This window comes from Cervus canadensis, chromosome 21 (assembly GCF_019320065.1).
Source record: "Cervus canadensis isolate Bull #8, Minnesota chromosome 21, ASM1932006v1, whole genome shotgun sequence".
In the NCBI taxonomy this organism is placed as follows: Eukaryota; Metazoa; Chordata; class Mammalia; order Artiodactyla; family Cervidae; genus Cervus; species Cervus canadensis.
This window is the reverse complement of record NC_057406.1, coordinates 19,871,213-19,938,923: the sequence shown is the minus strand read 5'-3', so window position 1 is coordinate 19,938,923 and position 67,711 is coordinate 19,871,213. Positions and strand designations below refer to the sequence as shown.

At 35.8% G+C, this 67,711-nt stretch overlaps 3 protein-coding genes across 5 annotated transcripts; 1 reads left to right on the top strand and 2 right to left on the bottom strand.

The window, feature by feature from the left end:
* Nucleotides 1-12,889: 12,889 nt before the first annotated feature.
* Nucleotides 12,890-18,181, bottom strand: LOC122423736 (NKG2-A/NKG2-B type II integral membrane protein-like). The gene is made up of 5 exons (XM_043441072.1): nt 17,973-18,181; nt 17,488-17,586; nt 16,189-16,361; nt 13,451-13,551; nt 12,890-13,129 (listed from the first exon to the last, which is right to left on the bottom strand). The coding sequence occupies exons 1-5, from the start codon at nt 18,157-18,159 to the stop codon at nt 13,012-13,014; spliced, it is 678 nt and encodes a 225-aa protein (XP_043297007.1). The 5' UTR covers nt 18,160-18,181; the 3' UTR covers nt 12,890-13,011.
* Nucleotides 18,182-29,246: 11,065 nt separating this feature from the next.
* On the bottom strand, nt 29,247-41,351 carry LOC122423609 (C-type lectin domain family 9 member A-like). Of its 3 annotated transcripts, none has more exons than XM_043440837.1 (8): nt 41,111-41,351; nt 39,544-39,615; nt 39,153-39,248; nt 38,020-38,115; nt 34,940-35,059; nt 33,896-34,038; nt 30,787-30,893; nt 29,247-30,016 (listed from the first exon to the last, which is right to left on the bottom strand). In XM_043440837.1, exons 2-8 carry the CDS (start codon nt 39,611-39,613, stop codon nt 29,893-29,895), a joined length of 756 nt encoding a protein of 251 aa, XP_043296772.1. In that variant the 5' UTR covers nt 39,614-39,615; nt 41,111-41,351; the 3' UTR covers nt 29,247-29,892. The 3 variants fall into 3 exon arrangements, with proteins under 3 accessions (XP_043296772.1, XP_043296774.1, XP_043296775.1); XM_043440839.1 differs by having other exon boundaries at nt 34,940-35,038; XM_043440840.1 differs by lacking the exon at nt 34,940-35,059.
* A 9,155-nt stretch (nt 41,352-50,506) lies between these two features.
* LOC122423753 (killer cell lectin-like receptor 6) lies at nt 50,507-60,923 on the top strand. The gene is made up of 9 exons (XM_043441103.1): nt 50,507-50,629; nt 51,018-51,137; nt 53,401-53,499; nt 54,347-54,466; nt 55,594-55,644; nt 55,775-55,926; nt 57,536-57,642; nt 60,524-60,689; nt 60,783-60,923. Exons 1-8 carry the CDS (start codon nt 50,596-50,598, stop codon nt 60,651-60,653), a joined length of 813 nt encoding a protein of 270 aa, XP_043297038.1. The 5' UTR covers nt 50,507-50,595; the 3' UTR covers nt 60,654-60,689; nt 60,783-60,923.
* Nucleotides 60,924-67,711: the final 6,788 nt, after the last annotated feature.

Sequence of the window (67,711 nt, the reverse complement as noted above, 5' to 3'; positions counted from 1 at the left end):
ATTAGGTCTACCTGGTCCACTGTGTCATTTAAAGTTTGTGTTTCCTTGTTAATTTTCTGTTTAGTTTATCTGTCCATACGTGTGAGTGGGGTATTAAAGTCTCCCACTATTATTGTGTTATTGTTAATATTCCCCTTCATTCTTGTTAGCGTTTGCCTTACATATTGTGGTGTTTCTATGTTGGGTGCATATATATTTATAACTGCTATATCTTCTTCTTGGATTGATCCTTTGATCATTATGTAGTGTCCTTCTTTGTCTCTTTTCACAGCCTTTATTTTGAAGTCTATTTTATCTGATATAAGTATTGCGACTCCTGCTTTCTTTTGGTCTCTATTTGTATGAAATATTTTTTCCCAGCCCTTCACTTTCAGTCTGTATGTGTCCCTTGCTTTGAGGTGGGTCTCTTGTAGACAGCATATATAGGGGTCTTGCTTTTGTATCCATTCAGCCAGTCTTTGTCTTTTGGTTGGGGCATTCAACCCATTTACATGTAAGGTAATAATTGATAAGAATGGTCCCATTGCCATTTGCCTTGATGTTTTGGGTTCACGTCCATACAAGCTTTCTGTGTTTCCTGTCTAGAGAAAGATCCTTTAGCATTTGTTGAAGAGCTGGTTTGGTTGTGCTGAATTCTCTCAGCTTTTGCTTGTCTGTAAAGCTTTTGAATTCTCCTTTATATCTGAATGAGATCCTTGCTGGGTACAGTAATCTGGGTTGTAAGTTATTTTCTTTCATTACTTTAAGCATGTCCTGCCATTCCCTTCTGGCCTGAAGAGTTTTTATTGAAAGCAGCTGTTATCCTTATGGGAATCCCCTTGTGTGTTATTTGTTGTTTCTCCCTTGCTGCTTTTAATATTTGTTCTTTGTGTTTGATCTTTGTTAATTTGATGAATATGTGTCTTGGGGTGTTTCACCTTGGGTTTATCCTGTTTGGGACTCTCTGGGTTTCTTGGACTTGTGTCACTATTTCCTTCCCCACTTGGGGGAAGTTTTCAGCTATTATCTCCTTGTGTATTTTCTCATGGCTTTCTTTTTGTCTTCTTCTTCTGGGACTCCTATGATTCGAATGTTGGGGCGTTTCACATTGTCCCAGAGGTTCCTGAGGTTGTCTTCATTTCTTTTAATTCTTTTTTTTCTTTTTTCCTCTCTGCTTCATTTATTTCCACCATTTTATCTCCTACTTCACTTATCCTATCTTCTGCCTCCGTTATTCTACTGTTGGTTCCCTCCAGAGTGTCTTTGATCTCATTTATTGCATTATTCACTTTTAACTGACACTTTTTAATTTCTTCTAGGTCCTTGTTAAACATTTCTTGCATCTTCTCAATCCTTGTCTCCAGGTTATTTATCTGTAACTCTATTTTGTTTTCAAGATTTTGGATCATTTTTGTTATCACTATTCTATATTCTTTCTCAGGTAGATTCCCTATCTCCTCCTCTTTTGTTTGTCTTGGGGGGCATTTTCATGTTCCTTTACCTGCTGGGTATTTCCCTGCTTTTTAACCTTATTTACATTGCTGTGTTTGGGGTGGCCTTTCTGTATTCTGGTAGTCTGAGGTTCGTTTTTGTTTTGGAGGTTTCTCCCAGTGGTTGGGGCTGGACGATTGGCTTGTCGAGGTTTGCTGGTTAGGGAAGCTTGCGTTGGTGTTCTGGTGGGTGGAGCTGGATTTCTTCTCTCTGGAGTGCAATGGAGTGTCCAGTAGTGAGTTTCGAGATGGGTCTATGGGTTTAGTGTGACTCTGGGCAGCCTGTATATTGACGCTCAGGGCTATGTTCCTGCATTGCTGGAGAATTTGCGTGGTATGTCTTGCTCTGGAACTTATTGGCTCTTGGGTGGTGGTTGGTTTCTGTGTAGGTATGGAGGCTTTTGGATGGTCTCTTATTAATTAATGTTCCCTATAGTCAGGAGTTCTCTGGTATTCTAGGTTTTGGGCTTAAGCCTCTTGCCTCTGGATTTGAGTCTTATTCTTCCAATAGCCTCAAGACTTCTCCATCCATACAGCACTGATAATAAATCTTCTAGGTTAATAGTGAAAGGATTCTCCACAGTGAGGGACACCCAGAGAGGTTCACAGAGTTACATGAAGAAGAGGAGAGGAAGGAAGGAGATAGAGGTGAGCAGGAGGAGAAAAGGGGGAATTCAAGAGGAGAGAGACAGATCTAGGCAGTACTTTGTTCCCTAAGTGTTCTCCACAGCCCAGAACACCCACAGAGATTCACAGAATTGGATTGAAAAGGGGGAGGGAGGAAATAGAGGTGATCTGGGGGAGAAAAAGGAGAGTCAAAAGGGGTAGAGAATGAGCAAACCAGTAATCACACTCCTGAGTAAAAATGGGTTCTGAAGCTTGGATTCCTAAATGTCCAGAATTGATATCAAATACTGAATAACAAAGATTAAAAGTCTAGAGTAGAGGTTAGACTCTTAGAAATACAATATTATTTAAAAAACAAAAACACAAAAAAATTAAGAAATATATATGAAGTTTGCCTTAAACATAGGGTCTTTTTTTGGGGGGTGGGGCCAGGTTATAGTGGGTTATAAAAATGAAAATTAAGGAGTGATAGAGGAGTTTAAAAAAAAATAAAAAATTAATTAAAAAAATAATAATAATAGTAAAAATATATCTAGGAATTTTCTGGAGCTGTTGCGGGCAGTGTGGGTTCAGTTTAGTTTCAGATAGCTCCTTGTTCCAGCTGACACTTCTCAATATCTATAGGCCCCTTCCAGTGTAGTTGGTGTTAACTACAGAGATTTTAATCTGTTGCACCTGTCACTTCTAAAGTGGTTCCCTTTGTTTCTTTGGCTTCAGTTCGCTGGTCTCTTCAGTGTCTAATTTCCGCCCTGACACAAGTGGGCGGAGGTGGTCTCTTGTTTAGGTTCACTTGTTCAGTCGTGCTGTGGGGAGGGAGGGGCGCTGCAGACAAATCTCACTGGCCTGTGTGGGGAGCACTCACAGTGTTCCGGCCACACTGGGTTTGTCCCCGCTCACAGCGTGTGTGCTTTCCCCGTCTACACTGCTCAGGCTCCAGGTTGCTCTACAGGGAGTGGCGGGTCCTGAGTTGCGTGCACTTCCCAGGCCTAAGCCGCTCAGGTTCCAGTTTTCGGGTACTCCACAAAGGCGCAGACTCGGTTGGGCCTGCGTTTTGCGCCTTCCCCATCGAGCAACTCAGGCAACCAGGAGCTTGACGAGCGCACTCTCCCCAGGTGTGGTGAGCCTTCTCCCCTCCGAGGTCTTGGCCTCAGTTTCCAGACGCGCTGGTCGGGTGCGCCTTGTATCTCTTCTGGGGAGCTGATTTCTGGCTGTGACCCTCCCGGCGGATGTCAACCATCCAGAATCTCCGGAAGTCTTTGGTTAGAGACTGGAAGCCTGTTTGCAGTTTGGTCGGGGATGCTGTCTCTGGGGCCGAGTTTGCCCCTTTCCCCTCCCCCCTGTCTCCTGCCTCTGGCGGGGGATGATGGGCCGGTCCACAGCCAGCTAGCTCTTCTCTGGAATTGCTCAGTCCTTCATTTGTTCTGCAGTGTGTTCGGTTAGCGTGTTTTTCGCCGGTTAATTTTCTCTCTCTCTCTTGCTATTCCACAGTTTGAGTTGCTATCTCTTGTTAGCTCCCTCCAATTGCCCTCAGGGCACTCAGGCCCAGTCCTTACCCTAAGCAATGCTGCCCGCTCCTTCCGTTCAGCCCCGACTTGCTGGTGGCAGATGCGAGCATCTGGGGTACCTTTCTCTGGGAGTTGTTTTTAGGCATGTAATCTGTGGGTTTTATTTTTCCTCCCAGTTAGGTTCCCTCTGAGATTCAAAAAGTTCCCCCAGACTCGCCAGTGAGAGGGTTTCCTGGTGTTTGGAAACTTCCTCTATTAAGACTCCCTTCCTGGGACGGATCTCCTTCCCTAACTCTATTGTCTCTCTTTTTATCTTTTATGTTTTGTCCTACCTCCTTTCGAAGACAATGGGCTGCTTTTCTGGGTGTCTGATGTCCTCTGTTAGTGATCAGAAGTTGTTTTGTGGAGTTTTCTCAGCATTCAAATGATCTTTCGATGAATTTGTGGGGGGGAAAGTGGTCTCCCCATCCTATTCCTCCGCCATCTTAGCTCTTCTCTGAGTTACTACATTTTAAACTTTATTTTAACTGTCATCTAACTTTTAGCTTTCTGAAATCTAAAAAAGTGGAATGTAAATCTGTAGTTATATACCAGTTTATTGTTGTTGTTCAGTCATGAAGCCGTGTCTGACTTTTTGTGACCCTGTGGACTGCAGCAGGGAAAGCTGCCCTGTCCTTCACTATCGCCCTGAGTTTGCTCAATTTCATGTCCATTGATGGGCTTCCCTGGCTTAGACGGTAAAGAATCTGCCTGTGATGCAACAGACCCGGAGGAAGTCTGCAACAATCCCTGGCTGAGGAAGATCCCCTGGAGAAAGAAATGGCAACCTCCTCCAGTATTCTTGCCTGGAAAATTCCATGGAGAGAGGAGCCTAGCGGGCTATCATCCATGGGGTCACAGAGTTGGATATGACTGAAGAGACTGAGCACACACACGACTACATGTCCATTGAGTCAATGATGTCATCCAGCTTTCTACTCCTCTGTGGGTCTCTTCTCCTTTTGCATGGAATCTTTACCAGCATCAGGGTCTTTTCCAATGCGTTGGCACTTTGCATCAGGCGGCCAAAGTATTGGAGCTTTGGTTTCAGCCTCAGTCCTTCACATGAATACTCAGGGTTTATTTCTTTTAGGATTGACTGGCTTGATCTCCTAGCTGTCCAAGGGACTCTCTCCAGCACCATAGCTGGAAAATATCAAGTCTTTGGCTCTCAGCCTTTATGGTCTAACTCTCACATCCATACATGACTACTGGAAAAACCATAGCTTTGATTAAATGGACCTTTGTCGGCAATGTGATGTCTCTGCTTTTTAACATGCTATCTAATTTTGTCATAGCTTTACTTCCAAAAACAAGGGCTTTTTAATTTCATGGCTGCAGTCATTGTCCACAGTGATTTTGGAGTCCAAGAAAATGAAGTTTGACACTGTTTCCACTTTTTCTGCAGCTATTTGCCATGAAGTGATGGGACTGGATGCCATGATCTGTTTCTGATTGTTGAATTTCAAGCCATCTTTTTCATTCTCCTGTTTCACCTGCATCAAGAGGCTCTTTAGTTCCTCTTCACTTTCTGCCATTAAAGTGGTATCACCTGCTATCTGAGACTTGACATCTCTCCCTGCAGTCTTAATTCTAGCTTGTGAGTCATCCAGCCCAGCATTTCATATGATGTACTTTGAATAATAGTTAAATAAAGAGGGTGACAATATACATCTTTGATGTACTCTTTCCCATTTGGAACCATCCGATATTCCATGTCTGGTTCTAACTGTTGCTTCTTGACCTGTATATAGGTTTCTCAGGAGGCAGGTAAGGTGGTTTGGTATTTCCGTGTCTTTAAGAATATTGCACATTGGTTGTGATCCACACAATCAAAGGCTCTAGCGTAGTCAATGAGGCAGAAGTAGATGTTTTTCTGGAATTCCTTCGTTTTCTTTATGATCCAGTGGATGTTGACAATTTGAGTGCCAACAGCATCATCCTTTAGGATTTGAAATACTGCAGCTGGAATTACACCACATCCACTAGCTTTGTTTTTAGTAAGGCTTCCTAAGTCCCACTTGACTTCACACTTTAGGATGTCTGGCACTAGGTGAGTGACCACACCATTGTGGTTATCTGGGTCATTAAGAGCTTTTCTTTACAGGTATTTTGGGTATTCTTGCCACCTTTCCTTAATCTCTTCTGCTTCTGTTAGGTCCTTGCCATTTTTGACCTCCCTTGTGTCTATCTTTGCATGAAATATTCCCTTGGTGTCTCCAATTTTCTTGAAGAGATCTCTAGTCTTTCCCATTCTATTGTTTTCCTCGATTTCGTTGTATTGTTCACTTAAGAAGACTTTATCTCTCCTTGCTAATCTCTGGAACTCTGCATTCAGTTGGGTATATCTTTTCTTGCTCCTCTGCCTTTAACTTCTCTTCTTTTCAAGGTGTTGTAAGCTGTTTGTAAGCTATTTGCAAGATATATTATGTCCTAATAATATAGACTAATATTTGAAATTTCTATAGCAATTGCTAATGGCTACCTATATGGTGATGATCTTTATTATATTTTATATTAATAAACTAAATAAATAATATTCTATTACCCACTTCATTGAATTATCACAAGTGAAGCATTACTTAGTGATGCCAGATAACATAAAATTCAGTAATATTCACTTTTAAAATTTGAGGGGAAAAATGAAAGTCACTCAGTTGTGTCCAACTCTTTGCGAATCCATGAAATGTATGTAGCCCTCCAGGCTCCTCTGTCCATGGGATTCTCCAGGTGAGAATTCTGGAGTGGGTAGCCATTCGCTTCTTCAGGGGGTCTGCCAAGCCCAGAGGTCGAACCAAAGTCTCTTTTAATGCAGGCGGATTCTTTAACAGCTGAACTGTGAGATAAGCTTTAATATCATGTTATCATACACTTTGCTGGTTTCAATTAAATAATTTTGTACACATCATGTCCCTTGTTACATGCCCAAATATGTTGACTCTTCTGGCATTTAACTGTAATAAAATCTATGGTTAATCCACATAGAGCCAAGATAAATACTCAAAATACTAAGAGTATTTTGAATTTACTGTTTCTTGCATAAATACGTGTTTGTGACTATATCTAAAATAGCAGTTCCTAGTGACCTAAGAGAGATAGATAAATTGGATGTCCATACTAAGTGAAAATATCCTTATAACATGATGGCTAGATGGATTCATTTTCAAGGACGTTTTTCAAATGGAGGGAGATTGCCAAAATTACCAAATGACTCTATGTAAGGGAAACATTTTAAGGTCTTATAAGGAAGAAACTCTTATTCTAGTTGAAAATTTGGATATGCAGAAAGGAAAGACAAATTGAAGAAAATAACTTATGTGGTATATCCAAATAGATATTGACAGGTAAAATAGTAATGGTAAAGTATCAAATTGTGAATATATGTTTATATTAGAATTCAAGGGAGCAAAAATGGCATGAGCAGTGAACAGTAGAGAGAAATTGTATCTTTTCATCGTTTGAGAAAAGTACAAAAGTATGAATTTACTAGACTATTAAGTAAAGAATGCATGCTGTAAAATGTAGGGCACTTATAGAACTAAGACATATTAAATTTATAAATTCTTATAAAGGAAAGTTCAAAATATTTATTGTGAAATATAAGAAAGCAAGATAATATAGAATTCAAAGTAACAGTATATTATACTGAAGTGTTAACTATATGTAATTATATATAAATAATATATGTAAAAAAATAATATATGTAAATAGAACATATGATAATCTTAATTTATATGAAATATATATGGAATAGCTTTCCATTTAAATTCTAAGGATGTTTATATTTTAAAATATTTTGTTTAACACAGCTATGTATGTAAAACAGTTATTTTAATAACTGTTAGCTTAGTGAGCCATGTTATTTTATTAAAAGCCATGAACAAGAAAGTACAGAAAAAGAATATAAACTGCTTTAGTTAAGGTACTCTCACAGTAAAAGCAAGAACCACGTTACAAAAGATGGAGCCTGTTTAATAATTATACATTGAGTATCTAGGCTATTAGAAATTAAAAAATGTACATACTGAATAGTACAAGTTCAACACAGATTTGAAAATCATGCATAAGTAAACAATCATAATGGAGATTTAAACAATTTATCACCACTGCTTATCAAGCAAGCAGATATAGTAGTAGGCAATAGAAATATCTAAACTAGACAATTAACCAGTACATATAAACTAGACAATTAACCAGTACATATATGAACACATACACTAACATAGAATATTCTTATCTTTTAAGTTCATTTTCCAAAAATGGACATTTTCCAAAAATTTTCTATATACTCCTAAGTCCAGTTACATTACTAAAAAGGCTACAGAACTATAGTGTCACTACACTAGCCCCCAGCCAGTTTGGCAAGTGGGCACTTGAAATGTGAATATTCAAATTTAATTTTTAATTAATTAGAAGAAATAAACATTTCAGATTGCCTTCATAGTTACATCAGCCATATGTAATAGACATACAGAGTATTTTCACTCTCATGAAAATTCTCCAACTAGTTTGCCTAAAATAAAAGTCAATAACCAAAACTTAGAAATTTTTATCAGGTTTTATATTCAGTAATCTATTTCTAAATAACATATGAACCAAGGAAAAATCCAAAGTCATTTCATAATTTTATGTGAATTAAAAGGAAAATGTAACAGCAAGATTCTGTCTTGGAACATATTAATTGCCTTAAATGCATACATTAAAAACAAAATTAAAGAAAGAAGAAAATTGAGCACGCTTGACAAGAAACGTGAAATGAAAAAGCAATTTTGGTGAAATTAAGGTAATTGACATAAAGACAAAGGAAGAAAATAGCAAATACGAAATATCAGGACAAAGAAAAAATTACAGTAGAGGAGAATAAAAGGGTCAAAGTTATTTTTGTTTGAAAGACAATAAAATCAATAAATGACACTTGGAGAATAGAGAAAACATGAATCTTTTGTATCTATATAAACATGACAATCCAATAGATGTTAGCAATTTGATTCTTTGTTCTTGATAAAATTGCCAACATCTATTGGATCATCAGAAAAGCAAGAGACTTCCAGAAAAACATCTTCTGCTCTCTTGACTACACCAAAGCCTTTGACTGTGTAGATCACAACAAACTGTGGAAAATTCTTCAAGAGACAGGACTTCCAGACCACCTGGCCTGCCACCTGAGAAATCTGTATGCAGGTCAAGAAGCAACAGTTAGAACTGAACAAGGAACAACAGACTAGTTCCTAACTGAGAAAGGAGTACATCAAGGTATATAGTCACCCTGCTTATTTTACTTGTATGCAGAGTACATCATGAGAAATACTGGGCTAGATGAAGCACAAGCTGGAATCACGATTGCTGGGAGAAATATCAATAACCTCAGATACGCAGATGACACCACCCTTATGACAGAAAGCGAAGACCTAAAGAGCCTCTTGATGAAAATGAAATAGGAGAATGAAAACACTGGCTTAAAACCTAACATTCAAAAAGGGAAGATCATGGCATCCAGTCCCATCACTTCACGGCAAAAAGATGGGGAAACAATGGAAACAGAGAGAGACTTTATTTTTTTGGACTCCAAAATCATTGCAGATTTGACTGCAGCCATGAAATTGAAAGACGCTTACTCCTTGGAAGGAAAGTTATGACCAACCTAGACAGCATACTAAAATCAGAGACATTACTTTGCCAATAAAGATCCGTCTAGTCAAAGCTTGGTTTTTCACTAGTCATGTATGGATGTGAGAGGTGGACCATATAGAAAGCTGAGCACTGGATAATTATGATTTTGAACCACGGTGTTGGAGAAGACTCTTGAGAGTCCCTTGGACTGGGAGGAGATCAAACCAGTCCATCCTGGGGAAAATCAGTCCTGAATATTCAATGGAAGGTCTGATGCTGCTGCTGAAACTCCAATACTTTGGCCACCTGATGGGAGGAACTGACTCATTGGAAAAGACAGTGATGCTGGGAAAGATTGAAGGTGGGAGAAGGGGACAACAGAGGATGAGATGGTTGGACGGTGTCACCGAGTCGATGGACATGAGTTTGAGCAAACTCTGGGAGTTGGTGATGGACAGGGAAGCCTGGCATGCTGTGGTCCATGGGGTTGCAAAGAGTTGGACATGACTGAGTGACTGAACTGAACTGAAACGTGACAAAACCATTATGGTTTTTACGGATGTTAAACAGACAGTAAAGCTGTATTATGAAGCCATTTTACTATCTATATGAAATAGAATGTCTAGAAAATGCAAATTACCAAATGTAGTACAACAACTATAAACCTGTATAACCTTAACATGTGTTAAATATATTAAGTTCACTGTGTAAACCTTCCTGCAAAAAATTCTAGGAGCTCTAATGGTAACAGTAGTGAATAATAACAACTTAAAACTATGCCAGGTCTTCCACCATAAAACAGAGACTTCCATAGAGCCTTGATAACAAAACTTGTCAAGTTACACAATATTAATGGATTCAGTCCAAACTCTTTGTGATAATGGATGAAGAAAATCATCTTAATCTAAATATGATATATGCAGTGATTTTTCAAAGGAGGAAAATACAGAATGATTTTTGTTGTTTTATTTCAGGAATGTACAATTGGTCAACAATGAAGGAAAGAGATATTTCAAAAACATTTAAAAATTTTCTCATTCTATTGAAAGGAATATAGTAAAATGGTAACATGACTGATTGCATATAAAACCTACAGGAAAATTATGAATAATATGGAATTGCTTTCATGTTAGAAAGGTATATGAAAAAAAAAAACAAAAAAACACCTCCTATTTGAGCATGAAATATTGAAATATTTTCCCCCAGTATAGGAAGGATACTTATACGACCTTTACTGCACCATCTGTTCAACATTGGAAATAAAAGCCAATTGGGTAAAAATAAGTCAAAATCAAGAAAAACAGGAAAAAAGAAAAGAATAACAAGAAAAAGTTATTGCACCTGGAGGGAAGAAATAAAACGTGATTATTCAGAGATGCACTATCTATTTATATAAAAAATCCAGAGGAATATATATTTGAAATGATAAAATTAATACATATAATCAGAGAAATGATTGGGCACAATTCTCTTTGCAGCAGCAACCACCGGTACAAATTTAAAAACAAAATTGCTCTTTAGAAAAGCATGGCTATGAAATGTCCATATTTGTGTGAAATTTCAGTATTGGAAACTATAAAATATTATAGGGGGATTTCGCTGGTGGTCCAGTGGTTCGGATTACCTGCTTCCCAGTGCGGGGATTGGGCATTCGATCCCTGTTCACTGAACCAAGATACCACATGCTGAACAGGGTCACACAAATAAAGAAATAATAAAAACTGATCAATAAAATAGGGAGAATTTAAAGAAAACCTAATTGATTGGAAGGATAAAGCATGATATTGACTGGAAGAGTCAATATTGTAAGGCAATTATTTCAGAAATTATTTTAAAGATTAAATGCAGTCCCAAAGCAGTTAGTTTTTAAAAACTTTATTGAGGTGTAATTTACAGAGCATAAAATGTATCCATTTAAAATATATAAATCCATGATTGTAAAATTATTCACAGTTTACAGCCATCACTACTATCAAAATCTATAAAGCATTCATCACTAATCAGTTTGCAGTCTTTTCCTATTCCCATCTCTTCACAACCCTTAGTAATCACTAATCTACTTTTGGTCTCTCTACTCCTGTTTTTGATATTACATGGAAATGGGCTCACACAATATGCAATCTTTTAGAAGTTTGAATGCCATAAACATACTGTTGAGCAAAAAAAGTGAGACACAAAAGTAATGATACCTATATTTTTGAATGTGTGTATGATATTTCAATGGGATTTCCCAGGTGGCCCTCGTGGTAAAGAAACTGCCTGCCAATGCAGGAGATGAGGGTTTGATCCCTGGGTCAGGAAGATCCTCCAGGGAATATGAAATGCTAGCCCACTCCAGTAGTCTTTTTAAAAAATTAATTAATTTATTTTAATTGGAGGATAATTACTTTAAAATATTGTGGTATTTTTCTCATACATCAACATGAATCAGCCATGGGTGCACGTGTGTTACCCCATCCAAGAACCAGCCCTCCCACCTTCCTTCCTGCCCCATCCCTCTGCGTTGTCCCAGAGCACCAGCTCTGAGTGTCCTGCTTCATGCATCCATCTTGCACTGGTCATCTGTTTTATATATGGTAATACACATGTTTCAATGCTATTCTCTCAAATCATCCCACCCTCGCCTTCTCCCACATACTCCAAAAGTCTGTTCTTTATATCTGTGTCTCTTTTGTTGCCTTGAATATAGGATCGTTGTTACCTTCTTTCTAAAGTCCATATATATGCATTAACATAGTGTATTGATGGTTCTTTTTCTGATTTAGTTTTCTCTGTATAATAAGCTGTGGTTTCATCCACCTCATTAGAACTGATTCAAATGCTGGGAAAACCGGTCAACCATATGTTAAAGAATGAAACTAGAACACTTTCTAACACCATAAACAAAGATAAACTCAAAATCGATTTAAGATCTAAATTTAACACCAGAAACTATTAAAACTCTTAGGGGAAAACAGAGGCATAACACCCTCTGACATAAATCACAGCAAGACCCACCTTGCAGAGAAATGGAAATAAAAACAAAAATACAAATGGGACCTAGTGAAACTTAAAAGCTTTTGCACAAGGAAGGAAACTATAAGCGAGGTGGAAAGGCAGCCTTCAGAATGGAAGACAGTAACAGCAAATGAAACGACTGACAAAGAATTCAGCTCCAAAATATACAAGCAGTTCATGCAGCTCAATACCAAAAAAATGAACAACCCAATCAAAAAGTGGGTCAAAGAACTAAACAGACATTTCTCCAAAGAAGGTATACAGAGGGCTAATAAAATACATGAAAACATATGTAGTTTTCTCATATCACAGCATCACTCATTATTAGAGAAAGGCAAATTAAAAATACAATGAGGTATCGTCTCTGCCGGTCAGAATGGCCACCATAAAAAGGTCGACAAACAGCAATAGCTGGAGAGGATGTGGAGAAAAGGAAACCCTCTTTCACTATTGGTGGGAATGCAACCTGTACAGCCACTATGGAGGACAGTGTGAAAATTCCTTAAAAATCTGGGATTAGAACCACTCCATCATTCTTGACTTGAGAATTCCTTGGACAGAGAAGCCTGACAGCCTATAGTTCATGGGTCTCAAAGAGTCAGACACAACTGAACGAATGAGCACACACTATTATATTTCAACTGTTTTTGAAAAACATTCATTATCAGAAAAAATAAAATAATTCATTTTAAAATTTATGCAATCAGAATATTATTTCCATTTTATAAAAGATCAAGTTATCGAACAGCATCCATACTTGTATTTTAATTCTCAAGCTTAGGCTTACAATTATATGCATTTGGAGCCTGACAGTCTTCTGATCTTATGTTCCATAAATCTTGTACAGCACAGTTACGTTCACCAGGTAAATAGTCTCTTATCCTGTTATGGAAAAATACATAATTCTGTTATAGTCTATGAAGACGACTCATGAAACAATAGCATTTTCCATGTAACTGTAATAGAAGATAGTTTGAAAATGGATAATGAAGTCTTTAATAAAATTTCAGTAAGAGCTTGTTACTAGGAAATTGGGCTACAGAGTAGCCTATTTTTCAACATTGGTATCAACATTCTATTAACTTTCGATATCTTCCTCCAGGTTTCTATAATTCGACTAAAACAAACATATTTATATTATTTTTAAAATATTACTCTTTTGTATTTTTCCTCCTCTAGATAGCATTCTGTTTACAAACTTACTGTAGTTTGCAAGTTGAACCATTGAGCCACATCCACGAATGACCACGGCCTTCACGAGAGACTGGAATCCATGATATAATTGATAGGGACATCAGAAATTTCTAGCCCAAAATAAAGAATTTTCACTTAAATAGTCATTATGAAATGTTTTTGTTAATTTTAAAAATGCAATTCAAAGGATGTGCTCTTTCATAGGATCTTTCATTCTTTGAACAAATTGAGCATGTTAGATTCTAATCTAAAGCTAAAAAACATAAGAGTTGAAAGTTCGAAGTTGTAATAGTGCCATAAATATTAACCAATTTCTGTACTTTTGATTCAAAATTAACTCAACATTTATACTTATCAGTTTCTCTGTGTTCTAATGTTAATGAGGAAAATTCCTTATTTTTCCGACAGCCACTTAATAAAGGGAATATTTACAAAGACATGAATTAGTTATAGAGATCCCACAAAAGAATACAGCTTGCATAACAACTTGGGGATACAGCTGTGAACTACATCTAACATTAAGCGTAAGGGAAAAGAAAGTGGAGAAATTGAATATGTGCAATGAGGAAAATTCTGATTCATATAATTTTATTTTTCCTCATGTCAAAACTCACATAGCAATGCTTAAATAAGTTTTTAGATTCCATGACCCTCATTTTTCTGGATATTGTGACAGTATCAGTGGATTTCTCTACTATTATATGTGTCTTAGAATTTCAGTTTTAGAGGGAAATTAAGGAAATGAAATTGAGAAAATAAGTGACATGAGAGCCGAAGATTTGGTTATCTGAGCCTGACACCATTCTTTGACTAGATAAACCCCAAAGCCATCTGTTTCCGTGTTAGTGGAATCCAGTGGACCAGACAGGGGTCAGAGACTCATTTCTCTTTGCTCCTCCCTGCTAAGTTCAACTGTAAACATGGGAACTAATGAAAGACACACGAACGGAGAACTCTGAAAGGTGGAAAGAGAAGGGTGATGTGGCTTGAGACTTCCCAGCAGCCCCACTCCTCTGTAATCTCTAATCACTTCTCCGTGATGAGAGAACAAGGTGGGAGGTGAGGGAATGATTATTAGGGGCATCTTATATCTCCCCACCAACCAGGTGAAAGTGACCTGGGCCTCTTACTTCCCAAACACCCAATGCCTAACCTGGCTGTTGGGGGTGGCACAGGTTAGCCTTTCCTCCTGTGTGTTGAGGGAATCGTGTGGGCAACACCAGGTGAGCCTTACAAGGTGGTCCATCAGGACACTTATGAACAAGGAGCAGGCAGAGAAATCGCCTCTGTTTCCTCCACTGAGAGACACTAGGGCTGGGGGATAGGGGTGGGCGTGGGACCAGCAAAGGGGATGTCTTGACTAAAGCTACTGAAGCTAGGAAGCCTCTTTATCCCTGAGGGTGTAAGACTCCATCTCCACACAGAGGCATTGAAAGAATGGATCTTAAATGTTGAATTCACACAATGAGCTGTGGAAATTTACAAACTTCACATAAATGCAAAAATTTGGAGGAACTGCAAAGTATCATATGGCAGTGATGAGACAGGGACAACCTGTCTGATTCCATGTCCTGGAGTAGGAAATGGCAAGACACTTCAGTATTCTTGGCTGGAAAATTCCGAGGACACAGGAGCCTGACAGGCTGAAGTTAATGAGGTTGCAAAGAGTCAGACATGATTGAACGATGAAGCACAAACACGTGATTCCATGTATATGATTCAAAAGCAATCAAAGAGATTCTATAGTATCAAAAGTCAGGACAGTGAGTAAATAAGGTGATGGAGAAGTGATAAGATATTACAGAGGGGTGGGCCTAATGGGAAGCTGAAACTTCTATTCCATGATCTGATGTGCAATTACATGGCGATTGTAGCCATGAAATTAAAAGATGCTTACTCCTTGGAAGGAAAGTTATGACCAACCTAGATAGCATATTAAAAAGCAGACACATTACTTTGCCAACAAAGGTGAGTCTAGTCAAGGCTATGGTTGTTCCAGTGGTCATGTGTGGATGTAAGAGTTGGACTATGAAGAAAGTTGAGCACCGAAAAATTGCTGCTTTTGAACTGTGGTGTTGGAAAAGACTCTTGAGAGTCCCTTGGACTGCAAAGAGATCCAACCAGTCCATCCTAAAGGAGATCAGTCCTGAGTGTTCATTTGAAGGGCTGATGTTGAAGCTGAAACTCCAATACTTTGGCCACCTCATGCGAAGAGTTGACTCATTGGAAAAGACCCTGATGCTGAGAGGGATTGGGGGCAGGAGGAGAAGTGGAGGACAGAGGATGAGATGGCTGGTTGGCATCACCGCCTCTATGGACATGAGCTGAGTAAACTCCGGGAGTTGGTGATGGACAGGGAGGCCTGGCGTGCTGTGATTCATGGGGTCGCAGAGAGTAGGGCATGACTGAGTGACTGAACTGAACTGAACTGATAGGCAAAATCATATGTTTATTTTCCTTGATGTATGGTAAAATTAGATAGCACACCTGTATTTTAGAATTTAATAGCATTTGTAGAAACATGGTTTTCTATGAAAAGCAAGAACCAGAAATTACCACACATGGATTAATGGTATAAAAACGTAAAGAAAGTATCATAAAGTTATATTCCATTGTTTAATGGAATACTAGGAGACCTTAAAATAAACAAGCTACAAATATATACGAAAGCAGAAGTGAATCCTAACAAATGTAATGTTCACTGAATCAAGCCTTTAGCTAAATGTTGGAAACATTTGATATCTTACCGTTTCCTCTTCATTATCTATATAAAGCAGAGTAGAATTCTTAGTAGCACAGGATCTCACACTCTCATTCCATGATTTTTTTTCCAAACTAGTATAATAGCAGTTGTTGGAATATGTAAGCCAGTCTCTTGGACAATGACCACAATGACATTCTGAAGAACGATTATGGATTACTATTAAAAAACAATTTGAATTTGAAAAATAAAAAATTAACTTACATATATGCATAGATATAAACATATGTATGTATATACATATATAAATAAAATAATGTATCTATGCATCCTCAAGGCTAGTACATATAAAACAAATCTCATTCATATATTCATGGAGAGGGTCTGTCTCTAATATATGTCCCCATATAAAGCAAACACATAGAAATATCTTCTCTTTACATGTCCTGAAAATCAAGAAATGAAACTTCTATTTTAGAATAGCAAAATTATTTGTCTGTTATTTGACAGACAAATATATATATATTTGTGTATATATATATATATATACACATATATATAATATGACAGTCCTCCTGTCATATTATAGCAGGAGGAAATTATAGCCAATTGCCAAAAATGGATATGGTGATCATATTATTGCATAGGGAAAAGAACTCTCCTGTAATCATTTATTTATGAATGTTTATTGCCTGATTTTATAAATTATGTTCTATCCCCAAATCTATTCTTATTTTCACTAGCCTAAGATAGAGACAAAAATGAATTGTATTCATATCAGAACTTTGAAAATCATTATGTACCTTTCTGGAGCCTCGTTATGAGACATTAGTAATTCTGTTCCTGTATTAGAGTAGCTACAAAATTAATCATTAAAAAGTTAATATTGCTTTAAAAAATCATAATGATTTTAGTTTATGAGCTTGAAATTCAGTTTATTGTTTAGAATTAGAGTAATCTGAAATAAAACTGATTTACCAAGAAAAATTAATTAGGTAATGAAGACTTGATGGAAAAAATATTTCAAAAACCTAACGGAACAAACTTTACCACATCTTACAGTATTTGCTTTAACCAATCTCAAGAATTAATTTGTAATTCTCAATAAGATCTTTAAATCTCCTGAAGCATGCTTTTGAGTTATGAAATCAGAATATACATATACATGCTCTCTGTAATTATCCTGTGTTGTATATTTCTGACAAATTCAGAATAACATACTGCATTTATTCTAAATGCATGTAGTTTAATGATAGGCACATTCTAAAATATTATGAAATGTTTAGCGGCACTGACCATCAGTAAAGTGATAAGTTCCCTTAGAGTTTTTCAAAAATGTACTTACAGGGAGTAACAATGATCACTGTCAACAGAATGGACGCCAAGACAAGGCAGATGAGTCCCAGGATCCCAGCAATGAACTTCTCTGGAGGTGATGGTGAACCTGCAGGGAGAGAAAAGGAAACTGAGAAAGGAGTGATGGGTACAGTTGCTTAGAGTTTACATACACGAGAACCCACACGAACACAGAGTAATGGATATAAACTTGGACCCCAACCCATTTTGACCACTGTAGTCTTTCTCTCAGAATATACCATTGCATTTTCAGCAAATATAAGACTACATGAGTCGTTGATCAAAGACTTCAAATTATAGTAATGGCAGAATAAAAGTAGTCCTCTGATTTCACATCAGAATCCCATACCCAGCTTTAAGTTCTGTTCCTCAAAGTGAAAAATATGTGAGCTTATCCCCTACTCTTTCTCCACACCTCTGCACCCCAACTGCACATCCTAGAACAGTTCCATTGTGTATCTAGTAAGTGTTTACCTTTGGAGTGGTAATTCTTGTCATTCCCATGAAGATTCTGAGAAGAATTTTGAAGATTTAATTCTATATATGTTAATTCCTGCTCAGTCATTGAAATGGAACTTTTAGAAACCTTAGGTTTTATTTCCTGCCTCGTTGAGTTCTTGACTCCCTTCAGTTCTGCATAGATTGCTCCTTGGTTATTCATCTCTTCAGCTGAGTGAGATCAAGGACTGTGCTTTAAGTGAACAGAGGTTGAGTGGTGTTTCTGAGATAAGAACCCTGGTACAATGACATGGGCGGGGCAAAGAGCTTAGTGCTCACTTAGCAGCTGAACAAACTTAAAGCCTGGTTCTAAATTCCTTAGAACTTTAAACAAGTTTTTCACAATAGAATGATTTTTTGAAAAAAGATATTCTATATTTGACACATATATTATTGATTGAAACAATGAAAAGCAATAAATTAGGGAAGAATAAGAAGCTCATGAACAATAATATCCTTATTAAGTCAGACTCCACGGAAATATTTTAAAACCATCATAGTGCTTTTATTAAAATTAAAATGTTCTGTTAACAAGAGAGATTCACCCATATTTATGATAATTTTGAAATTTAATAATGGTTAAAAACAGCTCTTTAAAGATGAGGAGAGAGTAATGTTGGCATATACAATAATTTCCTACACTAAATTACATTATTTGGTGACTTACATTTATTGATGGAAAGGGATACCAAATGGTCTTTATTTCAAATGGTTGAGGAGTTCTGAGAAAGCATTAAAAACTGAGGAAATGCTTCATATATTACATGTAATATATGTTTCCATGTTACACGCAAAATGGAAAATGTTACATGACACATTAAACATATATAACAAAGTAGTATGAAAAATAAAACAATAGGAAAAGACAAAAAAAATACTTATTTTACAAAAGTATTTGATAATTGATTTAAAGGCTAATATCTGAACCCACAAAATGATAAACAAGTGTAGGTCATTTATGGAAGAATACTGTTGGTTCAAACTTCCAGAAAGATCTGATAGATGTCAAAGTTAGTAAAGGTCATCTTAGCTGTATAGGTGATGGTAATTACTTAAAAAAAAATCCAGATAACATAACTTAATAATTCAGACAATTGATGTGGTAGTCAGAAATATCTGAAAATTAATTTATGACTGAAATTTATAAAATGTGACCTTCAAAAAGTTATTTAATATCTGGTAACCTATATTGTTCATATAAAATGGAAATAAGTTTATGCAAAATATAATGTATGTAACACTGAGCATTCAACCTGGAACTTACAAGTTCTCAGTAATTATCAGTTTTAATTATTATTTTAGTCATCATTTCTATGGTACTATTTCTGATTTGTATCAGTAAGTACCTTTAATTAGTATAACATATCATTAATGCAATGTTTGATTTTTTAAAAAATACTTTAATTATGACAACTAAGTTTAAATTAGCCTTTAGGAAGTTACTTCATCTTTAATTTTATTAAAAAATTAGGGTTCTTTTGCTCAATCTAATACATATAGGAGGAATTATGTTTGGCCTTTGCTATATAATGAATTTCTTTCCAAGAATCTACTTATAGATGTTGAGCAAAATATGTATAAACACATTATTATACAAAAAAACTTACCATCTATAAGTTTTGATTATAAAATCCAAAAATAATTGTTCCCTATCATGAGGTCAATAAGTTTCATTTAATATTATATACACACCCAAATAGGCATGTGTGTATTCACTTGACTAGCATTCTACAGACAATAATTTGAATACTTGGAGAAATCATCCAATATTTGGTATTTTATGGTTGCTTTTTATACCAAATTATTAAAAACAACAACAACAATATTCTACTTTGATTTTGTTGTATATTTACTATACCTCAGTTGCATCACCTCTAACATTTGTTAGTTCCCACTAAGTGAGATGGTCTAGTAGAGAGACAGGAGAGGAGGGACACATACCTTCTGTTGGCCAGGAAGTTGTGCATGCTTTAGTGTGCAGATCAGGTTGTCTCTTAAAAGAGACCTGCTATAGCTGGTAACAAAAGGAGAAATTTAAAAACTTAAAACCAGACAAGAATAAGCAATGTCTGTGATCTTCACAGACTGCTCTGTGAAGGCTCAGAGTGAAGCAAGAATGGAAAATATTGATTTTCATCAATGTGTCACTTTAGGTTTGAACAGGAAATCCTCACACTTACGCTAGTTGAAGAGAGTTTAGCTTATCACACATCTTCAAAAAATAGGAGACTTTAGACTCTAATTAAAAGGACAAATGGACCTCTAAGAGTGTTATTTAAATTTTCCATTTTTAAATGCCTCTGAGAAATTGTTGCTGCTGCTGCTGCTGCTAAGTCACTTCAGTCGTGTCCAACCCTGTGTGACCCCATAGACAGCAGCCCACCAGGCTCCCCTGTCCCTGGGATTCTGCAGGCAAGAACACTAGAGTGGGTTGCCATTTCCTTTTCCAATGCATGAAAGTGAAAAGTGAAGGTAAAGTCACTCAGTCGTGTCTGACTCTTCACAACCCAATGGACTGCAGCCTACCAGGCTCCTCCATCCATGGGATTTTCCAGGCAAGAGTACTGGAGTGAGTTGCCATTGCCTTCTCCATATACTATAAGATCCATTAGATCTGATAAAAAGAGTGTTTGAAGAACTATGGATGGAGGTTTGTGACACTGTATAGGAGGCAGTGATCAAGATCATACTCAAGAAAAAGAAATGCAGAAAGGCAAGATGGTTGTCTGAGGAGGCCTTACAAATAGCTGAGAAAAGACGAGAAGCTAAAGGCAAAGGAGAAAAGGAAAGATATATTCATCTAAATGCAGAGTTCCAAAGAATAGCAAAGAGAGATAAGAAAGCCTTCCTCGGTGACCAGTGCAAAGAAATAGAGGTGAACAATAGAATGGGAAACTCTTCAAGAAGATCAGAGATACCAAGGGAACATTTCATGCAAAGACAGGCACAATAAAGGACAGAAATGGTATGGGCCTAACAGAAGCAGAAGATATTAAGAAGAGGTGGCAAGAATACATAGAAGAACTATACAAAAAAGATCTTCATGACCCAGATAAGCACCAAGATCACTTGCCTAGAGCCAGATATCCTGGAATGGGAAGTCAAGTGGGCCTTAGGAAGCATCACTATGAACAAAGATAATGGAGGTGATGAAATTCCGGTTGAGCTATTTCAAATCCTAAGAGATGATGCTGTGAAAGTTCTGCACTCAATATGCCAGCAAATTTGGGAAACTCAGCAGTGGCCACAGGACTAGAAAAGATCAGTTTTCATTCCAATCCCAAAGAAAGGCAATGCCAAGGACTGTTCAAACTACCGCACAATTGCACTCATTTCACTTGCTAGCAAAGTAATGCTCAAAATTCTCCAAGTGAGGCTTCAACAGTATGTGAACTGAGAACTTCCAGATGTCCAAGCTGGATTTAGGAAAGGCAGAGGAAACAGAGATCAAGTTTCCAACATCCATTGGATCATCAAAAAAACAGGAGACTTCCAGAAAAGCATCTACTTCTGCTTTATTGACTATGCCAAAGCCTTTGACTGTGTGGATCACAATAAACTGTGGAAAATTCAGAAAGAGATGGGAACACCAGACCATGCAACCTGCCTCCTGAGAAATCTGTATGCAGGTCAAGAAGCAGCATTTAGAACTGGACATGGAAAAACAGACTGGTTCCAAATCAGGAAAGGAGCATGTCAGGCTGTATATTGTCACCCTACTTATTGAGCTTATATGCAGAGTACATCATGAGAAACGCTGGGCTGAATGAAGCACAAGGTGGAATCAAGATTGCCAGGAGAAATATCAATAACCTCAGATATGCAGATGGCACCACACTTATGGCATAAATTGAAGAACTAAAGAGTCTCTTGATGAAAGTGAAAGAGGAGAATGAAAATGTTGGCTTAAAACTCAACATTCAGAAAACTAAGATCATGGCATCTGGTCCCATTGTGTCATGGCAAACAGATGGGGAAACAATGGAAACAGTGACAGACTTTTTTTTTGGGGGGGGGGGGCTCCAAAATCACTGCAGATGGTGATTGCAGCCATGAAATTAAAAGTTGCTTGCTCCTTGGAAGAAAAGTTATGACCAACCTAGACAGCATATTAAAGAGCAGAGGCATTACTTTGCCAACAAATGTCCATCTAGTCAAAGGTATGGTTTTTCTAGGAGTCCTGTATGGATGTGAGATTTGGACTATAAAGAAAGCTGAGAGCCAAAGAATTGATGCTTTTGAACTGTGCTGTTGGAGAAGACTCTTGAGAGTCCTTTGGATAGCAAGGAGATCCAATCAGTCCATCCTAAAGGAAACCAGTCATGAATATTCATTGGAAGGACTGATGCTGAAGCTGAAACTCCAATACTTTGGCCACCTGATGTGAAGAACAGACTCATTTGAAAAGACCCCGATGCTGGGAAAGATTGAAGGTGGGAGGAGAAGGGAGCAAGAGAGGATGAGATGGTTGGATGGCATCACTGACTCAATGGACATGAGTTTGAGTAAACTCTGGGAGTTGGTGATGGACAGGGAGGCCTGGCGTGCTGCAGTCCATGAGATCACGAAGAGTCAGACGTGCGTGAGCAACGGAACTGAACTGACCTGATCTGACACACTAGAAGATCTAAAAACTGTGCTTAGTTACTCAATTGTGTCCAACTCTTTGCAACCCCAACGCTTCCCTGTGGCTCAGAGGTTAAAGCGTAAAGACTGTAGCCTGCCAGTCTCCTCTGTCCATGAGGATTCTCCACGCAAGAGTACTGGAGTAGGTTGCCATGCCCTCCTCCAAGGGATCTTCCCAACACAGCTATCAAACCCAGGTCTCCCGCACTGCAGGCCGATTCTTTACCATCTGAACCACCAGCCTAAGAATACTGCAGTGGGTAGCCTATCCCTTCTTCACATCATCTTCCTGACCCAGGAACCCAACCAGGATCTTCTGCACTGCTGATGGATTCTTTAGCTGCTTACCAGCTGAGCTATCAGGGAAGCCCCCAAAAATGTGCTACCTTTATTTAAAAGGAGGAAAACAGTTTTGCATAGAGATTCATAGAAGAAGGAATCCCAAGCCATGGAAAAGTGCTTTTGAAAAGACTACAAATGGTGTAGCTGACATAGAAGTAATTTCAATTGTTATTGCTATGCATTTTGAAGAAAAATTATTAAACATTGGAGCACTGGTGGCCCTTTAGGTGCACAGATCTATGTAGTTCATAAGAGGAAAAAAAAAAACAAAAACAAAACAAGAGCCAAAATGCAATCCTTTGTTGTTGTTGTTGTTTCTGCCTAACTAGCACTTATTTCTGGGGTAAAATAGGGCTCAGACATTCTCATTATATTTAAACATGTAATGATTTTTAAACAATGCTTTTATAATTGTTGCTATGGCTAACAGAATAGATCATTTTGATTTTGATGCATTTAAAGAGAAGCTTTCAAACCATTCAACATTTTAAGATTTTCAATTACAGATGTCATATTTTATTGAATGCCAATATCTGTTTCTTCAGATAATTTAAAGAGAACACAAGAAAGAAATGGAAATATGCCATTATTAAAATCAGTCAACCCAATATTGGATATATTTACTGTACTGTATCAATCAGGTTGGATATCCTTAGGATGCTTCTTAAAAACATAGGCTGATATTTACTCACAGTTTTATATTTTTAATTTTTATCTAGAAATCATTTCAGGTAATTTATTTTTAGGGTTTTTGAATTTAGCTATTTCCCACCCGCATGAGAGTCTGAAAGATGGCCTTTATTTTTCAAGTTTATGTTGGCTGCTAAAGTTCACAAATTGTTTGATCTATGAAATCTTCATAAAATTTGGCATTTTAGTTATCTATGATTCTTGTCTGAAGGGTGTGAAGTAAATGAAATACTGAAACCAGTGGAAACATTCTGTGTGGGAATATTGAATGCTATTTGATCATTGGCTATCTTTTTCTGATATTATGTTTCTGAAACCAGTCATACATATCAACATGGACCTCCTACTCTAAAAGCAGAGGTGAAAGGCCAGCTGAGAGAGCTCATCCTAGCTGTGTTTCTGACCAAGCTTGTCCTCCAATTGGTGAAATCTCAAGGTGCAGACCCAGGTGTTATCAGGCAGTGTGGGCATGTAATCCATGCTTCTGCTGTCACGATGTTGAACAAAGAGGGATACAGGGGAACTTGGTATGGGTGAGCTATGTAGAATTTGGGAGGTTCTGGATTGTTGCAGGAAATAATTTACTTTGGGGTACATTAATATCTAATATTCACGTTACCCACTCCAGTGTTCTTGCCTGGAGACTCCCAGGGATGGGGAAGCCTGGTGGGCTGCCATCTATGGGGTCGCACAGAGTCCGACATGACTGAAGCAACTTAGCAGCAGCAGCAGCAGCAATGTTCATGTTATTCTACAGGTGAAGGCAAGAATGAATCAAAATGAAAGTGGGTCAAAAATATTTATTATGCAGAATATAATCTTTTTGTCTCCAGTTTGGGGAAATATTTAATTCAGTTTTTGATGTTAAATTTTGTGGGGGATTTCTCCACAGCTGTTGGTGTTAACCTGCCTCATTAGCAATAAATTTTCCAATGTTCAAATTCCCTCATCTTCAAATTCAATGCAATCTGAAAGTTTAAAAGGCTTGGTATTATGATTCTTTTTCTATAAAAAGAAATCCATTTTTGTATTTATAAATTTGCTTTTTAGTGTATATAGTACAAGTATTTAATGGTGAATAAAGCTAAATGAAAAATAGTTTGGATGTTATTTTGCCTATTATAAGATTTACTCTATAATTTGGCATTGTATGAGGGAGAATATTTGTTGAAAATTAAATGGTAGTATATCCATTTTATCATTATTTAATGATTGTTCAAATCCAGATTTCTCAAATTACAAAGTAACTAAATGGCAAAATATTAAGACATTTTAAAAACCCAAGAAACAATCCTAACCTATAAGAAACAAAGTTCTGGCAATTTTTACAAGTCATAAAAATATTTTTCAGGAAATATATGGGTTTTTATTTCTTTATTTACTAGTACTTCAAATTTTCTCAGTAATTTATTTTGCATTAGTCATCTATAAACTCATTTAAAATTTATAAAATATTTCTGTGTTGAGACTATGAGATTCACTGACATCAATTCTGTATTCATTTATTTAAAATATTTTCATAGGTCAGCAATTAATATACATTCATAGTATAACATGTGAAAAATAGAGGAGTATCACTGACTCCACAGTCTTCACTGAATATTGACGTGCACTTTGAAGTCTACTATGTGATGAAAAGGCATTGCAAGGCAAACAGGCCCTTACTTCATGAACATATATGTGGGAGGACATGGTTTGTTATGTTTTGTTTTAGTGCAAAAGCAAATATTTAAGAAACACACAAATGAATAAGGAAGACACACATAGTTTTTTCTTTAAACTTTTTTTATTGGATTCTAGCTGATTTACAGTGTGTGATAGTTTCAGGTGTACGGCAGAGCAATTCTGTTATACACATGCCTGTATCTACTCTGTTTTTAGACTCTTTTCCCATATGGGCCATTACAGAATATTAAGTAGAGTTCCCTGTGCTACACAGCACGTTCTTATTAGTTATCTGTTTTATATACAGTAATATGTATATGTCAGTGCTAATCTCCCAGTGTGTCCCTGCCCTCCCCATCACCTGTTGGTTTTCAGTTGCTCAGTCATGTCCGACTCTTTGCAACTCCATGGACTGCAGCACACCAGGTTTCCCTGTCCATCACCATCTCCCAGAGCTTGCTCAAACTCATGTCCATTGAGTTGGTGATGCCATCCAACCATCTCATCCTCTGTCATCCCCTTCTCCTCCTGCCGTCAATCTTTCCCAGCATCAGGGTCTACTATAATATTGTAAAGTAATTAGCCTCCAACTAATATAAATAAATGAATATATATGTGAATATATATATATATGTATGTATATATATATATCAGGGTCTTTTCAAATGAGTCAGTTCTTTGCATCAGTTGGCCAAAATATTGGAGCTTCAGCTTCAGCATCAGTCCTTCCAATGAATATTAAGACTTGATTTTCTTTAGGACAGACTGGTTTGATCTCCTTGTAGTCCAAGGGAATCTCAGGAGTCTTCCCCAGCACCACTATTCAAAAGCATCAATTCTTCGATGCTCAGCCTTCTTTATAGTCCAACTCTCATAGTATACATGACTACTGGAAAAGTCATAGCTTTAACTATAGGGATCTTTGTTGGCAATGTAATGTCTCTGCTTTTTAATTTGCTGTCTAGGTGGTAACCATAAATTTATTTACTACATCTGTTGACTCTACTTCTCTATCATAAAATGTCATATAGATTGGAAAGAGAAACAAAACTGTTTGTTTGTGAAATGACATAATTGTCTGCACAGAAAATTCCGAAGTATCTCCAAAATCCTCCTAAAACTAATCAGTAAGTGGAGTCCCTGGACTGCAAGGATATCCAACCAGTCAATCTTAAAGAAAATCAATCCTGAATATTCATTGGAAGGACTGAGGCTGAGGCTGAAAGTCCAATACTTTGGCCACTTGATGGGAAGAACTGACTCATTGGAAAAGACCCTGATGCTGGGAAAGATTGAAGGCAGGTGGAGAAGGGGACGACAGAAGATGAGATGGTTGGATAGCATCACTGACTTGATGGACTTGAGTTTGAGCAAGTTTTGTGAGTTGGTGATGGACAGGGAAGCCTGGCATGCTGCAGTCCATGGGGTCGCAAAGAGTCGGACACAACTGAGTGACTGAACTGAATTGAACTGAAACATGGTTTCAGATAGAACAGAATATTAAAATCAGTTATATCTCTATATAAATTATTAGAAATTGAGAAAAACAAAAAGTGTCATTTATAATGGACTTCCTTGGTGGCTCAGACGATAAAGAGTCTGCCTACAATGCAGGAGACCTGGGTTCAATCCCTGGGTTGGGAAAATCTCCTGGAGTAGGAAATGGCAACCCATTCCAGTATTCTTGCCTGGAAAATCTCATGGATGGAGGAACCTGGTAGTCTAAAACTTTAAGTTGATAGTATAAATATACCAAATATTTGCACCATTTGTATGCTGAAAATTATAAAATACTAGTGAGAAAGGTTGAAAAAGACAAATTGATAAATAAACTATAGTCCTAAACTGGAAGTCTAAACATTATGATGATTCCTTTTCTGCCTTAATTGCTCTATAAATTTAAGTCAGTCAAAATCAGAAACACACAGCCTGGTTCTCTGTGACAACTGAGAGGGGCTGGATGGAGTGGGAGGAAGCTTCATGTGGAAGGGGACATATGTATACTTATGGCTGACTCACATTGTTGTATAATAGAATCCAGCACAACATTGTGAAGCAATTTTCTTCCAATTAAAAAAAAAGTTAAAAAATAAGAAACATATTAAGCTTTTATTTTGTAGAAAGTTTCATATTAATTTTAATTTCTTAATGAATTTTATTTTTTAGAACAATAGACATTTACAGAAAAAGTTTGAAGATAGTATAGAATTCCATATATTCTGAAATCAGTTCCTCTTTAATTCATTTTATATTGGTATTGCACTTTTGTTGTAATTAATAAACCAACATCAATTTATTTTTAGTAACTAAAATCCATAGTTTATTCATGCTTCCGTAATTGTTTTTACCTATATCCTTTCTCTATTCCAGGATCCCATCCAGGTTACCACATGACATTTAGATGTCATGTCTCTTTAGGCTTCCCCTGGCTATTACAGACTTTCCTTGTGTTTGATGATCTTGATAGTTTTGAAAAGTACTAGGTAGGTATATTTTAGAATAGCCTTCATTGAGATATGTCTGACATTTTTCTCATGAGGAGATTGGAGTTGTAAATTTGGGGAGGATGACAGAGTGCAAATTTTATCACATCACATCAAGAGAGCAAACTGTGAGCATGACCTCACTGTCGATGTTACCTTTGCTCACTGAGGTGGTGTTTGTCAGGTTTTCCACTCTAAGGTTACTCTTATTTTCCCTCTTCCATATATCTCTGTAATAATTTCTTTGGAAGGAAATCATTATGTGCAGTAAGTACTTAAGGAGTAAGGAGTCCATCACTTTTAGGCAAGAGCATCTACATTATTTATTTAGAATTTTTCTGCACAGGAGATTGTTTCATCTCCCTCATTTGCTTAAGTATTCAATCATATTATACTACTGTGGACTCATGGATATTTTATATTGGGGTTATAATTAATACTATTTCTTTTTTGTGATTTTTGCTGCTTAAATTGTTCCATCTTTGGCCATTGGTAATTCCTTTACCTAGTTGACATACCCCTACAGTTTTAAGCACTTCTCCATTTTCTAGAACTACAAAAAATCTCCAGGCTCTACTTATGTATTTCCTACCCCTTATGTATTTCTTATGTATTTTCTACCCTATTTTAGAATCAGCCATTTCTTTCAAGTAGCTAAGATTTTATTTACTAAGTAATGGAATTATAATAAAAAAATGGCCACTAAGTAGTTTTTTTCTTCTTTGCAAAAAATAAGTTAAAACAATTTTGAAAAAGACAGTGCAGGAGAACTCACATCACTTCACAACTTCTTATAAATTCACAATAATCAAGTTATTGGTGAAAGATGGCAGATATTCAGATCAATGAAATAAGATAGAGAGTTTAGAAATAGATACAAGTATAAGTGGCAAATTGATTTTTGACAAAAGTGCCATGATAATTCAACAGAAGAGAACAATTTTCAAAAAATGGGCTGAAATAACTAGACATCTTTTTGCAAAACATTTTTAAAAAGAATTCAATCCATACTTTGCACTATATGCAAAAATTAATGCAATGAAATATAGAATTCAATGTAAACTTAGAGCTTCTAGTAGAAGGCATAGGAGAAATTTTTTCAAGTTCAGGTTAATTAAGATTTCTTAATTAAAAACTTCTTAAATATAAAAACATATGTTTAAAAATTATTTACTGCATTTCTTCAAGTTAAACTCTGCTCATCTAAACTTCTAAAAAGAATGTTAAGAGAATACAAGGTATACTGGAAGTCAGTATTTATAAAACATATGTTTGTAAAAATATTAACATCCAAAATATATAAAGAGAGAACTCTCAGAGCTCAATAATAAGAAAATGAACAACCAATTAAAAATAGGCAAAACATTTAATCAATCTTTACCATAGGAGATCATATGAAAGGATGGTGCACATCATTTATTCATTAGAGATATACAAATATACCTTTATTATACCACACCTTTATTAAAAATGGATTAAAATGTTTTCAATATTAAAGTTAGTAGGACACTAGCAAATGGAATTTTCATACACTGCTAATAGAATGCACAATGGTACAGCCACTTTGCAATATGGAATTATACCCAGAAGTCTGGACTTGCCAGGGCATTCAAGCTATTAGTTGTGGTATAGGTCACAAACACAGATCTATTTATTTTCTTTCTGTTACTATGCTGTCTTTCTGCTAAAAAGTAAGGAATCAAACAAATGCATATACAATTGATACAATATAATGACTTCACTTATTCTTGGCATTAAATCCCAGGTAAAATGAACATGACAGTGACAACAGTTTGCAAGATTACTTACTAAATCTGTGTGAGTTGCAGAAATTGACTACACAGTCCTAAGGTTCATGAGAAGCACTGCTACTGTCTCACTGTGCCAACCTGTGCTCATAACCAGTGTGATCTGAGATCTACATTTGAAAGAGGCAGAAGTGGAGGGTCCACAATGTATCTCTATCAAGCTAGAATACAGGTGCAGCCCATAACAAAGCATTCTGAAATGAGATATATACAGACTGGACTTCCAAGGGTCTGAGTTTTTGTAAGGAAAAGTTGTTGTATGTGTCTTTGGTTGTTGTTTCATTAGGTAGCAAGACAAGCTATCCACTTCTCACAAATGAAGTGCATGAGTCTGGAACAGTTGGAAGCAGATATCTTCGTTGCTTTAATACTTGCACAGTGTCCTTTGTCTGACTCTTTCCAATCACTTAACATAAAATAAAAGCATATAAATAATGTAAAATAGACATTCACTAATGCAAACATAAGAAATATTGGTTCAAATTTAAGGCATATATATTTTTTTCTTTCCTTACAAGAAACTATCCCTTGGTGCCCTAAGTGTTAGTCACTGTCATGCCCAACTCTTTGCAACCCCATGGACTGCAGCCCGCCAGGCTCCTCTGTCCATGAGATTTTCCAGGCAAGGATACTGGAGTGTGTTGCCATTTCCTTCTCCAGAGGATCTTCCCAATCCAGGGATCAAACCTGGGTTTCCTACACTGCAGGCAGATTCTTTACCAACTGAGCTACAAACCTTTCCTAAGGCATACTTTTGAGGATTATAGCAGTCAAGCTGAAAAGCCTCCGTCTCTATATATACTCATTTTCTGAACTTAAATTCTTTGTATGTGTGTGTCTATGTACATGCAATGCTAATGTGTGTGCTCAGTCGTAAGTCATGTCTGATTGTTTACAACCCCATGGACAGTATCCTGCCAGCCTCCTCTGTTCATGGGATTTCCCAGGCAAGAATATTGCAGTGGGTTGCCATTCTCCAGGGGATCTTCCTGATCCAGGGAACAAACCTGTGTCTCCTGCATTACCAATGGATTCTTTACCACTGAGCCACCTGTATACGCCCATATATATATGCATATTTGTCTATATATTGAAAGTGTGCATTTCCCTAAATACTTTTCGAAATGTAAACTAGAATATGGAACTTATTATTTACTATCTATTCTAGAGACTTACAATTTGAGAAACGGCCTTGACTTATCTTCCCATGTCCATTGATTTCCGGTTCCTTTACGAGATAATCCAATCCAGTAGAAATAGGATAGTTGGCTCTGAATGAAATTCTGCAATAAAAAGAAATATATTCTATTAGGAAAAAAGTAGTTTCATAATTCTGTAATGAAATAATAATCTTTTTAATATTTTTATTATTTTGAGTAACAAAAAGTATAAAGATCAGCTTCATCCTGATTCTGTTCAAATGATAAAATAATTGAATCTTAGTTATATTTGTTAAATATAGTGGCATAAATGAGACAAAAAGTAACACTCTCTTAGCTTACCTATCTGTTTTTTTTTTAGATTTTTTGAATGTGGGTCATTTTTTTAAAGCTCTTTTTGAATGTGTTGCAAAATTGCTTCTGTCTTGTGCTTTGGATTTTTAGCCAAGAGGCATGTGGGCTCTAAGCTCCCTGACCAGGGATCATATCCATACCTCGTGTGTTGGAAGGCAAAGTCTTAACCATTGGGCCACTAGGGAAGTCCTGTACCTATCTTATTTAATCCTCAGACTAAAATATCTTAATTTACTTTTAAAGCTGACACTTGTAGCTCAAGAACAAAATTGGTTTGTATTTTGAGGTCCAGGTGTGATGGATGTGAGGTTTTTACCAATGTCACTTAAATTTTTGTTTCACAATTACTGTGCTTATTTTTTTGAAGCATCTTGAAGAAGTGGTCCTTATTCTACCAGATGAGATGTTTACACAGGTATCTTAAAATTAGTTGTAAGTACAAATGTAACTGAAGTTCATCTTGTAACTTAATTTTTACATGTATGCACATATATTGGGGCTTCCTTGGTGGCTCAGGGATAAAGAACCTGCTTGCTAATGAAGGAGATGGGGGTTTGATCCCTGGTTCTGGAAGATTCCTTGGAGAAGGAAATGGCCACCCACCCAAGTACTCTTGCCTGGGAAATCCCAAGGATAGAGGAGACTGGCAGGGTTCACAAAGCAGTCAACGTGACTTAGCAACTAAACAACTACCAACTAAACAACAACAATGCACATATATTACCTCATGTGATCTTCCTAAAATATGTTAGAAAGAAAATATAACCAGTTTTATTACAAGCAAAGTAATGTGTGAAAGGGAACTAAAGAGAGTTTATGACTATAAATTTCGTATTTCCCTATTCTGCTTTAATTTTTACCCTTAGTTTGTTTTTAATTTCCTTTGTTTCTTTTACCATAGAGAATATGGCAAAAACTTAGTCTCTCTACCCAGAAAAAAATTACATATATATCATCTATTTATAAGATTTGACATTCAGTTTCATGGTTTCCATAGATGCTGTTATTTCTTGATGAAGATATCCTACATGAAAGATTAGGGCTTCTAGACTCTAATGCTAATTTCTGAGCCCACCAGGCTCCTCTGTCCATGGAATCCTCCAGGCAAGAATACTGGAGAGGAAAAAAAAAAAGAATACTGGAGTGGGTTGCCATTCCCTTCTCCGGGGATCTTGTCGACCCAGGGATCGAACCCATATCTTCTGCATTGCAGGCATACTATTTATTGTCTGAGTCACCAGGGAAGCCCCTTGGAATAAAAAGGAGATTACTTCGGATCTGCAAATGTCTTCTTTATGGGTTTAGATTTGCTTTATTTTCTTGATGGTTTTCAAGTTCATATTTTTATAGTTATGTATGAGTTGTTAAAAGCCAAGGATATGGGTAACTGTACTATTACAAATAATTGAGTGAGTCTTAGTGTCTATTTATCTGTGAGAGAATATTAAAAGACTCCTTAACTTTGAATGTAAGTATACATATTTCTTGAAAGAATAATAGTGAATTATTTCTCTATTCAAATCAAGGATATTGATACAGATTATGAAATATTTAGTTCAATTTTCTTCGAAGTTCAGTTCAGTTCAGTTCAGTTGCTCAGTCATGTCCAACTCTTTGCGACCCCATGAATCACAGCACGCCAGGCCTCCCTGTCCATCACAAAACCCCCGGAGTTTACTCAAACCCATGTCCATCAAGTCGGTGATGCCATCCAGCCATCTCATCCTCTGTTGTCCCCTTCTTCTCCTGCCCCCAATCCCTCCCAGCATCAGGGTCTTTTCCAGTGAGTCAACGCTTCGCATGAGGTGGCCAAAGTACTGGAGTTTCAGCTTCAGCACCAGCCCTTCTAATGAACACCCAGGACTGATCTCCTTTAGGATGGACTGGTTGGATCTCCTTACAGTCCAAGGGACTCTCAAGAATCTTCTCCAACATCACAGTTCAAAAGCATCAGTTTTTCAGCGCTTAGCCTTCTTCACAGTCCAACTGTCACATCCATACATGACCACTGGAAAAACCACAGCCTTAGTATGAGTCAAAATTTAATATGAGTTGGAATTAATTGATCTTCAATTTAAAATTCATACTGAGTTCTTCCTTTTACCCTAAACTCAGTGGTATTGTCGTATTTCTTGATTTTGTTGAAGGTAAAATGACATTTTTTTCAGAGAGAAGCTACATTTCCATGAAATTATCAGTATGAAAATACAATTATCTTGGATAAAATGATATATTTTAAGTATAATTTTTTTCCAAATTGTTTCATGTTCCCCTTTACATTTGCTCTACTGGAAAAGTTCTAACTGTGGATGTATTGGATGAATTAAATGAAATTTTAATTTCATTTCTACTTATATTTCTGACCTTAAGATGAGAACTGTCTAGATCTGAATCAACTTACAACTGTAAACTATGGACACTCAAATATTACCAAGCATTAAGATTTAGCCAACAGGACTTCCCCGGTGATCAAGTTGTTAAGAATCTGTCTGCTACTGCAGGGGACACAGCTTGGATCCCCAGTCCAGGAAGATTCCACATGCAACAGATAACTAAACCTATGCACTATAACTGCTGAGCCCAAGCTTTAGAGCCCATATTCCCAACAAGGGAAATCACCTCAATAAGAAGCCCTGTCACCACAGCTAGAGAAAGCCCAAGGGTAGCAAGGAAGACCCAGCACAGCTTAAAAAAAAAATAGATTTAGGCAACAACTAATGGCTAGATGGCCAGATGAATACAGGGTGATATGGAAAACAGAAATACATCACCAGTTCTTCCTCATCTTCTATCTTAAGAAGTGTGGAGCCCATTTCCTTGCAGATTTTTTTACTTTCTTCAAAGCTCGTCAATTCATCCGAAAAATAGTAACATTTCTGTCCACAACACGACCATTTACTTTTACATTTCTTTCCTTGAAAACAAAAGAGTGTTTTGTGTCCGACCATTCAGTGTGTATCTTGAAAGGAATGCTCTGGAACTTAGCTACTGAGGAATCCTTTCTAGTCCTTGTAAAACCACTGGTTTCATGAGATGGATGGACTTCATTTCTAAGTTCCTGGCCTTAGGGAGATGACTTACATCCCTTCAAATCTATGCATAATACTATTAAAATTCTCTAGGAAATATATCTTAGAAAATTGATGTTTTTTCTCACAATCTCTACAGATAGAAGTTCACAGGGGAAAAAAAAACTTCTTTGTATTCTCTGAAAGAAAGAAAGTGAAAGTCGCTCAGTCATGTCTGACTCTTTGCGACCCTGTGAACTATACAGTCCGTGGAATTCTCCAGGCCAGAATACTGGAGTGGATAGCCTTTCCCTTCTCCAGGCCATCTCCTCAACCCAGGGATAGAACCCAGGTCTCCCATATTGCAGTCGGATTCTTTACCAGCTGAGCCACAAGGGAAGCATTCTCTAGACTAAGTAAATTCTATAGGTACAGAGCTGATCTTAACTTAGCATTGATACATTGTACCTGTTTATGTACATCAGGTACATAAACCTAGTATCTGATCTACATATCCACAGAGATCATATAATAATGATTAGAGAATGTGCTGAATAAATTTTTGGTAGAACTTTTTGGTAGAAAAAGTATTATTTTGTGAAACAGTGATTTAAAAGAATGTATCATGTATACAGATGAATCTGACTACTGGGAAAGATTGAGTTTTTTTTTCCCCCAATTAAGTGAAATGAAAGTTGGACTCCACAATTGACTGATTCTAAAATAAAATCCAATTTGAGCAGGTTATCACGTGATTGAGAGAGGCAGAGAAGAAACTTGTCTGTTTCAGTCTTTATGTCTACATACCTGTGTTAAGTGGTTTCTCTTTGAGAGTCATGGTTTTAGATGTGGAATTTTCTTGTGTTCCATTGACCAGTGGAGGCTCTGGTAATCGACCCTGGAAAACTTTACTATACATCATTAGCTCTAGGAAAGCATAACATGGGGCAGACTAATAGGCATAATTCAAATTTTAATATGTCAGTTAATGTTCAGGAGTTTTATTCCTGTGCTTTTTAGAGAGATAACACCATATAGGAAGACAAAAAATTACATCATGAAAAACCTTTGGGAATGCTAAGATATTTGGATTTTTAAGGTAAAGCTTGTGATCTCAACACTAGCAATGGCTAATCTGAAAATAACATTAAGAAAAATGTTCCATTTATAGTAGCATCAAAAATAGTAAAATATTCAGGAATACATTTAACAAACATGTGTAAAACATGTACTTTAAAAAGAAAATCATTAAAAATTAAAGACCTAAATAAATGGAAAGATACCTCATATTCACCTTACATCACATATGAAAATTAACTCAAAATGGATCAAACACACACATGAAGAAGTTAAAACTATGACATTAGATAACATAGGTGAAAGTTGTGACCCTGGGTTAGGCAATGGTTTCTTGAACATGATATCAAAAACACAAGTCATCAAAGTAAGAGTATACTGGGCTTCATCAAAATTAAAACTTTTACACATGAAAAGTTACTATGAGAGTGAAAAGTAATACAAATAATGGGAAAAATATTTACAAATTATATATCTGATAAAAGATTAATATATAGATTAATTATATCCATACAGTGGATTATTTTTTGGCAATTAGAGGGAATGCTATGTTGATATATCCTATCACGAATGACACTTGGAAGCATCATATTAAGTGAAAGAAGCCAGTCACAGAAGACCATGTATTATAGATTCCATGTTTAAGAAATATCCAGAATAGGAAAATCTGGAGAGACATAAAATAGGTTATTGGTTGCTTTAGGCTAGCAAATTTGGAGAGAAATGGGAAGCAATAGCTAATGAGTGTGCTCTAATGTTGACAAAAGTTAGGCTTCCCTGGTGGCTCAGATGGTAAAGAATTTGCCTGCAATGCAGGAGACCTGGGTTTGATCCCTGGGTCTGGAAGATCCCCTGGAGAAGGAAACGGCAACCCTCTCCATTATTCTTGTCTGGGAAATCCCATGGACAGAAGACCCTGGTTGCCCACAGCTCATGGGGGTCAAAAAGCATTAGACAAAACTGAATGATGAACAGTCTGTTTCATGGTTGTACACCTCTGAATATGCTTGAAGTCACTGAATTTTACTCAGTAAAAGTGGGAATATATGGTCGGAGAATTGTATGTTAATAAAAGTAATATATATCTGTTATATACATGATTATATGTATACACACAGGCATACAATTCAAAGAGTTTGGTTTATCAATAAATGCTGCAGAGGATGTGGAGAAAAGGGAACCCTCTTGCACTATTGGCAGGAATGTAGATTGATACAGTCTCTATGGAGAACAGTATGGAAAGTCCTTAAAAAAACTAGGAATAAAACTATCATATGAAACAGCAATCCCACTACTGGGCATATACCCTGAGAAAACCATAATTCAAAAAGACACATGTACCCCAATGTTCATTGCAGCATTATTTGTAATATTCAGGACATGCAAGCAATGTAGTTGTCCATTGACAGATGAGTGGATAAAGAAGTTGTGGTACATATAAACATAGAATATTACTTAGCCATAAAAAGGAATGAATTTGAGTCAGTTAAACTGAGGTGGACAAATGTAGAGCCTGTTATGCAGAGTGAAGTAAGTCAGAAAGAGAAAAGCAAATATCGCATATTAATGCATATATATGGAATCTTAAAAAAATGGTACTGATAAACTTATTTGCTGGGCAGGAATAGAGATGCAGAGGTAGAGAACGGACGTGTGGACATGGAGGAGAAGGGAGGAGTTGGACTAATTGGGAGATTAGGACTGAAGAATATATACTACCATGTATAAAATAGCCTGTGAGAACATGCCGTAGAGCATAGCAAGCTAAGCCTGGTGCTCTGTGATGACCCAGATGGGTGGGATGGAGGTCCAAGAGGGAGGGGATGTATCTATACATATAGCTGATTCACTTCATTGTATAGCAGAACATAAAACAACTTTGTAAAGCAATTTATACTCCAATAGAAAATAATAATAAAAGTCACAAAATGAGTTTTAGACAGAGAACTGATGTCAAGTTAGGGAATTAGAAAATACATCATGGATGATTTAGAAGTCATCCATGTCCTATGGGATGGGCCTTGAGAGATGTCTAAAATGTCCATAGGCAGAGGCAGGCTACACGAGGAAGGCTGTCCAGATGAAGAGAAGAGCATAAACAAACGTGCTGTGACAGAGAGACTTAGAGAACCTGTAGGGACCAGCAAATGATCTAAAGTTATCTGAAGCCAATTTGGACATAGGGAGGAAAGCTCAAAATCATTTGGTTGAAATAAAACTGTGATTCACAAAAGCAAATAGAAGTAGGGGGATTTTAACATAACTCAGTACAGGATGAGACAGTTTCTTGGCATTTTGGTGACATGATCATAGATATACTTGGAGAAGTTTATCTGGCAATTGCAATAGGGTTTTGAAAGTCTGTTGACTCTAGGAGGTGACTGTAATAGTATAGGAGAAAAAGCATTGTTGGGTTGTATTAGGTGTTTGTGAGAATAAACAATTTAAAAAAGTAAATTTGAACTGCAGAATGGAGATTGCAGGAGGATTGGACCATTTATGAAAGGTCAGAGAGTACAGAGAAATTAATGTTCACAAAGTATGATCAGTTATCAATAAAATCTGAAATATAGTCTTTCCTGGAAGTGTCCTGAATATGATCCAGACTGTGTCAGTAAAGAAGACATTAGAAACTTTTGAGGAACTTGGTAATTGTCCATGTGATTATATTAATGGTAATGGTGGAAAGGTTTCTTGGGTAACACTGGAGATCATAGCTTTGGAACTACTAGGAAAAAGAAGACTGGTAAAAATAGTAATTCCCAAGGGAGGAGACATTTGGTTCAGGGCACAGGGCTTGTTTAACTTACCCATAAATCCTAAGATTCCTGTGGTTAAAAGGAGAAGGAAACAGAAGATTCCGAGAATCACTACCGTGAAAAGCCAAGGAAATGGAACTGAAGACCCTGTCCAGAGGGGAAAAAAAAAGAGGCTGAGGAGATCAGCAGAGGAAAGATTAAGTTACTGAGCAGGGCTTAGAGGGACATGTTCCATAAATTCAAGACCCTAACTCTTGAATGTCTTCAAACTTGAAATTATAAATTGAAAGGGAGAATGAGCAATTTGAAACATCAGTGAACTGAGAGTTATTCTGTTCTGTTAACATGTATCTCTTAGGAAAGTCACTTATTCTAACTTTATCAAAATAATCCTGTGATTCATCTCTATGATTTATGAATACAAAGTAAATATTAAAAATGGATATTTGGTTTTTGAAATGCAAACATACTTCTAAAACATATCTGTATAAGTCAATTTTATTGACCCATGATCAGAGTATATTTATAATTCTGTAAATAGTGTGTGCTTCCATGCATACAAAGTATATATATATATAAATACCCATCATTTTCTCATTGGAACTTTGCTATAGTTTCAGCAGTAGAAGAAATTATAACTCCAGACATGTATCAGATAATGTTAATCATGCATTGTTTCTTGAAACTTCATAGAACAAGTGGATAATGACATCAGGAGAGTCACAATTGTTTCCAAACAAATTGAAAAGAATGAATTTTCCCTATTGATTGCTCAGTTACAAATTTATGTATATAGCACCCAAACTACATTAATTATCTGCAATATACTAAATATGGACATTTCATTTTCAATACTACTTTTTTTGTTTAGGTTATAGGATATAGTTTAGGCAGCCTCATGAAACTGGGCAGGCTTAATAATTTGGTACCATGATAAACTGAGCAATTGGGGGACATGTAAGCTAGCTTCCCTCGTGGTCAGTGGTAAAGAATCCACCTGCCAAGCAGGAGACGCAGGTTTGATTCCTGGTTTGAGAAGGAAATGGCAGCCCACTCCAGTACTCTTGCCTGGGAAATCCCATGGACAGAGGAACTTGGCGGGCTACAGTCCATGGGGTCGCAAAAGAGTCTTACATGACTTAGTGACTAAACAACAACAATCTAGGCCTCTACATAAACTTTACCTTTTTCTTTATGTAATTCAGTTCTTGTTATCTTTGTCTGGTTGGACTGTGGAGTGACTGTTTTCACTTCTGTGTAAATTAGCTGCTCTTTTGTCTCTGGAGATTAAAAGAGAAATCTTTTAATACTCACACTATTTCTCAGAAAGCAAGTAGGTTATAAATATGTTTGAATAGAGTTGACAAAGTTTTTTTCCAAATAAAGGAGATTTATGTAATTTTTTTTTTCTTACTATGTAAAGTCCACTAGGTAAATCTTTTAAATGACAAAATCTTGAGAATGAGTTAGACATAAGGTGTCATATGCTAAATTAAAATGAAATTCTAAAAATTATTTACCAAGGGAAAGAATAATATCATAATTCAGTAGGGACTGGGAGAAAAAAACACTCACTTTCTTTTCGTGTCGGCTTTTTGGAAGGAGTGTGTTTCACCGTTGCATATGTTGCATTTTTTCCACTCATCTCTAAAAAATTTTAATAACAATTCTAAGACACATAAATCTGCATTTTTTTTTTAAAACTAAGTTTTCAGGTTCTATCTTTCTGGGTTCTTTGTGTATTACTGACATCATGATTTCATGCTATTTAATTACTGATGCATGATTTTATTTTGCAATTTTCTTTTAAGAAAGATTTTTATCTCAGATTATTTTCTTTCCCATTCTTAAAATTATCAGTTAACATCTCTTTAGATATCATTTCACCTATTACCTGGAGTTCTCTAAATGTTGTATATACTTCAACTTTAAAAGGGTAACAGTGCTATGATACATGAAATATTCATATTACACTTAAAAACTCTCTCTATCCAGAAAAATGCCAATAGAATTTTTATGAGTCATTTTGCATTGTAAAGATAGTGTAACATAATATATTCTAAAATTTCTTTCCACAGTTCTCCTGATATTTTTCTATCTTTTTATCTTCATTCTTTTTTCATGATTAAAGGTAGTTCACTTCCCATTATCTCTGAAAGAACCTCTTCCAACAAGTTGTTAAAAATGAAAGTTCTACAATTGTGATTCGAATTGGTTTATTTGTAATCAAGTAATCCTGTAGGATGTGTGGCATTATGTCCATAATATTTGAAAATATAGGTTAAAAGCAACTAATTTTCCTTGAAATAAATTAATATTTATACATAAGTACTTATATTAATATATTTATATGAAATTAATATTACTATTTGCAATTTTTGAAAAATTAATTTACTTCAAATAGTTTAAATATAATTTTGATAACAACAATGTTCTATATAATAGAATTCTGATAACAAGCAAATTAAAAATTCTTATGTTCACTAGTTTGCCAATGTATCATCAAATAAAATACTTTTTATATATTTTAATTTCCTCAGAGAATTATGCTCCATTGTTATCTTTTACAAAATGATTAAAATATATAGGCCTCTGTGTTCATAATATTCACTTATAGCATTTAAAATTTCCTAAAGTTAATTTCTCATAAGACAACACAATTGCACAGAAATAGATTTATAATGCTTTTAAAAATTCTTTACCAGATTTGGAATATATGAGGAATATGGAAGCAACATCACATATATAAGAAAATTCTGGATGTAGGTGTGAAATAGAGATACACACTGTTATACAGACAAGAATAATTGATCACTGATTAAATAATTATTTTATTACTCATATCCTGCCTTCATTGATGTGATCATTTGGTCTATCCACTCAGTTAATCCAAGAGATATATTGAAATATTGGCTAACAACACTATTGGTTGTATTCAATGCTAAACCATGAAAAATATAAGGTAATTTACCTTGTAAAGTAATTTTTAAATGTGAATGATTTAGCTCTTCTTCCTACAAGGTTAAATTTACTGAATTACTTTTTAAAATCTCTATTCTTTGTGCTCCATATATGCAATCAAGTAGCACTGGCTGTAATGACATATACTGAGAGCAACAGCTAAAGGTATAGTTGGTGATACCTGTGTTAGTTCGGTGATTTCTGCTGAAGTCTGGTCCAAAGAGAAAAGGCAAACCCCAGTGGGCGAATGGTACAGATGTGTGAGCTGGACTCAGGATGGCTCTTCTGTCTGACTTACTTCACTCAGTATGAGTTTCTAAGTCCAATCAGCTGTACTCCAATACAAAATAAAAAGGTTAAAAAAAAAAGATAGTTCTTCTGGGATCTAAATATGACTGGTTCTTGCTCCAAAGGAGCTTCAGTATTTACCAGCTCCTTGTGAAGATGTGAGAAAGCAGCTCCTATTTGAACTTAAGGCTTTACCATTTGCATTTTTTTAAATAGAGAAAGGTGGTATTTTAACAGGGCAGATGACTGAGAAAAATAATTTAAAGGGCCATACCCATTTTGCACAGAATGCAAACACTGCGTGTTTAAAAAAAAGTGGGGGGGGGGGTCATCAACACCACTATGACCACCACCAAATGCTAGGATTCTAAATATAATCCCTATATCAAATGCTAGTTTAGGCTTCAGACACTAGTTTGGGCTTTAAATAGCAACTGTACATAATGATATATTTAAATTCATCTTCTAAACTACACTAGTGTTAACTCAGTGAAAATATATGAATGCTAATAGTCCATCTCTCTTCACATTGTTCTGAAGGGGATTTTAAATAATACATTTTAAGATGTTAAGATTTATTAGCCGGAGAGCCAGTCAACCCCTGATTCTCTTAAAATATACCTAAATTCAACTGCTTTATTTTTTTAAACATTTTTTCCAGCACATTAATTTTTTTATAGTTTGCTTTTCAGTTTATTCCAATACAAGTATACAGTATAATCTCTAAATATATTCTCTACATACAAGCTTCAGGTTTTGAGATTTTTTTATTTCATTCCCCTTCAGTCTGTACTCTAATTATAAAGAGTAGAACTATATTGACTTACCCTCTTAAGTAAGGGTGTTATTCGTTCAGTTGTGTCCAACTCTTTGCAAGTCCATGGACTGCAGCCTGCCAGGCTCCTCTGTCCATGGAATTCTCCAGGCAAGAATACCAGATTGGGTTGCTATTCCCTTCTCCAGGGGATCTTCCCAACCCAGAGATCAATCCCTGGTCTCCTGCATTGCAGGCAGATTCTTTACCGTCTGATAAACCTTACCCTCTTAGTGGTAAAGAATCAACTTGAGAATAAAGGAGACACAAGAGATGTGGGTTTGATCTTCCCTGAATCGAGAAGATCCCCTGGAGAAGGAAATGTCAACCACTTCAGTATTGTTGCCTGGAACATTCCATGGACAGAGGAGCCTGGCGGGCTACAGTCTATGAGGTTACAGTGAGTTGGATGCGACTGAGCACACACACACACACACACGCACACACACACATACCCTCTTAGTAGTATAAAGTAGCAGTTCCAATAGTGTAATGAATAACGATGGTAATGCAGTTTAAGAACATGAGTTTTAACTCGATAGAAAAAGACAGTTTTATCTGTTGTCACCATTCAATAATAATGAAAAGCACAATAAGAAATGTATTTCAATTGTGGATTTCATTCATATATATATATATATATATATATATATATATATATAAATGTTTGAGAGTGGTGCATTTGTAAGAGTTTTCCATTAAGTTCCAGTATGGAGAAATGATGATAAAAGGAAAACTATTTTGATATAAAAACAATTTGTTACAAAATTTTCAAACAGAATGAGTGTAATTAAAAAGTAACTCTATGTAGGCTGTAAAAGAGGAATGTTATTTATGTTCTGGTTATATGTTCTTTGGGGTTTTGTAATAGTCCCTTCTTAGTTTTGTCTTGTTCTCTTCAATTGCTATGTGTGTGTGTGTGTTAGTTGCTCAGTCCTGTCTGACTCTGCAACCCAATGAACTGTAGCTAGCCAGGCTCCTCTGTCAATGGGGTTTCCCAGGCAAGAATATTGGAGTGGGTTGCCATTTCCTACTCCACTGCAATAGACTTCATCTAAAACAACCATCTGGTAAGCTCAACACTCAACACCATGTAATTGTAATACTAGAACCTGAAAACATTTGTGGAGGCCTTAGCTTCTCACATTTGCAAGTCCATCAAATATTTCCATTTCTTCCTGATCACTAGTTTCTCCACTTAACAAAAAAATCAAGTCTCTCACCCACTTCTTGATCATTTTTCTTTATAATATTATACCTCTCTACAGAAATTTCTTTTTTAACGAACAATATAATGTGCCCATTATTTCTAAATGTCACTAATTCTTTAATCTTTCATATTTAACATAGTTCTCTTGGTCTTTACTATGATTACGCTTCACCGTACAAATTGATTTCTCCAAATTTAAAAATTAATTTACTTAGATTACTGAATATTTTACTGCACTGTGCTAAGCACTTTGCAGATATTACTTCATTTAGTCCTGAAAGGATTTGAAGTTTATGAAAAATAAATATCAAGTTTTTTTTTACGAGGTGATAATACAACCTAACAGCTATTGTTAACTTTTTGTTGGCTTTTCTTTTGTCTTAATTTCAAGAACACACTCATGTAGAAAAACACAAACACATTCACAACTGATGGAATATTGAACAGCCTGTTATTTCATATAAGCCTCAGTTTTTAGTTAGCACCAAAAAAAACAAGCTCAAAGAACTCAAAATTTCAAAATACGGAAAAGAGGATGATGTTAAAAAAATGTTAGCATTGGAAAACTAGTATTTGCCATCTGCGAAGTATACTTCTTGAAAATAATCTTGGTGATATCACATTTTTCAAAATATTATGTATTCTCTATTTCTCCTATTATAGAAATTAAAAATCGATATGTATTTTCTGACTTTCTTTATACACAGAGCACATTGGAAGTTTATTTTGCTTTCTGTCCTGGTATTTGAATAATATGAGCTAACAGGTAACAATTATTAGTATTCAGAAATATTTTTACCATGTAAGCAGGGTTCAAGCAAAACTTTAACAAGACAATAATTGCTCAAAAATATTTAAATATTAGTCAGAGCCCCTGTTTGAGTTTCCTGAGCCATACAGCAAATTTCTGTTGGCTATCTATTTTACATATGGTAATGTAAGTTTCCATGTTACTCTTTCCATATACCTCACCCTCTCCTCACCTCTCCCCATGTCCATAAGTCTATTATTTACATCTGTTTCTCCATTGCTGCCCTATAAATAAATTCTTCAGGGAAATGGGAGGGAAGTTCAAAAGGGAGGGGATATATGTAAACCTATGTCTGATTCATGTTGAGGTTTGAAACAAAACAGCAAAATTCTGTAAAGCAATTATCCTTCAATAAAAAAAATAAGTAAAGAAATTAAAAAGCTAAAAAATATATTTAAATATTAGTCAAAGAGAAACATTTTTGGGATTTCATCACTTCTTCCATTAATGTGCTTTTCAATTTTTTTCTTTTTGCTTTTTCATTTTTCTCAAAAAATTTTACTCTGTATTGGAGTAAGCTAACAGTATTGTGATAGTTTCAGGTGATGGCAAAGGGACTCCAGCAGCCATAAACATACATGTATCCATTCTCCCCCAAACTCCTCTCCCATCCAGGCTGCCACATGAGTTCCCTGTGCTATCTAGTAGATCCTTGTTAGTTATCCACTTTAAATAGAGCAGTGTGTACATGTCCATCTGAAACTTCCTAGCTATCCTTTCCCCACATCCTTCCTCCCCCTCCCGTAAACATAGTTCTCTAAGTCTGAGAATCTGTTTCTGCTTTGTAAATCAGTTCATAAAAATCATTTCTTTTTAGCTCCAGCATATAAGGAGTGTCATGATATTTCTCTTTCTCTGTCTGACTTACTTTACTCAGTATAACAACTGATCTTTTAGTTCATCCATGTTGCTGCAAGGATAAGAAGGCCCGACGTGCTGCAGTCCATCAGGTCGTAAGGAGTCAGACACGACGGACTGATAGAACAGCACCGTGTTGCTGCAAATGGCATTGTTTCAATTTAGGATACAACCCGACATTCAGTCATAATGTTTTCTTTGTTCTATAACACTTCCAGACTTTTCTTGCGGTCAGGTTTCATGTCAAATGCCCCTTAAGCTTGTTTTTCTGATGTTTTTCTCTTGTTTAGACTAGAGAGATGGGATTTTCAGAAAAATTACTACAAAGGTGAACGGACCTAATCATCAGATCTTATCAGGGATACATTTATCCACAAGGTATCAATGATGATCTTAACCTTGCTGCTGCTGGTAAGTCGCTTCAGTGGTGTCCAACTCTGTGAGACCCTATAGACGGCAGCCCACCAGGCTCCTCTGTCCATAGGACTCTCCAGGCAAGAATACCAGTGTGGGTTGCCATCTCCTGCTCCAATCTTAACCTATCACTTGGTTAATTTGTGTTTGTCAGGTTTTCCCACTGTGAAGTTGTCATTTTCTTCTTTCCAAGCTCTGTTCTATGGAAGAAAGCAAGTCACCAAAGCCAGTCCACCCTCAGTGGAGTTAAACTACACCTCCTTGGCAGGAGAATGTCTGAAATTTTTCTGTAAAGATTTGTCTTTTCTCTCCCATTTATTTACTTATTCAATCACTTATTTTTAATAGCATGAGCTCACTGATACTAATTTTATTCCTGGGTTATAATGCAATACTACTTCATTAATTTTGTTGCAGAAATAGTTCCAGTTTTGACTATTGGAAGATCTTTTAGGTAGCTCCTCTGTGCCTTTGATCTGCCCTAATCTTTTTATTTTTGAGCACTTTCTACTTTCTGTCATTGTAAGATACTCTCAGCTTATTATACATTTTCTCTGTGCCAACTTTAGAATCAGTCATTTCTCCAAAGAGCTCTAGTTCCTTTTACTGATGAATAACATTTAAAAACCAAGATCTGGGTACTGGGTATGTTTGTTGCTTTTGGGGTTTCACTGCTTCTAGACTGTTTAAGTGGACAGGGCTAGGCATTGTATTAATTCATGTATATACACATATGTGTATCTGTTTATATATTTCACCATCTGTATATACAGTGGGCGAAACAAGAGTTCAAACAGATGTTTCTGACTCTAATCTAGTGGCACAATATTTAGTCTAACCTTCCTTTTCTGCTTGATCTGTAAGTTGCTTTTCAGAAAGTGTGAAATCTGTCTCCTACCAACTTCCATCTGTACACATAAATCAGTTTCAGAAGTGTTAACCCATCTACCATGAGAAATAAATTGATCAACTAGATCACTATGTACATGCCTTTTGCTTCTAACCTTATCATTTCTGACCAAAATGCCATTTTCCAAAGCCACTTAAGTCAGCTCCTATTTTTCCCATCACTTTCAGTGAGGTTGTTTCGTATATTTGTATTATAGTTAGATTCATTTGTCATGATTTGCATCTCATTCTAGGAGAAGGCAATGGCAACCCACTCCAGTACTCTTGCCTGGAAAATCCCATGGACGGAGGAGCCTGGTAGGCTGCAGTCCATGGGGTCGCGAAGAGTCAGACACGACTGAGCGACTTCACTCTCACTTTTCACTTTCATGCACTGGAGAAGGAAATGGCAACCCACTGCAGAGTTCTTGCCTGGAGAATCCCAGGGACGGGGGAGCCTAGGGGGCTGCCATCTATGGGGTCACACAGAGTCAGACACGACTGATGTGACTTAGCAGCAGCAGCAGCAGCAGCAGCTGCATCTCATTCTGGGATCCCTTGATATCTTGACTGATGGATTTTTGTTTATTTTAGTCTGCATCAAAATTCACTCTTTGTGATATACAGTTCTATGGACTTTGACAAATGCATAGAGTCATGTATCTGCTTCCCCAGGAAGTGGTTGCTTTACAATGTTGTGTTAGTTTCTACTACACAGCAAAGTGAATCAGCTATATTTATACATAAACCCCCTTGTTTGGATTTCTTTCCCACTCAGTCACCACAGAGCACTGAGCAGAGCTCTCTGTGCTATGCAGTTGGTTCTCATTAGTTTTCTATTTTATACATAATATCAGTAGTTTAAATATGTCAATCCCAGTCTCCCGATTCCTCCCACTCCCCTTCCCTCCTTGATAATTATACATTTATTCTCTACATCTGTCTCTCTACTTTTGCATTGCAAATAAGGCCATCTATACCTGAATCATTCTTTTCAAAAACTACTTTCCCACTTTGAAAATTGCCCTGCTGTACATGGGCTCTAGTAACCATTCAATTGCAGTTAAATTATCTTCTTATCAACAGGGTTGAGAGTCTGGAAATTGTGATATCTTTTTTTCTTCTTAACCACCACTATAAAATTTTGCTTTCCTTCTCCAAGGGTATGTTTTTTATTAATTGACCTATAATCTGACCCATTTTTGTTCTTTATCTTATGGGCCTCTGCCAATATCTGCATGACAATTGATTAGTTTATAGAGCAGAATCCATTTTTCATGGCACAATCAAGTGGTAGGTGACAATCTAAGACACACTAGTTGATCATCAGAGGGTGTTAATAGATAACCATCTTAACTATATGAATATCTAAGAGAGCAATTTTGAAGCTATTTCCCCATTGTCTTTTTTGCAAAGTGGTGAAAATTGTAGGATTGTGTGGTACTAGTTTTCAAATAAACTCTAAAACTTCCTCAGTAATTTCTTTAAAAAACTAGAACAATAGTAGCAATAAAAAATTATAAAATAAAAAATTGTATTGTGTGTGTGTGTGTGTGTTAGTCACTCAGTCACGTCTGACTCTTGTGACCCCTTGGACTATAGTCCACTAGGCTCCTCTGTCCATGGGATTCTCCAGGCAAGAACATTGGAGTAGGTTGCCATTCCCTTCTCCATTGTTCTGTATATTCAGGAGGAAAAGTACCATTACTCTGACAGATATTTATTGGTAATCCTTTACATAATTTCACATAAACTATCCTCAGATATTGAAGCCTTTGAAACGAAACACTGTGTGTATATATAGGAGAATTTCACTGTTTTCTAGGTTATTTCCTGGACTAACAATGGAAAATTATACCTCATTTTTTCTTAATAATGGCATTAAATTAAACCTAAAGAACAACTGTCCTTTGGCTGCAATCAATATGTAAAGTACTTCTAATAATGTGTGTTGTGAAATATATGAATTTGCTTTTTCTTCTTTTCCATATGCCTTTTTTCTTGAAAGCAACTTTTCTCTTTAGGAATTAGCCCCCAGTTCAATTTCACAGGCAGATTCTTCTGAGCCACCAGGGGAACCAAAGATTACTGAAGTGTGTAGCCTATCTCTTCTCCAGGGGATCTTATACAGTTATAAATATTTGTTATACAATATTTCATTACACATATATAGTATATATCACTTGTACTGTTTTCCATATTTTGGCCATTAATGTTAATAAACAATGCTACAATGAACATAATAGTAAAGATATCTGTTCATATTCCTGTTTTCACTACCTTTGGTTATACACCCAGAAGTGAAATTTCTGGATCATATAGCAGTTCTATTTTTAATATTTTGAGAAATCTCCATACTGTTTTCCATAGTGCCACATACATTTTTATTCCCACCAACAGTGCGAAAGCTTTTCCTTTTCTCCTTTCTTCACTAATACCTCTTCTCTCTTGTCTTTCTAGCCATTCCACTGTTAGCCTTTCCAACAGTGGTGAGATGTTATCTTATTGTGGTTTTGATTTAAATTTCCCTAATTATTAGTGATGTTCAGTACCTTTCCATGTTGGTCATCTGCGTGTCTTTGAAAAAATGTCTGTTTATTTTTTCTGACCATTTTTAACCAATCCCTAGTTTATGGACTTTTATTTTTTAATATTTCTGGTTCTCAAATATAGTACTGTCATGAGTGTTCTTTAAGAAAATTTGTTCACAACATGAATTTTTTAATGCCAAATCACTCTTTGCTTTTATTTCCTTATATCTATTAGAATTTCTTTTAAAACATGATAAATAAATATGCAATATAATATGAGGCGTAATAAATAAATGTGAACTTTTTCTCTTACCTACAGTCCATTTGCTTGTGATCACCAATGTCACTAATTTTCTACATTCATATGAATTAAACATAATTGCATATATTGTTTCTTCTTGTTTTTTATTATTCTTTTTATATTGTTCCCCCTCATTTTCCTTTCTTTTTCCCTTTTTTATATGCTATTATAAGTGCCCACTACTTTGCTACTTGGTTTTTGCTCCTGAACATAACAAAACTTATTAGAACCTTCCTTCTAACTATTTCTCTTTGAAACACATGGATACATAACCACCCAAGTGGAGGTGTGGTTAATCATATCACAGGGCTATAGTACAATAAAATTTATTTCATGCTAATATAATATAACTACCCAAGAATAGGATGCTGTGTATGTCTATATAATATTTTCACATTTGCTTATAAGTATATTCACACATTAATGATTAATACTTTTTCTTTTTTCCTACTTATCTTAATCCTGCCCCAAAGCAACACAGTCAGATTTTTAAATTTAGAGTTAGAACGTAAACAAAATAAAATTGAATTACAATATAGGCAGAAAGTCAGTGTAGAATATTTTTTATGAAGTCTCTGCTTTCTCCATCTGGCTTTACTGAGATCTTTGAGGAGTAAGGTTATAATATTCTTTTTAGTCAACCAATCTTGCATTTCATACTTTAAAAGATAAAATATGATCTATTTTTAGGATTACTTGTAAAGCCATTTGATCTCAACTGGACATAGGAGGATGGGAAACATTACCACTGCCTGTCTCTGAGGTATCTTGTGTGGTTTCAACCAGGCTTAAACATACATTAGTTTCTATGAGGTTATAAACCCAATGAGAAAAATCTTATGTCTATTTTTGTTTGTATACAGTATCTATTTATTCCCACTGCAAATATTGAACTTTTTTTCAGTTGAGCAGTGAAGAGTAAAAGGTCTATTTCGGTGGCTAACCCAACCATATTTATGTGAATAGAATTTGCTTTTCCTTTGAAACAAAGTTGGGTGGGGGTAGTATCAAAAACTCTAAGCCAATTTGTCACTATTTGGACATATAGATTTTACTATGTGATTTCCATCTTCAAGTGCCTTTGATGAACGGATGTTATTTCCAGTGTTATTCCTTTTTCTAATTAGTTTCCTTATATTTGTATCTTCCCTTACTTCATACTCAAGTTTCATGAAACATTTCACTCTAGAATACTCAGTTATATTATTTATGATAATGGCTTTTCCTAATTAATTTCTGGAGCAATGGATTATTACCTGAACAAGTCAGATGATACTTAAAGGCTGGTTGTATATAGTTTAGTTAAGTAGGGGTGACTTTATTTCTGTATACCTATTAGAAAATATCCAGTTATAGATTCACATTTCCTCTGTGGTTTTTTGCCAAATTTAGTTAGTTTCATACAACTGTAAGTAGCGGCTTGAGGCTATGTCTGGTCTTCTCATCAACTCTAGGAAGAAAGTGGACGAGATAACTCTTCATTCACCTGCCAACATCTTTGTAAGCTCTTCTTCACACTTGGGATAAATAAATAATCCAAAAGGCTCTAGAATGTCGGATGCTTCAGACTATGAACAACATCCAGGTATCTTTTCTTTTAAAATCTAAATGACCTATGCCATTTTAGTGAAAATACAATTTTGGTTGTTTTTATTTGTTATAAGTGCTGCTTATGATTATTCTAGGAGCATTATAGTTTTAATATTCCCAGATTACCTGAAAGAGTGCTTTTAAATATATTTACAAAATAATTATCTTATTTCTTGACTCTATCCAAAGTCTAATCAGCCAGCTTAAATACTTTTAGGAAAGCTGGATGGGCTGTTGAATGGAAATGTGATTTGAGTATCTTTGATTTTATTTCTACAATATCTGTATTTCTAGGGATCTTTGGAAATAGTAATGGGTCTTAAATTCTAATCTCATTTGTTTTACAAAGTTATAAAGCTATTATATATTTTCTGTGCTATAAGAAAATACAGAGCAGACAGAGGCCATCCCTATTGTGGACGTGGAACCGCCTCTTGCCCTTCCTCCTCCTCCTCCTCCTGAGGATGAATGGCGTCCAATTCCTGAGCACACCAATGTGAACGGTAAAGTAGATATACTAGAGAGTTTACTCATTTATGGTCTTTCTTTGTTATCTTTAGGTACACCTTCCATTTCATGTTTCGCTAATTGTTACTATTTGGACATTTTAAAATTTAGAAAAAATATAGAGATGAAAATGTTTAGAACATATATAGGAATAAAACAAAAGTATATTTTCTGACAGAGAGATTTGAAGTTTTCATATATGAAGGAGCATACTTAAAGATGGAAGAAGTCATGGTCCAAATTTAGAATTGTTTTCTTACATGAAACAGAGAACTTGATCAAGTTTTAAAACTCAGAAAATTTGTAAAAAAGACAAAGAAAGGTAAAACCCTATTACATGATGCCTCTTTTTGACCATAATTAACCAACATCATTTAACAGAAGAGAGTTTCTCAACCTCAGCTCTAAGGACATTTTGGGTTAAATAACTCTTGGTTGTGGGGCATTGGTTAGTGACTGCAAGGTGTTTAGCATCTTTTTTGACACCTATGCACTAGATATCAGTCCTACCTGACCCTCAGTTATCACATCTAGAATGTCTCCAGACATTTAATATTGTCCCCTGGGAGTCAAACTTTCCTCTGGTTGATAATCACACCAGGAAGTAAAGTCGCTCAATCATGTCTAACTCTTTGCGACCCCATAGACTGTAGCCCACCAGGCTCCTCGGTCCATGGGATTTTCCAGGCATGAATACTGGAGTGGGTTGCCATTTCCTTTTCCAGGGGATCTTTCCAATCCAGGGATCGAACCCAGATCTCCCTCATTGTAGGCAGACGCTTTACCATCTGAACTACCAGGGAAGCCCAGGTTATATTATACAGAAAGTTGAATAAATGATTTGGATATTAGTTATGAAAATAGCTATTCCTTTTGATGGCAGCTTTTCATTTTGTTTCAGAAGCACAAAAAAAAAAAAAGAAATACCTTTTTTTACACTAGAATTTATACATTTGTTTTGGAGGGAAATAAACTTACCAACAAAAGACTACTAACAATGATCTCTGAAAGTTTAATTTCTAGAATGTGGGGATGAAGCATATATTTTTGTGAAATTGAATAAATTATAGATATTGTTTCATCTAAAACCAAATATTGTCCATTTAAAACATTCACTAAGATTTATAGTAATTCTTTAGGAATGGGGCTTCCCAGGGGGTGCTAGTGGTAAAGAAACTGCTTGCCAATGCAGGAAACATAAGAGATTCAGGTTCGATCCCTGGGTCAGGAAGATTCCCTGGAGGAGGGATGACAACCCACTCCAGTATTCTTCCCTGCAGAAGGTCATGGACAGAGGAGCCTGATGGGCTACAGTCCATAGAGTCACAAGAAGTCCAACACAACTAAAGTGACTTAGCATGCACACATCAAGGGAATATACTACAAGTCATCAAGTTTTTAAAAAAGAGTTCTATCTTAATAATAGCACGGATTTAATATTGATAAGCATTTCTCTATCTGATTGTATTAATGAGGGTAATGTAGTCTGAACTGAAAGTTTGTGACTAGTATTTAAGGATAATTTTAATAATACTTATATGTAAATTTTTTACCTGCACTGTAAGTCCCCAAAGACATGCTCAGGTTTCATGATTCACTAGGAGAACTCACAGGACCCTATAGAGTTGTAGCTGAGATTTATGACAATGGAAGGATAACAAACATAATCAGCAAAGGGAAAAGGTGCATGAAGTGAAGTGTGGGGAAGACCAGGCTCAACCTTCCTAGAGTCCTCTCCCAGTAGAGTCACACTGGTCACAGGAATTTCCCCAGCCATAATTCGTGACAATGTGTCAAATGTTGACAACCAGGGAAACTCATTAGAGAATCAATGTTCAGAGTTTATTAGGGGGTTAATCCCATAGGTAGCATCTGGCTGGCATGTAACAAAATTCTAGACTTCTTGAAGGAAGTAAAAGCGATATTGTTTGTACAAGCAGAGAAGACAAGGTGAGCCATTCCTGTCAATTAGTGGTTGTGGAAACTACTGAAATCTAGTCCAGACACCAGCCATGGCCAACCTTATAAGCGGGCCTTTGAGGATAGAAATCAGGTCTGCTACATTAATTCTTTTCTGTACATCCTCTAAAATACTTTTTTCCCTCTTATTCAGCCTAATAGTTTATAGTAATTCACACATTGGGTATTATTTTTCATAAAATATACAGCACTTAAACAATACCATTAAAATAATGATATTAATCTTTCAAGTAACAGGAGCTTACTTATCTCTGATTTTTCACTTACTCTGTTTCTTAGCTTCTCGTTTTCCCTCCTCTCTCTATGGAATAATTACTGTGATCCTGGGGATCTTCAGCCTGCTGCTTTTGATGTTGTGTGGATTCTTTGGTTACCAGTGTAAGTCCAATTAATTGGGGAAAAAGAAATAATAGATTGGTTGTCAGATTGTCATGTTTCTTTTAATCATTTCCAGATAACAGTTTTTGGTAAATGTTTTATTGCCATACTGAATGGAGAAAAGGAAAAAAAATGACATAAAACTATTACAACTTTTTACTTTATGAATGAATTTAACCTTGTGAGCTCTCAATAATCACATTTTTCCAAGAAGATTATATTATTGAAATTACTGCAAAAGATATTCATAGTAGTGATTGATTCTGTCTTATTATGAAAACTGCAACCTACTATCAAGCTCAATGAAATTATAACTGTCTTTACTCTGAAAATAAAAAGTAACTTATTTTGCAATTTCTTCATACTTCCCATTTCTCTAGCATCCTAAATTAGATCAACAGAATATTTTAATTAGTGTTAAAATTGTTCACAACTAGTGAAGTATAGTGATTTCACATTGATAACATTAGTTTGAAATTCAGAGTAAAATTTGATTAGTAAGTGAAATTCTACACATTACATCAAGTCATGATGCCAAAAGATTTATTTGAGACTTGACTTTTGTCATTGTCATCTGTTTTAATTCAGCTGAAGCATTGTTCTGTTACTATAAGCATACATTCAATCTTACAAGGAATTTGGATGATATTTTAGATTTAGGTATAGACTTCAAAGATAACAGTGGATAAATGAAAACATATTTAGCTAAATATCTTATTATATTTGTTAAAACATTTATTGGGAACTTTATTAAGGATATACTATAAAAATTAAGCTTTACAGTCTAATACTCTATCATTTCACAACTGAGCATATCTTTTATACTCATCTGGAATTCTTGTTCTAGACTTTCAAAGTGTTCAGGAATCAGAGAGCAAGATGAAGAGCCTTAACCAACGGATTGAGTCTTTCCAAAACAAAGAAAAAATATTTCTTCATGTTAAAAACGTTGTTGACCAAAATAAAGGTAATTTTAGAGCTAGAACAAATTATCTTTACAGAATGCTAGATTGTTTTTCTTGTTGCAGGCATAAAATGGTTGGTTGCATGATACAAAAAGAGTTTATACAGCAGCATGGTAATTTTGATGGCTTCTTGTTTGTTTGTTTTTTAATTCTTCATTGATCTTCTGAAACTGCAGGAATCTCACATTTACCAAATATATCTTCTTGTATTAGTTAACTTGTTCACTCAGCTAAGCATTCACATTTATTCAATGCACACCAGGTGCCAGCCACTTGGCTGGTGATCAATGATAAATACAATATGAATCTTGCCCTTGGGAAGCTTAGAGAAAACATATAAATCAAACATAAGCAAAAGTTTCAAAGTGTGCAGCAGAGGTATGTGCAAGATGTTCAGGGAGCATGAAAATGGAAGAATGCAAATATCTGTAAATCAATGACATTTTCATAGTTTCTAAATGCTTCCTAAGAAGGGGGTGTTTATAATCATAATCATAAGGCTTCTTTTATGCTATTTATTTACCATTTATTTATACTATTAAATTATAATAGAAAAATAGTCTAAATAAGTATTTTACAAAGGCCTTGCATTAAAATCTTAGCTTTTTCCTTTGAGATATTGAACCTATATTGAATAATTAAATGAACAATCTGAGAGTCCATTAATGATTCATCATGTTTTTTAAAAGCCTGGTTTCTTTTTTTTATTGAAATGTGATTAACACATGACTTTGTATAATTTTGAGCTGTACAACCTGTGGTTTTGAAATATTTGTATATCACAATATGGTTACTATAAAAGCATTAGCTTATGCCTTTATTATGACACATAGTTATCATTTCATTTTTTGTGTTGACAATAATTGATACCTATTCATTAAGCAACTTTGAGCTTAAAATACTGTACTGCTGACTATAATCACTACATTGTGTGTTTTAAAAGGCTGATTTCTATTCACCTGATTACTTCAGGCAGAGATGAAGCTAATTAAATAGGGAACGGAACTGGACTAAAATTATTTGTACACTGTGCTACTTGACCATTGTTATTATTATTACTCTTGAAACAGTACAAAATCAGATGAAATGTGTGGTCTTCTCTAATATCAAGTCTCATTGTCTTATATAGAAATCCTTGAGAGGCTCCAAGACCAGAATGAAGAACTAAATGCAAAAGGAGGTAATTTGGAAGTGAAACAATTCTGAGTTGACAATAATTTTTAATAACGACCTCATTCTTTTAAGCAGGGAAGTGTGAATACATGTCTTTGGGAGGTTCTGTGGGCTCTGAGTTATATTTTCTTTCCTAGGAGAAGGGTGTGGATCTCCTCTGAGTCACTGGGTACAGCACAGAGACCATTGCTACCACCAGACCGTGGAAACAGTTTCTTGGTGGAATTGTTCTGATCTTTGTGTCTCTTTGAATGCTACATTTTTAAAGACAGAAAGGAGTAGATTGATGGTGAGATTATATTTCATTCTTTACTTCTGGTATATAAATGTGTAGTAGCCACCAGGGGAAGGAAGGGCTCACAGGCAGCTCTGCAATCAGGGTAAAGGGTGCTCTCCTGCACTTCCACTCATCTTCTCTTGAGCGCTCCACCTTTCTTTCCTAACATACACGCACACATTCATGGCGGAAACATTGCACTTGCTGTTCCCTCTTCCCTATTGGCTCAGAGGGTAAAGAATCTGCCTGCAGCGCAAGAGACCGAGGTTCTATCCCTGGGTCGGGAAGATCCCCTGGAGAAGGGAATGGCAACCCACTCCAGTATTCTTGTCTGGAGAATTCCATGGACAGAGGAACCTGGTAGGTTACGGTCCTTGGGGTCTCAAAGAGTCCGACAAGACTGAGCAACTAACACTTTCACTTCACTCCATGTAATATTCTTCTCTCTGATACAACCATGGTGAACTGCTTCATCTCTTTCAACTGTTAATACACTTGTCACCTTCTTCATGAGACCTGCCCTGACACCGCTACTTAAAATTGCAGTCTGTGTATCAGTGCTCACCCCACCCCTCGACCTCTCCACTTCGCTTGTAGGCATTCTTACCTTGTTTTCATTGTTATAGCACTTGTCACCTTCTTATATATCATATCATTTATAGGTATGTTGTTAACTTCTATATGGCCTACAGCCCCCCAAAGCAGGGATTTTTCTCATTTTTGTTCAGTGATATATCTCAAGCTCTAAGAACAGGCACAGAGTTGAATAAATGGTCAAATAATAAAGTGATTCATATATTGGTGTGGTGTCCTCTTCAATAGAAATTTTTCTGTTACATCATCACTTACTATTTGGCTCAGAAAAAAATAATATTAACCTGGTAAAAGTATTAAAACACAAGCCAAAAATTGTGAAGTAACTATATCAAAAGGAGAAGGAGGTAAGAAAATAGAGCGTGAGACTAAAAATTCTGGCTTCAAAAAATAGGAAGTCATAGGACAAATAAGAGCAGTTGCTTGTCTGGAGAAAGGCATTTAGTGAAGGAGGAATGACTACATATATATATAAAGATATATATTTCGCATCACTTGATTTCTAAAACCAAGTGCATGTATTTGTGCAATAAATTTTAGAAAATGTGTGTAAGTTTAAAAAAGTAGATGAATTAAAATATAGCTAACACGGTGCCCTTTCTTTTTACAACTTAAATATTTCTAAAATACACTGGGGAAATAAAAACCCTTTTCATTACTGGGACTAAGCTAAAAAAACACACAAAAAAGATGATTAGCTTTCTTTTTTTTTTCCTTCTTTGTGTTTAATTCCTGGCTTGAGAAAATGCACAGACACTGAAGAACCCAAATATTTTTTCAATGTTTCATTTATCACTGGGCATATATGTACTGCATTTTTTTATGATTCTTTAGACACAAGTAGATTCTTTTTTTATGATTCTTTAGACAGAGGACAGGGAAGCCTGGCATGCTGCAGTCCATGGGGTTGCAAAGAGTCAGACACAACTGAGTGACTGAACTGAACTGAACTGAGACACAAGTTCTGTATTTTTATGTCTAATGGACTTTTAGTGTTAATAGCTTTGTGCATTCTGTTTCCATGCAGTGTATTCTGAAGTTACTTGCAGTAAACCACACTTGGCTTGGCCTGTCTTATAAGGAAGAGGACAATAAATGGAAGTGGGAGGATGGTTCTCTTCCTTCTTCTGGCCTGTAAGTTTCTGCTACATAATCCAATGCCTTACTCCTTTTCCAATGTCTGGCCCAAAGAGTTTTGAGGAAATAGAGATTATCAGGGACCAAATTTAGTCCTCTTTACTTCTCGCTTTTGTTATTTCCTATTATATTATCAGCAATTTTGTAAATCATTAAGTCATTTAGATATTTTATAATTAGTGTAAGCATATCCTTATTATTAGATGACCTGAATGATTACAATTTAAGATAAGAAATATAATTATGGGAAAGAACATCATAAGTATGAATCTGAGTACCTCTCTGGTATTTTTATTGGGAACAAGTATAGAATTGTCATTTCTCATCCAAATAACTTGGGCCTATTTTTGGTTTTAAAGACATATTTTTCAGTTGTTATTCAGAAACACTGCATTAGACAACTATGTCAGGAAAAAATATTTCAAGCTCTTTCATCACCATGTGCCAATCTTAGAGAATAAGATTGATAATCTTGATAGCCAATTATTTTTACTTTGTTCCATTAGGTTATATTATTCTGATGTTTAGTAAGGCTTTTTTTCTTCTAACTTATAATATCAATACTTTTGACAGTTTTATCCTATTTATCTGTTTATTTCTTTTAAGATTTCTTGTATATTGTTTGTAACTTCTCTTGCAGGCACAGCGTTCCAGTTTTTTCCTTTAATAATTTGTTCTTTATTTGCTTTTATCATATGAACAGATGGTTAATATTTAAATAAAATGAGATTTTTTATTAATTTGAAATTTTTCTTAACACATAAAGGCATGAAGGAGAAAGCTGAGGCAGGTACATGTGTGTTCAAATGTAGATATAATTATATCTGTCTCTCTATGTGTATTTCAATTAGGCAATCAATTGTTAGAGTGCTGCTTAAATTATCCATTTTTTATCACTGGTTTTAATAACATTCATCATACACTAAAATTTAATATTCAAATAATTTTAATCATCATATATGCCCCTTAAATATTTCACAGTTTTTATGAATATTTTGTGTGTAAACATATGTGAATATTTTCCTGAAATTGCTATACTAATTAATCAAATTTTTAATCTATTTTAACTTTTATGGTTGATCATTTTAATTATTGGAATTTTGTGAGTTGAAAGGTTACCTCTACTTCAAACCTTGTACAGTGTTTGGAACATAGAACATTCAATAGATATGCTGAATTAATAAATGAAATAATGTATGAACTATTTTGGCAATTTAATTTTCCCAACACAGTTCAGAATTTCTTTCTAGTTCCTTTGGTATTTTTAAAAGAAATGTACTATGCCTTTAGCAATTCAGTAAATAAGCTTTGCCTTTTTTTTCAGATAGTACTAAACAAACAGTTTTGCTCTAGAGTGGATGAAAAGTCATTTTATTGACATTGAATAAAATATTCTTTATAATCTAGATCTTTAGTAAAGGATTAAATTCAACCAGAATGTTTGGTAGCATCTTCCCACTAGCATTTCTACCAGTCATGATTTTATAAATTGAAGTAAGATGAACGTATCAGAGCAGAGGCAACTGTCCCAGCATAGTACATACACAGCTGATCCTTGAACAATATAGAGCAGGGGTGGGGGTTAGGGGCACCAACTCCTCCATGTAGAAGAAAATCTGCTTAGAAGTTTTAATTGGCCCTTGAAAACTACATGTTAAACTAGCCATGGATACTGCAATACTGTAGTATTTGCTATTGAACAAAATCTTCATATGGTAGAACAGAGTAGTTGAAATCCACGTTGTTCAAGGATCCATAGATGCATACATGCACATGCTCTCTCTCACACACAAATACACACACACACACACACACACACATATATATATATATATATGAGAAGGAAATGACAATCCACTCAAGTATTCTTGCCTAGAGAATCCCGTGGACAGAGGAGCCTAGTGGGCTACCACCTACGGGGTCACACAGAATCAGACGTGACTGAAGCGACTTAGCATGCACGCATGCATAGTGTATATACATGTATGTATGTATATATATATATACTGAATTTTGTTAGTAATTCTGGCTAGCTTTTATATCTAACATATTTACGAGTAAAATATTCCCATTCCAGCTGCAACTGTACATGCATGTGTTTTCTTCTTTTTTAATTAATTAATTAATTGGAGGCTAATTACTTTACAATATTGTGGTTGTGCTGATCTATACTTAAACTTAATTCTGTATCCCAGATCATATGTCCTGTCTTTCCTGCTATTGCCATAATTTTCCCAACTGGACCAGTCTCTTCTTCTTTATACAGGTGTATTGTACATTTTCCCACATATAAAATATTGGGTTGGCCAGTAGTTTGCTCGGATTTTTCCATAAACTGTTAGAGAAAAAAAAGAACAAACATTTTGGACAATAAAGTAAAAGTGAAAGTCGCTCAGTCCTGTCCGACTCTTCGCGACCCCATGGATTGTCCACAGAATTCTCCAGGCCACAATATTGGAGTGGGTTGCCATGCCATTCTTCAGGGGATCTTTCCAACCCAGGGATTGAACCCAGGTCTCCTGCATTGCAGGTGGATTTTTTACCAGCTGAGCCACAAGGGAAGCCCAAGAACACTGGAGTGGGTAGCCTATCCCTTCTGCAGGGGATCTTCCTGACCCAGGAATGGAACCCGGGTCTCCTGCATTGCAGGCAGATTCTTTACCATCTAAGCTATCAGGGAAGCCAACACTTACAAATAATTACCACATTTTGTGAGACTTACTTATCATATGCCTATCTCTTTTTGTATATACCAACGTATGAGTTCTTTGAAAAGAGGGAGAGTAAGTGCCTTTACTCCCCTGAGTTCCCTACAGTGCCAGGTATAATAAATTTCACACCTCATGTTCTAAAGTAATGTTACTTTATTTTAACACAGTGAGTGGCGTCTACCAAAGCCAAGTATGGATTTCCAGGGAAAATGTGTGTATGCAGGCGTGCACACTGTCGGAATAGATAACTGCACCGTGTCTTCCTCATGCCTGTGTGAGAAGCCTATCTGTGCTTAAAACTCAGAAGAAGGAGGTTAAAAGAAAACTGATGAGGTTTGCACATCTCAGTAACATTCCAGATTCACAATCTGCCTGTCTATTCTACTGTCATTTTATGTTATTCATAACTCTTTTTTTTTTTGGCAGAAACTGAAAAATGACTTCATGAAAGAAGAATCTAGTCTAGAGTTAAAGCAAAAATATCAGAGTGGCACAGAAAGCATAGACACTCAGAACCTTTTGATTTTTTGAGAATTATACAAATGAATTAATAAACATATTTGTCATAAATACTTGGTCTTTGGAGTCTTTTTATATTTAAAAATCTACTTATTTATTTTCAATTGTGACCTATGGAAATAAGTCTGTAAAACAACTATAGTGGGTAATATAAGTGATAAAAGGTTTACAACATAGCATACAAAAATGTAAAAAATACAAAGAAATATGAATAATAATAATAAAAGACAGAAAAATTTAAAAAATTAAAACAAATTGCTAAAGTTATGTTTCTCAAAACTGCTTACACTAGTCTTCCTAGCAGATTTTCAATATATCAGTTTCATTTAGCATCTTTAATTTCTTGCTTCTCATCTTAGTGGAAAAGTTAAACTTTCTGCCAAAGGCTATTTTTGAATAGAACCTGGGTCAGTTCTCCCCTAAACCCCACAGTTTCAAGTTGTTATGTCATTAATTCCTCCATTGCCTACATGCAACCACTTCCACTTAAAGAGCATTACTTTCAACCCATAAATATACCCATACATCTCTATCTATTTGTTATATTTATGTCTTCTAATCACTCCTTCTGTAGGTTTCTTTTCACAGTAACTGTACTTGAGCAAAACTTCTACACTGATTATGTACTTTCTCACTTCTCAATCATCTTAGAATGTCATTATTCATCTTCTCTTTTCTCCTCTTTATTGGTACTGCTTTTGTTTGACACTATCTGTTATTCACTCATTCACCCACTTTGAATCTTTTTATGTGTCTCTTTTAGGCAGTAAGTTTAACTCATAAATTCAATTTATTTCAAAATGTTATTTCTGAGATAAAATATTTTATCTCATGCTATTTGATCTATCAATAGAATTTTACTGGGTACTTATTTCATTCTTCTTAACACTTTATCATCATCATCAGCATTGTTATCTTTGGACACAATATTATTTTACTTTTAACAGCTTTTGTTCTTTCTTAGTTTTCTTCTTACTACTCTGATCCCGTGCACTTAGTCTTCTTTATGGATTTTTCATTTGCTTCCTAATGTTGACGCTTGAAGTTTATATAAAGGAATATTCATTTCATTTAGGATAACATATGGTTTATTGTCACAGGTACAGTAGAGAGACTTTTGTTGTAAGAGGTAAAAGACCAGAAAAGAAAGTGAAGTCACTCAGTCGTGTCTGACTCTTTGCGACCCCATGGACTGTAGCCTACTAGCTCCTCCATCCATGGAATTTTCCAGGCAAGGGTACTGGAGTGGGTTGCCATTGCCTTCTCCAGGGGAATCTTCCCAACCCAGGGACTGAACCCAGGTCTCCCACATTGCAGGCAGACGCTTTACCATCTGAGCTACCTGGACTCAAATATTTCTACTGCACTATCAGTATACCTAAGATTCTGCCAGTTATTCTACAAGTCTCAGTTTCCTAATTTACAAGATGGGGATCATAGCTGAAGCTCATAGTTGTTTGAGGATTAGACAGGATCATCTGTTTGAGACATTTAGAAGAATGACAAGAGTGTGTCCAGTAGATGTTAGCTACTATTTCAGATGAGAAGGAAAATTTGAAGTTTCTTATAAACTGTGAAACATTGTAAGATTTAAAGGTATTTTTGTTATAAATAATGATGGCAAATGTAGAAATTATGGTGGTTGAATGCACACTCTTCATACACTTCACATAAACTTTTTAACCTTTTTAAATCTACCTCCCCTTTTTTATATCTTGAACTCCTTCCTCTCCCCTTATTTTTTCATTCAATTACCTACACTCTTTTCTTTGTTTACTGTCTTCCTTTCCTTTTACTTGTTATATTTCAGGTAGAGTTCATTAATTACAAGTGACAGAAACATAATTTAACCTGGTATGGGCAAAAAGGGAGAATTTTTCAAAATATACTTGCTTAGCCCATATTATTGAAGGAAAGTTTGAATAAACAAACCATAAGCAAGGAGATGGAGTAGCTTAGCCACAGAGGAAACGGGAGCTGGAACTTAAACTCTACCAGCATGATCCATGGCTTTTCTCTGCCCGTCTTGGGGTGGGTTTTTAAAAAATTGTTTTCATGAATATAGATGTCTTCCATATAATAGAAAACATGGACAATATCTATTCTCAGGCCCCCTATTTTATAGCTTCTATTATGAGTATTATGAGAAAGCGTCTTCTCATTTATTTTCAACAGAAAAAAAAAATAGTAAATAATGTCACATTAAGGAAAAACTAAGCCCAAAAAACACATCACCTTGGCCATAGCTCTATGTATTGGAGGGTGGTAGGTTCTCAGGAGAAGTGTATGCTGGCTGATAATTGCAAGAAACTCCTATAATTATGCACTAATTTTTCCTGTACAAACAAAAATTACCCCAAGTTAAATACATTCCTTGATAGTCTAGAGATTTTAAGATAAAGTAATAAGGCTGAGCATATATTTAAAACTTACTATGTGTCAAGTGCTAAGTATTTACATGCATTAGTCAATTTTATTCTCAAGATAACCCTATGAAGTAGATTGCAATATTTTATAGAAAAGAGAAATGGTTAACTTTCCAAGGTTGTAGAACAAGTTAGTAACAGGCCTAGAATTTGAATGCAGATATGATTTTTTCTAATTTTTTTTAAATTTTATTACTGGAGTATAATTGCTTTATGGTGTTGTGTTTCTGCTATACAGGAAAGTGAATCAGCTATAGGTATACATATATACACATTGAAGATTGAAGGCAGGAGGAGAAGGGGATGACAGAGGATGAGACAGTTGGATGGCGTCACTGACTAGAAGGACATGAGTTTGAGTAAGCTCTGGGAGTTGGTGATGGACAGGGAGGTCTGGCATTCTGGCATGCTGCAGTCCATGGGGTCGCAAAGAGTCAGACACGACTGAGTGACTAAACTGATACATATACACCCTCCCTTTTGAGCCTTCTCTTTGCCCCTAATCCCACCTCTCTAGGTCACCACAGAGCACCGAGCTGAGCTCCCAAATGCACACATCTTAATGCCACAACTCATGCCCTGAAACACATAGCTATAAATATACATATATATATATATCTTCTCATATACCTACTCAAAGAAGCATTAGCAGAAGCATAGTATATTGATTAAGGGCAGGTGACATTTTGCTGGTAACTTTAGAAAATCCTGAATAATGATTCAGTGTTCAATAAAAACAGTGGTGAACTCAGAAGACTATATGGCTTTTGCAGTTTTGCAGTAGAATAGCAGTGTTAGAATAAGAACAAGTTCTCTGGGGAGTACACGTAAGGGGTGCCACTCAAATTTAAGAATAAATCAGGAGCGGAATCCTAGTGGATTTTATATCTAGAAAAATATGTCGCTATATCCCCCAAATCTCATTTTTTTTTAATATATTATGTCAGGCTTCCAAGGAAATTGTATCTGAGACAGAGATTATTGTGTCAAAGGGGCTCTTAGTGGAAGAGAAAGAAAATAATATTGAACAGAATGAGCTGTGATAAACCTACAACTGAGATGGGGTTCAGTTCACTTCAGTTCAGTCGCTCAGTCGTGTCCAACTTTTTGTGACCCCATGGACTACGGCACACCAGGCCATCCTGTCCAGGAAGGGTTAATTTGTTGCTTACCCAACATCCCTTTTAGTCAGTAGACTTCTAAACCAATATGGTCACAGAAGTGTCTTTATTTTTCTATGGTGTATATAGCTCAAGATTTAAATAGTTTTAAGGTTTGGTTATCGGTTAACACAAACCATAAGGCCAGTTCAAGCAGAAGGGAAATAAACTACATGCTTTGATGAAGGTAAAGCATAGATACATAGCAAAGAACATATGAGAAAAGGAGAGATTTTTGTGGCTAACTTTGGAAACACAATGTGGGAAAGACGTGAACACAACTCACATCTTTCCCACATTCAAAATGTGCTCATCTTGAAGTCTAGAATCTCACCATTTCAATAAAGTCAAGTTGTGAATAAGGATCATTAAGTTATGTTCGCTGGGATCAGATTCACAGGCAGGCCTTTTCAGTCCAGTGATCTGTATATTAAAAGCAAGTTATCTGTTCCCCAACACTCAAGAAAAAGAGTAGTGAAAAATTGTCTTCCACAAAACTCGTCTCTGGTGCCAAGAAGGTTGGGGCCTGCTGCTTTATATTCTAGAATGGGTACTGTATACCAATAAAGTTCAGAGCATTCTTTACTTGTAACAAATACTTAATAAGTATATTTATTTGTAGAAAAAAGTAGAAAGTAGTGAGAAGGAGGATAAGTACTATATAATATTAGCTTACTTAAGTATTAGATATTTTAAAGAAGTTCACACTTTACTTGACCATTCTCAGGTGACTTTTGTTTTTAATAACTTTTCTAAGAATTGATGTACCCACTGAACACAAAACATTTTGTACATAAATCCTAAGTTTGAGGGATCTGTTGATTCATAACTTTAAAAAGCACAAAAGTGTTAATTTGTCATCCATTCACAGAAAAAAAATTGATTATCCAAATTTATTCTCTTAATTGTTATATATTTGCAACAGTACATGTGGGAATTAGTGTTCCTTTAGGTTGGCAATAGTACCCATAAATGTATTATCAAAATGCTACAGGACTGATAAGAAGTTTGATTACTTATCCCTGGAACATGATAAAAGCTTTTTTTTTATTGACTGCAGATAAATATTTTAAAATGGAATTTTACAATCCATTTACAGGAAAATAAATATTAGATAAAAAGCCTGCTGTTATATTTCCAGAAAGACACAAACCAAACCACACAGTTAAGAATTTTGCACTACAGATTTTTCTTACATCCTTAACTGAGAAGACGAATCACTATTATCTTGATTTTTATTCAGAATAAATACCTAGGTTGTGGTTCTTATCTTCACTTTATTAGTTTAAATTTTGTTTGCAGGCTGAACAGTATTTGTTTTAGAGAAAGAATGGCAAGTAATTTTAAAGAATTTGTGAGAGAAGTAAGATTTATATCATCCTGTTGTAGTGGCAATGTCTTGAAAGATTTCAAGCTCTATATGCTCTGAAAATGACTTTAATCTGTTATTGTTTCAATTTGCAGAGGAGAAATCCTCTACAGGGAAATTAGTAATTTTATTCATATTAGTTTTGAGAGGTAATATTCAAGAAGCATCCATAGGGCAACAGTAAAGATGAGGGAAGGGCCACATTTCAAGTTTCTCATTCACTTGTTGTTCAGTTGCTAAGTCATGTCCAACTCGTTGCAACCTGATGGACTTCAGTAAACCAGGCTCTGCTGTCCTCCGCTATCTCCCAGAGTTTGCTAAGATTCATGTCCACTGAGTTGGTGATGCTATCTAACCATATCCACCTTTATCGTCCCTTTCTCCTTTTGCTTTCAATCTTTCCCAATGTCATATGAGTCGGCTCCTCATATCAGTTGGCTAAAATCACTGCAGATGGTGACTGCAGTCATGAAATTATAAGAGGAGAAGGGGACGATGGAGGATGAGATGGTTGAATTGAACTGAACTTAGGGGCTATAAGGAACTGAAATGAGAGGTGGTGTAACTCCTACACTCAGGAAGCACGTACAAGTGCAATATGACCAATAGAATTAAATGCACATAAAAACTGATAACAGAACACAGGAGGATGACCGCGTGTGAGTGTGCACCAGGCAACTCTGCTCACATCTGTAGCTGTGCAGGAAGCCCTAGCTCGGCCGAGGCTGTGGTGGACACTGTGGCTTCCAGGGGAGATGTTACTAAGCCTGTGGCGACTCCACAACATGAGTGGAGATGCTGAAACAATGTGGCTGAAACAATGACCTTTTCCCTGCAAACATGTTAACATTTCTTGACAACAGAAATAGTATTAAGTGGGTGAAATGAGGACATTTTCAGGGGAATAAAGTGAAGAAGACACTAGCAGAGAAAGTGAGACTGGTCTCAAGATATTCACAGACACACTGGAAAAGAGGAAGACTATGCTCTCATACAGAACAGCATACAAAACCTGTCCACTGATACACATGTGAAGGCAAATTTAAACACAGGGATTATGTTGATATGGTTTGTATTAAAATTCAGATACCTTCTTATTAGAAGTAATATTAATACCCATGAATTAATGGATTACATTTACTAGCACAGTAATACAAATATAAAACTTGGTGTTATGAAATGGAAATAAAAATAAGAATTTTGAATCTATTATTGCAAGTTAATGACTAAAAGGGACTTTACAAATGTAAATTTACCTTTTGTAAAGGGACTTTACAAAAAAAGTTTTGAATACCTTAATCCACTCAGGAGTGGTTCTTTAAAGCCATTTAATTATTTAATTAAACAGCTAGTGGAGGTGATCAAATTCCAGCTGAGCTATTTTAAATCCTAAAAGATGATGCTGTGAAAGTGTTGCATTGAATATGCCAGCAAATTTGGAAAACTAAACAGTGGCAACAGGACTGGAAAAGGTCAGTTTTCATTCCAATCCCAAAGAAGGGCAATGCCAAAGAATGTTTAAACTACCTCACCATTCACTCATTGCACATGCTGACAAGGTAATACTCAAAATCCTTCAAGCTAAGCTTCAACAATACGTGAACCAAGAATTTCCATATGTACAAGCTGGATTTAGAAAAGGCAGAGGAATCAGGGATCAAATTGCCAACTTCTGCTGGATCATGGAAAAAGCAAGAGAATTCCAGAAAAAACATCTACTTCTGCTTCACTGACTATGCTAAAGTCTTTGACTGTGTGGATTGCAACAAACTGTGGAAAATTCTTAAAGAGATGGGAATACCAGACGACCTTATCTGTCTTCTGAGAAACTTATATGCAGATGAAGAAACAACAGTTAAACCAGACATGGAACAATGGACT

Bases quoted from the DNA above. Each gene is read 5' to 3' on its own strand.
- LOC122423609 (XM_043440837.1), bottom strand. From the start codon at position 39,613: ATGAGTGGAAAAAATGCAACATATGCAACGGTGAAACACACTCCTTCC. The intron at 35,060-38,019 runs GTAAGTTAAACA...ATGCTTTCCTAG, and splicing joins AGGAATCTTAGGATTTATGG to AGCTAATGATGTATAGTAAA. The intron at 34,039-34,939 runs GTATGTAGACAT...TTTGTTTTCAAG, and splicing joins AGAGAAACCACTTAACACAG to GAAAGAAATGTAAAAGTAAA.
- LOC122423736 (XM_043441072.1), bottom strand. From the start codon at position 18,159: ATGAATAACCAAGGAGCAATCTATGCAGAACTGAAGGGAGTCAAGAAC. The intron at 17,587-17,972 runs GTAAACACTTAC...CTCTCCCTGCAG, and splicing joins CAAGAATTACCACTCCAAAG to GTTCACCATCACCTCCAGAG. The intron at 16,362-17,487 runs GTAAGTACATTT...GTTTTTTAATAG, and splicing joins AGTGATCATTGTTACTCCCT to TAATCCATAATCGTTCTTCA.
- LOC122423753 (XM_043441103.1), top strand. From the start codon at position 50,596: ATGTCGGATGCTTCAGACTATGAACAACATCCAG. The intron at 51,138-53,400 runs GTAAAGTAGATA...TCTGTTTCTTAG, and splicing joins TGAGCACACCAATGTGAACG to CTTCTCGTTTTCCCTCCTCT. The intron at 55,927-57,535 runs GTGAGATTATAT...GTTTCCATGCAG, and splicing joins CAGAAAGGAGTAGATTGATG to TGTATTCTGAAGTTACTTGC.